Source organism: Cricetulus griseus, assembly GCF_003668045.3.
Source record: "Cricetulus griseus strain 17A/GY chromosome 1 unlocalized genomic scaffold, alternate assembly CriGri-PICRH-1.0 chr1_1, whole genome shotgun sequence".
Taxonomy (NCBI): Eukaryota; Metazoa; Chordata; class Mammalia; order Rodentia; family Cricetidae; genus Cricetulus; species Cricetulus griseus.
In genome coordinates this window covers 225,173,043-225,227,234 of record NW_023276807.1, presented here as the reverse complement: position 1 = coordinate 225,227,234, position 54,192 = coordinate 225,173,043, and the positions used below count along the sequence as shown (strand labels likewise).

Below are 54,192 nucleotides of genomic sequence, written 5' to 3'. Positions count from 1 at the left end.
AGGTGGCAGAGGCAGGCAGATCTCTGTGAGTTCGAGGCCAGCCTGGTCTCCAGAGTGAGTGCCAGGATAGGCTCCAAAGCTACACGGAGAAACCCTATCTCGGAAAAAAAAAAGAAAAGAAAAGAAAACAGGTATTTGTTATGATTTATAACAGTAGCAAAATTATAATTATGAAATAACAAAAATAAGTTTATGGTTGGGGGTCACCACAACATGAGGAACTGTATTAAAAGGGTTGCAGCATTAGGAAGGTTGAGAACCACTGTTCTAAATTTCTTTTTGAGATACCAGTGCCAAGATGGCTCAGTGGGTGAGAGAAGCCATTTGACAAAAACATGAATTTAAGTTCCCAGCATCCAGGTAAAAAAAATAAGGTGTGGCTGTACACACTTTGAAGCACTAGCACTGTGGGTGAAGAAAACAGGAGGACCACTGGGGCTTGCTGGATGCCAGCCTAGCTCCTGGTTCAGTGAGAGACCCTGTGTCAAAGGAAGAAGGTGAAAATCAATAGAGCAGGACCCCCAACAACACCCTCCTCTGGCTTCTTTACATATGCACGCATGTGTGCACACACACAAAAATGCCAGCGCCCAGCTGGCTTCAGCAGCTTAGTCAGTATAGTGGGTGGACAGAATTGCCTGAGAGCTCTCTGGATGATGGTGATGTATGCCCAGGATTGAAAATTACCAGGCTAAATAGTGGGAGTGAATGTCATTCTCTCTCTCTCTCTCTCTCTCTCTCTCTCTCTCTCTCTCTCTCTGTGTGTGTGTGTGTGTGTGTGTGTGTGTGTGTGTGTGTAGGAACTGGAGGAGGAGCACTGAACTGAAAAAAAAAAAAAAAAGGTTTCAGTTCTAGTTGGAACCATTAGGTAGCCTGCTTACCTAGTGTGTGAGACCCTGGGTCCAACCCACAGCACCACAAAAATGAAAGAATAGAAAAGACTTATTTTTCTTGTTCTGTTTTTGGAGACAGGGTCTCTCTTTGTAGTTCTGGCTGTCCTGGAAGTTGCTATGTAGACCAAGCTGGCCTCAAAGTCATAAGAGATCTTCCTGCCTCTTCGTCCTGAATGTTGGGATGAAAGGCATGCACAGTGGTGCTGGGCAGTGGCGCATACTTTTAAGCCCAGCACAGAGCCAGGTGGATACATTTCCTTTGCCCCACCGCTTTTGGTTTGTACTTAAAATTTTTATTTTTAATCATGTGTGTCTATGGAAGGGTATGTGCACATTGAGTTGCAGTGTCCACAAAGGCCCGAGAGGGTGTTGGGTCACGTGGAGTTGGAATGATAGGTGGTTATGAGCCACTCAGTGTGAAAGCTGGGAACCAAACTTGGGTCCTTTGCAAGAGCAGTACCTGCTCTTAACACCTGAGCTGATCTGTTTCTCCAGCCCCCAAGTTTTCATCAAATGTAATAACAATAACACTTGGCACTGGCATGCCGAGGCACATCTAAATTCCCAGGACTCAAGAATCCCAGGGAGGAAGATCACAACAAACTCGAGGCTAACCTGGTCTATGGGTGGATTCTATCTCAAGAAAACCAAATCCTCTTATGACCTGGGAATGTAAAAGTACTTGAGTTCTGGAGAAGTAGGATGATCAAAAATTCAAAGTCATCACCTGCTCCATTATAAGAGTTCACAGCCAGCCTGGGCTACATGAACTGAGGCAAGGGCTTGAACAAAACTAAAAAGTTGCTGGGTGGTGGTGGTGTCTTTAATCACAGCACACAGGTGGCAGAGGCAGGTGGATCTCTGTGAGTTCCAGGACAACCTGGTCTGCAGAGTGAGTTCCAGGATAGCCAAGGCAACACAGAGAAACCCTGTCTAAAAAGAAAAAGAAAGAAAGAAGGAAGGAAAGAAAGAAAGAAAGAAAGAAAGAAAGAAAGAAAGAAAGAACAAAAAACCAAAATGTCATGGAGCACAAGAAAACAGCACAGTGCCCAGAAGATCAGAGAAACTTGGGCTGAGAGGCCAAGGTGTCATTCTCAGCTCTTTATTGTCCCACATACAATTTCACCAGACCAAACTGTTCCAACACCTGGACAGGTCTGAGCTGTGTTTTTATTAGGGGTGTGGTCACTTCAAAGTCCCACACCCACCCCGGGCAGGACAGAAAAGCTAAAGAGAGCCTGGGTGGGTTGAGACTTCAGTGAACAGTGTTGCCTACTCTGGGAGCCCTACACCCCTGCATCACATCGGTGTGTGTTGTGCATCATGAGGAAAGACTTGGGTGGCTGTAGATGGGACAGTGGCCCCACATCTTCACACAGACATTTAGGCAAGAAGGCAAGTTAAATAACACTTTTTTACTCAGCAATGACTCTGCCCTGAGGGATGAGTCCCCCATGTCCTATCCCCTCCACAGTCCTAAGAACTTGGATGGATCAACATTTACCAAAGTGGACCAAGAAATAGGATGATGCCGTTTGGGGTTCAAAAAGCTTCTCACTGTTTTGAGAGAAGCACTGTGTATCCTGAGAACAACGGAAACCTTTGAGCACTGGACTCAAGGCACTCTCCCTTTGGGCTCAATGTGGGGTCCCTGCACACAGTGCCATGAGATTACCAGCCTTTTTCCAGCCTACAGAGGGCGGGTGGATGCTCAGCTTCTGCTGATACCTCTCTATCTGCTCAGGGGGATGACAGAAGATTCCTGAAGTCTGTGTAGAAGCTGTTTTTGCAAGTCTTCCTCTAATACCTCCCACCAAAAGTAGTTCTCACCCCTAATCTTTGGGGGCTCATCTTCAATTCCTGGGATCCGAAAAGCCACCATCACTAGAACATTCAGGCAGAGACCGTCAACATGGTTTTTGCCGAGGTGTTGCAGTCCGAGCAACCCCTTGGTCTCCACTGCCAGATTGTTCAGAGTCAGACACTCCTGTAGTAGCCGTAGGGTGGCCACTTTGATGCCACCCCTTTGCTCCATGGATCCGAAGCCACAGCCAGTGATGGGCAAGTGAGGAGTCCCCACTGTGCTCGCCAACACCCATACTGACTGGACTGTTGTAAAGGCGGCCACCAGCCGCTGGCAGACCACACTGCAGGGAAGCTCTTGAGGCAGAATGAGAGGGTGCATGGCTTGTTGGCAGAATTTGGCACCCAGCTCTACCAGGTGCAGAACATCATGGGCTCTAAGCGGAGTGGGCAGGGAGACCCGTGGGTACCAGCCAGCCTGGAGGGACTCAGCATCTGCATCCTTGGAAGTCTTGAGAACTCCACCTAGGGGAGATTTGGGGGATGAGGAGAGGGCCAGTATGAGAAATGTTGAGCTGAGAGAGTAAATGGCCACCCAAGCGTTCCAGGGGGAGACTCCCCGCCCAAGCTCTTAGCCTGTAATAGGTCAGTGGCAATTTGCAGAAGCCACAGCATGGCTAGCTAAGGAGAACAAACTAAGAAAGTGCTAGAATGCCACCAGGTGAGTTGTACCTGTGGGTCGAGCAAGGAATACAAAACGGATCCAGCAGGCACCCCTCTCCTCCACAGACAGCAGTGTCACTGGTTCACAGAGCAGCCCAGTCTCCTCCTTCACCTCCCGCTGCATCGCCTCCACGATGGTCTCCCCAGATTCCATTCTCCCTGCAGGGAGGTACCATGCTCCCCGGCACTCTTTCTTGGCCTCCTGGATCATCAGCACCTCATCCTGAGAGAGAAGCAAGGCAATCTTCACCTTATGCCGCCAGTCTGGGGGCTTCAGAAGAGCAGCCCTTAGCTGGATGGATGTTGGCCCAAAGCTCCCTTCAGGATTCTGGGTCGTCGGGAGCCTGGTGTGGTTGAGCGCTATGGCTGCCGCCTCTTAGCTGTAACCCAACTTTGGATTCAGAGGCATTTGTGTTGTAGGAAAGGACTGAGGTCCCTGGGCGTTGCTCCAAAGAGGCCCTATGCTGAAGGTAGCCACCACTTTAAAACCGACTCATACCTATGCCACTGTGTTGCTGCTCTCTTGTTCCCCATAGGTTTTACAAACAGCTTGTATCCGGTCCCCACTCTCTAGGGTCTGAGCTTTGAAACTCAGCTCTGCCCCCATACCACCTATCCCTACTTGGCCAGGATGTTTTTACATTGACTTGTACAGAGATGATCGCAAACAAAAACTCCCAGAGGGTCGGATCGGAGGCCTGCGTGTAAGCTCCCCATAACTATCCGTGGGACCGGGAGGGTCTAGGAAATCCTTCAGGAAGCCAGGCACCGTGCCAGACTCCTGAAGGAAGGAGGTATACTGCAGGCCTCTGCTAGCGGAGGCGAGGTCTAGTGGATGAGACAAACCGCCTGGGGGCCTCGGCTTCTCCCTCTGTATTATATATAATCTATAAGGACGATCTCAGCTCAGCGGCTAGTGTGAGAGAGAGTGCTTTGCAACATTGGGAAGCGCCACGTACAGGCAGCGGCCGTTGGCTCTCCTGTTCCTACCAGGGCTGGCGGCGCGCTCCCGAGACCAGCTGAAGGCCGGCGGCCGGACGCTCACCTGCTCGTTGAGGAACACCGCCAGCACCACGTAGCAGACATTCTTCCGCAGCCGCACGGGCGACAGCGGCTTGCCAGCCGGCTCCGAGTCACAGCTCTGCACCAGCAACCCCTTGCCCCCCAGCACGGTGGCCAGCGCCCCCGTCAGGCCTTCCGAGGCCATCAAGTCTCCAGGGAGCTGGCAAGCCAGGACTCGCCAGACCCCTAGGAGGCAGGCGGCGGGGACCGAAGCTGCGACGAACCGCTGAGCCCCTCGCCCCCTCCCCTGCCTTGGGGGCCAAGGCTAACGCGGAACCTCCAGGAGAGACCGGGCTGCTGATAGGCTGCGCGTCACCACGGCCTGCCCAGATTGGTCAGCTGGCAGCAGTTACCGTGGGGGCGGGGCTCCGGGGACACGCCCTCTGCCCCCTCCCCCCACCTCTCCCGGGTTTCAGTCGCTGATCGCTCACTCCTCACTCTCCCCAGCTCTTTGCTAATTCACCCAGCAGGCACTTGTCCGCGCGGGTTCCGACGGTGATGTCATCCTGCCTGTAGGGTGCTGAACACCACCGCGACCAGGGTCGGTGGCGTCACTCTCTGATGACATTACGGAAGCCTAGGCTCCGCAGTTAGCTCCCACTGTCCAGGTTTATCATAAACAAACTAGAGAAGTGCTCAAGACGAACAGGCCCTAAATAACTTTCTGACTTCGTTAACATTTTCTGAACGTCATGTGGCTGGGGCACATAACGTTGCCTGGGACATTCTGATCTGTATAGATTGATGGACCCAGGCATTTAAAAAGGCAGCTGCAGGATTGGTTTGGGCAAACGAAGTGATTGATGAGGCTCAGAGGAGAGATGGGACAGGACTGGTATGGTCAAGGTGGGACAAGACTGGGGGTGAAGGAAAGGAATGTGGGAGGAGGAAGAAAAGGAGCTTGGAGACCTCGATGCAGCCCCCACCAAATCCCCCCTGCTCAATGCATTTGCCATGCGGTTTCAAGGCTTCTGCAGCAGATTGCATCCTTAGAGGGCAGGGGTGGTGCCCTCCTACCCAGCATGCAGGGCCTGGCCATGGGGAACAGGGTGTGGGTTGTTTTGGCCAGCTCTTGCTTCTCTCCCAGGCTGACCTTTCCTCCGAAGAGCTTCTTTAACCTCGGCTCAGGACAGGAAGGCAGGGCCAGCTGGGAGGAATCCACAGAGCAGGCCAAGTCTGGGCTCCTCACCCCATCCTAGCTGTCCCTTTCCTCCTCCCTCCTGCTGGCTCTGTGTGCCTTCTTTGGGGGACAGTGGCTTGGTGGTGCTGACAAAGCTCTGGAGTTTAAGCCAGACACCCAGCCACTGCTGGCTGGCTCTTTCTGTGCCCTGGTCTCAATTTCCTCATCTGTAAAGTAGGTCTATAGCAACCCTCCCCCCTGGTTGTTGAGAGGTCAGCATGGCCTGGGAGGAGCTGTGTGGACTATCTCAGCAGTCACCAGGCAGCCCACCTATTCTCCAGTTAGAACAGCAAAGCCACAGCACTTGGTGCTACACAAAGGCCAGCCCATAGAGCCCCTGTGAAACTGGGGAGTATAGCTCAGCATACATAAGGCCCTGGGCTCATTCCTCAGCACCACAAAGCAAACAAAAAAGCTTCTATGCTCCTTGGACTTCACTCCCAGTATCTCAGTCCCATAGGACAGGTCATCTAGCCATTCTCCCTGATGCTGATCCAAACTCCCTGGAGACACATCTATGTGAGGTAGGACACACCTAGTGGCCCACAGTATTTTGAGGCACTTGAACACTGCTTGCCTTGAGGCCACTGAAAGCTTCCCACCTCCAAAAAACTGCAGTCATTGGCAGAGAGGCAAGATCAGGCCCCAGGGTGCAGATCTGCTTTAAGTTCTCCCCTCCTTTCCTTTCCCTTCCTTCCCCCCCCACCTCTTCTCTCTTCCTCTCCTCACCCCTCCTTCTTTCTCCTCCCCTTTGGTTATTCCTCTCTCCTTCCCTTCCCTTTCCTCTACTCCCCTTTCTCTCTTCCCTCATCACTCTTTGTTTAGATCTTTTAGTTCCTCAATTGTCCCATCTGTAAAGTGGAGGCAGCACTGGTCATAGACTCCATTCTGCCCCCCAGGGATGATTTGGGAGAGGGTGAGATCATGTCTGGGCAGGCTGGGAGAGCTGCAGAGGCGTCCTAAGATAAACAGCAGACAGCCTAACCGCCTGGAAGAGCAAAGGCTGCCACAACCGCAGTTCCATTCTCCCATTATCATGGGGGAAGGGGAAAACACTGCTGTGGAGGGCCTAATTGCCTCATCACAAGCCACAGTGAAGCAATAGAACACTGAAAGCCCCTTGTAAACACAGAAGGCATTTGAAGAGGGTACAGTCCTTCCCAGAGTACCTGGCAACAAAAAAGGTTGAATTTCTCGAGGCCTTGGGGAAAAGACAGGTGAGCAAGTCCTGGACAGAAAGGGGATCATGTGGCAGGGAAGGAAACTGAGACAGACCCCACCCCTCCAAGTATGTCTTCTAGCCTTTGGTGGGGGTAGGGGTGGGGAGTGGGCAGCCATGGCCAAGCATAGTCTGAGTAGTAGACCTCTCCCATCACCTATGGGAGTAGGCCATCTTAGGGTGCACACACGCAGATGTGTAAATGACCTTGTGAACGGAGAGATCTGAGGTAAGCAGTCAGGTACACTGGGACAGGGCTGGACAGGCAGGATGAGGCAAGGGTGTCTGGGATGCTAGGGTCCTTTACAATGTAGCAAATCCTGTCCCTTGACAAAGAAGAGACCTACCAAGAAGCACAGTAGAAGGATGGGCCTTGGGATCTAAACTACTAACTCCTTGAAAGACCTTGGAGTCATCATCACAGTATAGATCAGACACAGGCATTTCTAGATGTTGGGACACAAAAACAGTACTAGGGGGAACACTGGTAAAATTCTTATCAAGCAGTGGCTTCCCATATAGGATTATAGTAATGTTGAGGTCTTGGTAGTGATAAAAGCAGAATGTTTGTATAAGATATTCCCACTAGTGGACACTAGGTAAAGGTCATGAAACGCAAAACTTTTTTTTTTCTTGATTTTTCGGGACAGGGTTTCTCCAAGTAACAGCTCTGCTGTCCTGGAACTCTCTTTGTAGACCAGGCTGGCCTTGAACTCACCAAGATCTGCCTGCCTCTGCCTTCCGAGTGTTGGGATTAAAGCTGTGCGCCACCACTGCCCGGCAGTAACTGAAAGCTTTATGTGTTATATTTGTTTTGGCTTTTTTGAGGGTTTTGTTTATTTTTTTAGAGACGGGGGTCTCACTATTTAACCCTGGATGACCTTGAACTCACAGAGATCTGCCTGTCTGTACCTCTCAAGGGCTGAGATTTAAAGGTATGTGCTACCACGCCACACTATGCCCTCTACTTGCAATTTTATTGTAAGCCTATCATTATTTCAAGATAAAATGTAGGAGAATTTTATAAGAAAAAGGGAAAAGAAGCTAATGGACGGAGATACACCCCTGAGCTCACTTCCAACCTTTTAGCTGGTGTCACGTTGGGTCTGACACAAGTAGTGGAGCTGGAGGTTGGCATGGAACCCACTGACCCTGGCAAAAGCAGAGAACCAGGAGCTCTGCTGGGAGCAGTGCCAACCAAGGGCCCCCGCCTATGTCTCAGGGTCAGATACTACTTGGGCTTGCTCTATTCTTGGTCCAATCCTAGAATAAATGAGCGCTGGCCCAGCTGCTGTTTTTAAGAGCCAGACAAACAGACCCTCAAGGGAGTTATGATGGTGGGGGAGGACTGTCCAGGGAGGATTGATGCCCACATGCCTCTACCATTCCACCCCAACTAACGAAGTTCAGGGTTACATCTTTCCTAGGAAGGATCCTGTAGTTTGGGCTCAGGTGACAAGGTTGTAGATGGCAAAGTGTTAAGTAAGAACATGTCACTCAGTGCCACTTGGAACAAGATCAGCACTACAGTCATGAGGAGGGAGGAGCAGAAAAGCCTGTCTTTAAACTCCATGAAGCACTAAAACTAGAATGTAAGCAAGGTGTCTTGAGTCAGCAAACTTGGTTCAAATCCCATTCTGCCACTAAAATGGCTGGGTAACCTTGGGTGACTTATTTAGTCCCAAACTGCCCGTTTCTTCGGTAAGATGGAAATAGATTGTCTGTACCTCAAAATAGCATCAGGGATTAAATGAGATGGTTTAAATGAAATGAAAAGGACACTGTAGAACATAGCTGTTCTCTAGAGTCCCCCATTCCTTTTAATAATAATAAAAAAGGTGAAAATGAAAAGCTTAACTCTTTTTCTTTTTAAGATGGGGTCTCATGAAGTGAGTTGGTCTCAGACTCACAATGTAGCCAAGGCTGGCCCTGAACTACTGATCCTCTTGCCTTTCCATCTCTCCTAGTATTGGGCTTACAGGTGTGTTCCATCACACCCAGCTATATATAACACAGCTTAAAAGAAAATGCCAGAAGAAAATACAGCAAAATCTATCAACATTTGGGTCGGTCGAGATGGGGTTGTGGATGACTTGGTTGTTTTCTAAATGCTCTGAACAGATGTTATATTTATAATAAAAATGTTTATTTAATTAAAAAAAATCCCCAAACCACAGCAGGAACAGTTAAGTATAACAAGAGCTGGCGCATTTGTGCGGTTGAGATACACAGGGGAAGAGGTAGAGAGCAAAGCGTTACCAGAAGGGCCACAGGGCAGGGGGTCAGCTGTCTGAGGCAGCGAAGCTCTGTCTTGGGGGGCCTGGACACCAAGAGCAGTTGGGCTGAGCAAGGGTTCTCCTGTCTTTCCAGATCAGAGCACACAGGATACGTGGGACAGAGGCAGGGGGATTTGTAATCTCCACAGGCTGATGCCACCCAGGGAGGCTGTCTCAGTGCTGCACCCTAGAACTCTGCCTTTTCTGCTGTCAGTCAGGAACATCTTTAGTTTCCAGAAAGCTCCAGGGGTCCGGGCCTCCCCAAGATCTGGCAGTGGTATATGAGGTCTCTGTCTGCCGGTCTCTGCTCCAGAGCAGATTTCTGTGTTTGCCTTCTCTCCCCAGCCCTCCTGGCAGGCAGAGTAAGGCCAACCTAAGCTGGCAGCAGTCACCAAACAACCGATTTTAATACAGACTGGGAGGCAGAGAGGTAGACACAGTGACACTGCTCACATCATTCCCTCCAGCCAGCCTGGGCCATTAACTGAGGCCATCTCCTCCCTAACTCCACAGCTCCTCTGTAAGGGAAGAATTCTGTGGCTCCCAATCCAGCAGACCTATATTCAGAAGGGCTATTCAGGAGCTTCATGTAGGTGGTGTGAGCTGTAGCATAACTGGGGACCCAGGGACAACACAGGATGAGGCAATAGAAGGGAGTGTTGATAAAGCCAAAACAATTCCCAAGCTTCCCCAAGGAAGGGTGTTCATCATCCCCTGGGGCGGAGTACAAGGGTTGGAAGGAATCATTTACCCCTAGTATAAACCTGATACCATGGAGAGGAAGGCCATGGGGGAGCAGGTGTACACTTCAGTGGCACTACAGTTGTTCCCTTTAGGGCTAGGGCCAAGGTGAGGAATTCCCTGCTTATGCCCAAAGTGATATTTGTGGGACAGACCACACCCTCTAAGTTCCCCAGTACCATTCCTTGTTGAAATTCTGCAAAGACTGAGTACTTGGTTACCTGCCCACCACCCCTGCAGGAACCAGGATCCCCTATTTGGCTTCCTGTAATGTACCCACAGCCACCTTCACTGCTTGAAACACAGCCCGATCCATCTAGGAAAAAAAACAAAACAAAACAGAATTTTCAATCGTGTCCCAGCCCCCTACCCTTCTCAAGGACACCTTTATCTGGCAACTGACAGGCTAGTAGCCCACTCAGTTAATATAGATCTGTCCTGCCTACTGAGGCCATGCTTCAAGGAGACCAGGGCAGCAGCACACACAGACTACTGGCCAGTGTCACACTCACCTGGGCATAAAGCATACGGTGGTCAGGAGGCAGGCTGGCTCCCTGGTGGCAGAGCTGAGCAGAGAGGGCACAGGTCTCAGGAGACAGAAAGTGCTGGGTGACACTGATTGTACTCACCAGGCCCTGCACCTGTGCCGTGGGGGGGGGGGGGCGGGGGACAAAGGCAAGATGGTGAATAGAGGCTCAACCATACTTTCCTTATCCCTCTGACCACAGAAGTCTACTTCCCCATCCAACTTTCAGGAAGCAGTAACCATGGTTATAGTACCAGGCATCCCAAAGGGTGTGGCCAGAACAAGTCCTGAGGGTTGCTGGAGTGCTGAGTGAGTTAGTTGGCTGAGACTAGATCAGATCTCTAGAGAGAGTCCCGTATAGCTATGAAGACTTCAAAACCCTCAGCCTTGCCATCTCCATGGCTTCCTGCCCTGCCTAGCTTTCTGTCAGGTAGAGGATCCCGTGTGATCATGATACTGATACGGTGTTCTTGCTACTTCTAATCTTCTGCTAAGTCCCACCCACCAGGGAAGCACCTGATGGGGTGCTCCAGCAGGGACCAGCACCGCCTCTCCAGGGGCTTGCAGCAGAGTCCAGCAGCTCACACCCCACTCCTCTCTTAGACGACGTCGCAATCCTGCATCCAAGTAGCAGCTGCCTGGGGCACCAGGCTCCAAGGTCCCTGCTCCAGCTGGACACACCTTAAAGAAAAGAAAGAAACATGAATACCCATGGGAATGAAGGCAGGGATTCAAGAGAGGAAGGGGTGTGGTCTCTTTGGAGGACCAGGTGCAATAGGATGCTGAAACAGTCTTGAAGGGTAGGCAAAAGAGGAAAGAAGTAGGAGAGCAAGCAGGCTTTGGTAGCAAACGACGGGGCGGGGGGGGGGGAGTTGAGAGGGGTTTGTAGGTTCAGGTTGGGCTGGAAGGACCTTAGAGCAAAAGACACTCAAGCTAGAGAGGAGGGATCTCAGTCTGCTTTTCCTAGGATGTGCCTTTCATAGCCTTTGTGACCCTGGCCTGACCCCTTGCTCTCTCAGGGTCCCCTTCTCCAAAACCCAGGAAGATGTCCCACACAAGCCCCATTCACAAGGAACTCTTAAGTTTTTGTAAACAGCCTGCATTATAAACCAGATTGTGGAGAAACTGGTAGCTTCCCCGGGGACACAATCTGGGATTCAGGAAAGGCAGGGTCACACAGAAGTTCTGACTCGCACTGGGTGGACAAGCTGAGGCCCCTGCAGCAGGCACAGCTATGGGAGCCATCATCAGCCCAGGTGGAGTCAGAGTTCCATGGGCAGGCAGGGACAAGTGGAGGGGACACCTGTAGAAGTGACTGCCAGCACCATGCTGCAACTGGCCACCAGCTAAACCCACCCCCTCAGCTATTGTCCCTGGATTGAGAGTGTGCTGGCAGGGGTGGGGAGGAGTTGGGAGACTTGTGAACCACATCCCCTAGAGGAGTCCGAGGAGGATGCCAAGGTCCCTTGGTTCCAAAGATTCAAGTCCATCCTGAGGCTATAGTAGTAACAGGCCACCCAGTGAGAAAGTACCCCTCAGACCTCCCCATGAGTCACCCCACTGGGCCGTATGGGACTGCCAACAGTCAACCACACCCAGAGCAGACTAGGCCATCTGTTTGTGATGGTGCTTTGGTCAGCTCCCCCTCTGCGTGTCACAGCATCTGGGTCTGCATCTTCAGATGTGTGTGCCTGTGGACAGTGCATGGTGGACAACTGCCACATTGATACCTGCTTGTTTGTGCGTATCTTATCAGGGATGACACTTAAGTCTCTTTCTGTAGGATAATTGGGACTTTGAAACCACCAGGCCCACCTTCACCATTTATTTATTTTACTTAGTATTAATTGTTTCTGGTGGTGGTAGTCAGGGGAAGTTGTAGGCAGGGGTTTCGTGTATCCCAGGCTGGCTTCAAACCAACCTTGTAGGCTGGGGATGACCCTGAACTTCTGATCTTCCTGTTTCCACCTCTTAAGGGCTGATGATGGCTCCCATAGCTGTGCCTGCTGCAGGGGCCTCAGCTTGTCCACCCAGTGCGAGTCAGAACTTCTGTTTGACCCTGCCTTTCCTGAATCCCAGATTGTGTCCCCGGGGAAGCTACCAGTTTCTCCACAATCTGGTTTATAATGCAGGCTGTTTATAGGCAGAGACCATCATGCTTCGCTCATTTATTTATTTTTGAGACAGGGTCTCATTATATAGCTTAGGCAGGCCTCAGGCTCATGACCTTCTGTTGGAGAACTACCATATCTTGCCTTCTATATCTTTATTAACTCTGGCTTCCCATTTCCCCCATCCTTCTGGCGTTGTCTGCCTTCTTCTCTCCCTATCTCTACCACTAGGTACCTATCCTAGCAGGAATGTGTGTCCACCTTACTCCCTCAGCCCTCTTCATGGCTAGTGCCTTCTCCTACAGGCCTCTCCTCACAGCACAAACTACAGGAAAGGGAGCAGCTATTTGCCAGTCTCTTAGCCCTGGAGGCCAGGAAGGGGAGAGAGACTTCCTGTTCCCAGGAGGAAGGAATACAGGGTAGAAACCTAGAGTTGGAATAAATGTAAGCTCAGATCCCAGCATTACCACTAAATGGGAAAGTAGCTGTCCCTGCCTAGCTCAGGAGTGAGGAAGAGAAAAAGGATACCCATTAACCAAGACAACGCACCAAAGCCCTTAACATAATGCCCATTCTACAGTTACTGCCTCACCTCCTCACTAGATTCTGACTGCCCTGCTACATCCTCTCCTTTCTCTGAGCCCCACCAGAAAATCAGGTTTCTAATCGGCTCTCTCTTCACCTCCATCTGAGTCTGGCTAACTCACCTTCAAGACTAGGGTAAGCTGCAAGACCACACGAGATGGGAGCACACTCAGAGATGGGCATGAACATCTTGGTTATGTAGGGACAAGGGGTGGGCTCTGGCCTCCCTCCCACCTCACCATCTGGAGAAAGCGACGGATGCGCTGGGCATCCTGGGCCCGGAACACGTGCCACACCGTGCTGGTCTGGCTACCTGGAGACCAGAGTCCCTCCCCATCCAGGCCTGAGAGGAAATCTGCAGAAGAAAGAAGGCCCAGGTGAGCGCACAGTCAGCAGAGGCACACATTATCGCTGATAGTTTGACTGGTGTCTCTAGCCCAAGGACTTACCTTTCTGTGCTCGGTGCCAGGCAGGCAGCTGTGCCTCAGCGTGCACCAGGATACTGATTAGGTCAGACACCTCCACACAGAGGTTCTTGGTCCCCAGGTGTCCACGGTGTGGCGTCACACCTGCATGGAGGTAGAACAAGGACAATTGGGAATTAAATAAGAGACATATTCTCAGCCCTAAGGCACAGATGTTCACTTCACGTGCCTGAAGATGTTAGGGAGGGAGCAGACAGGTGGGAGAGCACTTACCATAGGCTGCCCAGAGCTGGGGCTCCAGTGGATGCAGGGTCAGGCCCAGGGGGAGGTAGGAAGCTAGGTTGAGTTTCCCTTGGTGGGCACAGTACTCTGGGAGTGGAAGGCTGGAGGCAAGGTTCTCCACCCTGGGGATAGGGGTTGGGAGGGGAATCATGCATAGCAAATCTAATTCAGATACCTGAGACCCATCATAGCTCCCCACTGCTGGGGTAACATCCAGAGGGCAGAATCCATCATCCCAGGAATTTCTATCACTCCCACAAAGACAGGCCTTCTGTCCCTCTCTGTCCACTGTTCTAGCCAGACTTACAATCTAAGCCCCTTTAGAAAGCCTGGACATTAAGGTAAGGGGTAGGGAGAAGACAGCTGGTGGCTGGGAGTCAGGGCAAGTCTTTGCTTCTGTACATACCTGCTGGCATCCTTGTCTCCCAGGGTTCGGTGGAGCAGGAGCACAGAGCCCTCATCTAACTTTGGACGTGCTAAGGGAAAAGATAGATGTCAGTGACCCAAGGTAGAACCTTCTGTCCCAGAGACACCTTCCTGTCCCCGTGGCAGCCATACCTAAGTTCAGTTTCTACCTCGAACCCAGCTTCCAGCTGCCTCCAGAGCTACTCTAGGGTTCCCTTGATACGTGACCCCTCAGGGACATGCTCCCAGCTCCTTTAGCCCATGTCAGGAATACTTACTCTCAGGGTGAGAGAATCCCTCCCAGAATGCTGTGCTGTCCAGGCTTGTGGGCTGGGGAGGCCCGAGGGCAGTCAGTGTCTGCACCTGGCCACCAAGTGTCCCAAGAGCTTCCATTCCCCACAGGCTAACTCTCAGTGTCTTCTGGATGCCTGACACTAACACTGGCTGAGGGGAAGAAAAAAGAAGGACACAGAATGATGGGGGAGTCCATGGCAGTCAGGCTGGGGCATGTTGGGACAGCTCTAGAACCACTGGGGAGGGGCTGGGGACAGACCAACCTTGCAGCTCCCTCTGAACACCAGGACACCCTGAGCCTGAGGACCAGGACCGTGTGGAGCAGGTGAGGCCATAGCACTGGGAAGGGAGAGGCAGGCCAAGCTTACCTGGCCCTGCCGCCAGTGTTCCTGGAAGAGGTGAAAGCCATGCCGAGGCCTGGGCTCTTGCAGCCACAGCAAAGCCCCAGGAGGAGACAGCCTGGATCGAACTGGTGACAGGGGCAGGCTCAGGCCCTTGCGCAAGCCTGCCCCTGCTCGAAGGCCTGGCCCCAGGGCTTTCTCTTGGATTTTCCTTTCTACTACATGTGCAATGATGCTGTCCAGGATGTTAGTGATACGGTCATCCTGTGGGGAGGCAGGAGGGACAGGAAGGCTCAGGACCTATATGGCCACATAGGGATGGCCACCCAGTCTCTGGTCCTCAGGCTCTTAGCCCTCCCTCTAAGCCCTTGCTCACACTGGGCAGAGCTGGAGTGACCGGGGCAAAGGCCATGTGAATCCGCTCATGCCCTAGGCAGAGTTTGACAGCAGTAGAGGCTAGCAGTTCACACAGAGAGGGACAAGGAAGGGGTGATCGGCTAGCACGGTCCTCTGCTGGGGTCTCAGTGGAGTCTGGGGTCTCTGTTGAAGAAGAAAATGGTGAGCGACTTTCTCCTTGGCCTGTAGCCTTTATCTCAAAAAAAAAAAAAAAAAAAAAAAAAAAAGTCTTCTCATCCCCTGACCAAGCCTGCTCTCTCCTCAGCAGTACCCAAGTTGTACTCTGTTCTGTCTGGGTGTCACCCCACCATAGCCTTCCTAAACACAGCGGCAGACCCTCTAAGAGAAGTGGCTCAGAGCGGGAGTCTGGGACTAGGAGACAGCTCAGCAGGTTCTGGGACTAGGAGACAGCTCAGCAGGTGCGCACAGAGCATTTCTGTGTAAGCATGAGAATCTAAGTAGGAATCCCCAACATCAACAACAGTAAGAAAAAATGGGTGTGGTAGAACCTGCTACCACAGCTCTTGGGCTGGGGAGGGGGTGGCTCGGAAATGGGAGAGCATTGCTGAGGTTTGCTGGCCACCAACATAGCTTCAGGTTCTGAGAGAAACCCTGTCTGAGGAGAGTAAGAAAGAAAGTGACAGAGCAGGACACCTGATGTCGTCACACACACAATAAACAAATGAGTGTACAAATAAATAATAGGAGGTCTGGATGGAGGAGTCTGGGCACCCGTCTGGAGGCGAGGGATGGATATTCTTGCTCTCTGGGTTGCAGAGGGATGCCAAAAGTAATGCCAAGTTTATTCAGGAGACTTTTACTCCTCACTGCCCTCCTGTACTCACCACCCAAGGGACACGGGGAGCCAGCCACTCACCCTCTTTGATGTCCTTGGTCCTATTGGAATCTCCATTGCAGGAAGGTTTTGGAGTCGGAGGAGTTTTCTCTGTTGGTTCTTTCTGCTAAACCCATTGACCACCACCACCCCAAAACAAAACAAGAGATTTTAAAACTGGCAGACACAACTGAATTTAATGTTCAAGAATTAACAGTGTGTTCTTGTAAAGCCCTAAAGTGAAACGTTATAGTATGCAGAGTTAGAGAAAATAAAACTGCTGTGTACTTCTCTATAGGGCATGGTCTAAACAGCGTGTTATGACAGGCACAAATACATACATAGACAACTGGGGAAAGTCAAAATGTTAATAGCAACTTAAGGGGTCAGTATAATCTTCTTACTTATACTTGTCTATATTTTCCGAATTTTATATAATGGACATATGACAGCGTCTGGTATATAAAATATACTTCTTATCCAGGTGTAATCCTTGTACTCAGGAGATCAAGGCAGATGGACTACAAATCTCAGCTAACCTGAGCTGAAATACCTTATCTTTGAAAACACAAGCCCCACACAACAATAAAATGTACCTTTTGTTTTTCCATGTTGAGGATGGAACCCAGGGCCTTAAGCAACCCAGGGAAGCACTCTGGCACTGAGCTACACCCTAACTTTTTTTTTTCTAACTTGGTTTTTATGAGACAATCTCCCTGTGTAAACTAGGCTAGTCTCAAGCTCCTGTTTCTCCTGCCTCTCTACCTTCCAAGACATGTGCCATCATGTCCAGTTCATAAAATACCCTTATAGGGTCAGCAAGATGGCTCAGCAGGGAAGGGCACCTGCCAAGCCTGAGTTCAATCCCCGGAACCCACACATTAGAAAGGAAAGAGCAAACTCTTACAGTTTGTCCTCTGACCTCCATGTGTGTTCTTGGTGTGTGCTGTGCCCCTCCTCCCTCCACACAAAAATAAATAAATGTAAAAGTGTAAATACCCATAATTAACTCTTTCTCAAGTGAGTAACTTTCATCATAGAATGACAAAGTTCATAAAATCTTTTTTCAGTGCACATAAAGTGCCTGCCACAAGTGAGGTACCAGGGCTACTGAGAAGGTGTGCTGACACTGAACCAGAAAGGCCCCGTGGCTGGGGTGGCAACAGTAAGGTAAAGTATCAAGGGCTGACCTAGAAGACAAACTAAATGAGGCAGGACCCTAGGTAGCAGGGAGAGAGGATTTGTAAGGGATGGAAGGAAAAGGCATATGCTAGAGTCAACGTCAGGATCCTGATTCCTGGGAAGGTGGGAAACAGCTTGTTCCACCAGCTTCTCTTCATCCCCACCAACAGAGGAAGGCCAACCCCCTCCCAAGATCAGTCATATACATGCACATTGCTCAATACTGGAGCCTACCAACTGGCGGTTGTCACTCTGCCCATGCCCTGGTTCTTACCTGCTGACCCCCATCCCCAGGGGCCCACACACGGGCATCAACCTGGCAGAAACAGTGCCCACGGATGTCAAACTTGGCCCAGACTTGGTGCATCACAGTGCTTAGTTCTGCCAACGCTGAGTGTGTAGAAGAGAGATGGAGATGGAGCAGCCTGGCCTCACCAACCAGGAGACCATGTCACCGGGGTCAGGAACAACGAGACAGTATGAGTGTCTCCCTTGGGACCCACCCACTGCATGCCCCACCCCTCCACAATGGCTCACCCTGGCTGGAGACAAACTGGGTCAGAATCAGGGAACAGGCAGCATGCCCAGCCTCCTGGGCACACTCCTCTGTGTGCTGCTCCCGAAAGCCTGTGGGGTAGGAAGAGAGGAGCTGCAGGTCCAGAAAGCAAGGTAACCACAGGTTAAGGTCAAGGAAGAAGGCCAAGTACATGATATTTAAATCAGGAGTTCAGCAAGCCACACAAGTGCTTGCTGGGAAGCTTGGGTATATGTAACAACATAGAAGTCTTTGCTTTTGGAATGCAGAGATTTTCACATGCTGCCCTGCTTTGCAGGACCCTAAGGTGGGGGCCTATGAGATGGCTCAGCAGAGAGAGGCCCCAAGCCTAAGGACCTGAGTTTGATTCCCAAGAATCACATGATGGAAGGAGAAAACGGAGTCCCAAAAGATGTCCTCTGATTGTCACACATGCGCTGTGGCTCATGCATACATGTGTGTGTGCATCTCTCTCTCTCTCTCCCCCCCCCTCACACACACACACAAATAAATAAATAAATAGGTCAATAAATAAATAGATAAATATTTTTAATTGAAGATCCCAGGATGGTTATATAAGAATGTATCTGATTCTAGAACTCTTGTTAGCCATGTCTCCTGGAACACTGGGAAACTCCAAAACCCAAGGCAGTCAAATTGAGCCAGGGGTTTGTGAAAGTTGAATACCTTGAAAAGGATGGGACTGAGTCAGAAGAGCTGACTTGCTCTGGACCTCAGGCAGGTCAATGATCCTCTCTGAGTTATTCTGATGTGAAAATGAAGAAAATCACACCCATTTCACTGTGCTAATGTGGAAGCTGATTCAAGTGAGACTCGTAGAGTAGGTACCTGACTTCTGTGTGTGCACATTTGTGTGCATGTATGTGTCCACCTTATCCTTTGAAGCTAGATCTTTTACTGGACCTGGAGCTCATTAATTCAGCCAGGCTGGGTTGACCAATGGTGTCCAGCAATCTGCCTGCCTCTGATCCCCCAGTGCTAGGCCACCACACCCAGACTTAATGCAGCATCTGAACTTAGGTCCTCATGTTTGCTTGGTCAGGACTGAACTCATGCCCCCAGTACCCAGATATTCCACCTCTTTCAAGAGTGGGTAAGAAAGGGGCTGGGAAGATGGCTCGGTGGTTAAGAGCACTTGCTGATCCAGGTTCAGTTCCTACATGCACATGGCAGTTCACAACTGGATATAACTCTGATTTCAGGGGCTCTGACCCCAACTTTTCCGACCTCCACAGGCAGCAGGCACACATGTGATGCACACACACACATGCAGACAAAACCCTCATACATATAAAATAAAAACAAATCTAAAACCGCAAACCTGTTTTCCCTCACCTGCTTTCTCCTTGGCCTTCCCAGCTCCGGCTATGCGACCACAGGCTACACACAGCCGGTGGCTGCAGTGGGAACATCTCCAGTGGGTGTTGAAGAGTCCATGGTGGCAACGGCTGCAGCAGTGTGGAATGCCTGGGTTGTCCTCTGTCATGGCTGGCCCCTGGCCTGCTGACCACAGAACAGGGTCAGAGGGCTTCAGTACACAGCCCCCTTGGGACCACCACATCCAGCAATGGTTCTTAACCTGTGCACTGCCACCCCTTTGGGGGTCAAATGACCCTTTCACAGGGATTACCTAAGATCACCTGTATATATTTACATTATGGTTCATAACAGTAGCAAAATTACATTGATCCGTAGCAAGGAAAATAAGTTTATGGTTGATGGTCACCATAACATGAGGAACTGTGTTAAAGGGTCACAGCATTAGGAAGGTTGGGAACCACAGACATATAGGAAACAACGCGGGAGAAGCAGAGAGCAATTTCTACTGGAGCCAATAGAAGAAGGGAGCTGGCCATGCCTCATACTTTGCACAACATACTTGTCTGGCAGTAGCTGTTCTCTCCAGCACACACTCCCAGGGCAGTAGTGGCCTCAGCTCCCCAGGCCAGCCCCACCCCCAGACTTGCCCCAGGGATTTCCCCTGTATTACTAATCCACACCACTTCCAGCACATTTTTCCATCCACCACCCCACCCCCCAAGCCCTACTGCTACCAGAAATGGAAAGGAATAGCAGCTACCCAGGTGGCCTTTCCTCCAGGGGACTTAGTAGATTAAAAGAGGAAACCCTAAGAGACCACTCCTGCCCTTACTCAAAGGAATGGATATTTTTTTGAGAGTCAAGGTTCAAGGTTCTGACTTGGTAGGTGGAAAGGGCCCCACCGAGCACACATTCAAGGTGTCCCAAGTGGGCCCAAGCGACTCAGAGTTTCTCAGGAACAGGTCACATCCCATTTCCAGAGTTCACATCCCACTCAGGGAGACAACCCACAGACAGAATGATGACAGCAGGGCTCCTGGCTGAAAAGGCCATGGAAAGATGAGGATGACGTGGCAGGGGAACTTCACAAGTGGCCCCAAAGGATGAGTAAGTCCTTATCCACCAGGTAGGAAGGGATGCTCAGGGCATTCCAGATTGAGGGAACAGCTAGCGCCAAGGCCCCAGGGGACAGACGAGCTTGGTGATCCGGGAAGGGAAGGATGGGTAGCATGTATGCCAGGAATCCAGGCTGGGAGTGGCAGGATCCTATAGGAGCTGGCTTGTGACTGGACAAACTAGGGCTGCCCTCTACGGAGTAAGATGGTGACACTAGCGATTTCCATGCGAGGAGTAACATGTGGGCCAGAGCTGTGGTTTACAAAGATCATACTATTGCTAGAAAGAGCTGCAGCGGGGTGGCCTGGATCTGAGGACCCAGCTGGATGCTGAGTCTGTACCCTCAGCCTGAATCCCATCAGCTTTCTAGGTCCATGAGCCTCATCACTCTAGAGGCTTTCCCTGCCTTTCACCTCTCGGAAGCCCCGTCACCGTCCAGGCTCTTGAGACACTTGTACTGGCTGTTTCTCTATGAGCCCTATTGTTCTCAGAGAACTAGACTGAACCAAGTTTTTAGACTTCCCAGGAGGATCCCCACCCAGGGCCTCAGGGTTGACTAAGAGTCCAGGTTAGGAATAGGAATAAAGAAGGACAGAGCCCTTCTGAGTAGGCCTTGGAACCCCAAAGCACTAGTAAAGCATGGGTTGGTAGGACATGTAGGAGCAGGCCCACAAGGGAGGTCAGCTCACCTTCACGCTGTGCCCAGGCAAGAGCCTCCCGTTCCTTCCGTAGCAGGCGGCAGAGTCTGTCACCCAAACCACTCAGCAGGTGCTTGGCCAGGCCCTTGTTGAGGGGGGCTTCTGGGTCAGATCCTCCTCCCTCCTCGGAGCTGGCAGAGGAACCCTCCTCCTCCAAGTGCTTCTCTTCCAGAGGCAGCCTGGAGAGGAGATGAGGCAAAGGGGCTTGAGGAGGGGGCCCATCGGTGGGGGGGTGAGGGTGGGGGTGTTGCTGGCTGTGACGGTGAGGAGCAACACTCACCTCTGTGATTTCTTGGAGTGGCTGGTCAGTACTCCTACCTCTCCAGCTGCCTGGGCACAGCTTTGGCACTGAGTGATACCTGCTAAGTGAGCCTGGCAAGATGTATCCCGAAGCCTGGATTCCTGGAGGCCAATCCTGCCATCTTGGGATCCTGGGGGGACAATACAGCTGCTTAGGGAGTCTGGTTTCTGTGGCTTGTATTAGCCAAAGCCCTGAATCAGCACCCACCCTATCCAAATGTAGCCAGCCATTCAGCCCCTGGTCCCCAGATTTGTGAAGACTAATTCAGAACCAGAAAGAGAACCAGGCAGGTATAAGTTTCACACACATGGCTGAACAGTAGCTGGAGATATCCTTGGCTGGAATGGAGGCTGAGGGGCGGTTTAGTGTGTTCAACCCAAAGCTCTGGACAGCCTGAGCAACAGTCCTTGTACAAGTGCAGAATCCAGCCAGTATAGACTTTGAATAGGTCGACTAAAGGTTCAGTGGCTATGTGACACTCTGATGAGATGATTCCAACATGGATGGATGGGCAGATGGAGGGCACCAGAAAGTGAGAAGGCCAGAGTTTCAACACAGAACACAGGTGCTGTAACCCAAGACGGCAGAGGGGTCAACAACTCCCCAGCCCAGATGGAGGCATGCAAGGGTGCAGACAGACCCACGCCAGGTGCAGGGGCCTTAGGGTCAGGTCATAGAGACAGTTCTCTGGGCCCAGCAGTCTAAGAGGCTGAGAATGAGGTGATCTTGCAGAAACAAATCTGGCTCAAGAATTGCTGGAACCATCTGTGAAGAACACTGTGTAGTAGAAGAGTCCACGCTGTACCCAAAAGGCTGTCATGCTGGAAAGTTCAAACTGAGTCTCCATGATTCAGCGGGCCAAGAGAGGCTGACAGTGGTCCTTCAGGAAAGGAAATGCCTAAACGAGGACTTGTGGTACAAACAACCATGGCATTAAACATGTATTGTTTACTAAATGCCATGAGGTCTTCCATGTCCGGATGAGCCATTTACCCTTCTGTAGTCTTCATAAGGTAGGGAACATCTTTACTCCCACTATAGATGAGGGAACTAAGGTTTTCAGTGGTGAAATATCTTTCTTCAGGTACAGGTACTGCTCAGCATGTCACGAAGCAGAGAGCATCTCTGAACTACACCATTGAATTGCCAACCACTCACCAAGAGGCTAGAAAGCTGTGGCGGCCAACACTAGGAGCCAGAGAACTATGGTGGTTCCGGAAGGAACCCTGCCATCTTAGTACAACCCATCACAAAGGCCTATGGACTTCAGTCCCTTGTAAAGGCCCAGCCCTGTTGCCCCTTCTTCAACAGAGCCCCTGCAGCCTGTCACCCCCTTACCTCTCTGCTCCTCTTGTTGCTCTGCCTCCGCCTTGCTTCCTGTGGATGTGTCTGGTACCTCCTGCCAAGCCCTGGCCCCCTGCCTCCCAGTGCCTGGGAAAGGGCAGGATGGGCGTTTGGGAGCTGGGCCCTTTACTGCTCCTTGAACCTCTGGACTGCCTGCCCTCTTGAGTGCCCGGATCCCAGTGGCTGGGCTCTCTTCCTTCCCAGGACAACCACCTGGGCACTCAAACTGTTCCGAGTGGCGTGTGAGCCAGGTCTTCTTTAGCTTGGTGTGATGGCTTGGGGGACAGGCCCTGGAGCCAGCCTTGTTCCTTTCTTCACTGGATTCACCTGGCCCATTGGGACCTCCCTCTGGGCTATCCTGGCATTTCCTACAAGGGCCAAGATCCCCCTCTCTGGCAGGTAGGTGGGCTGAGCAACAGCCCCCCAGAGGAGCGGGAGCTCCAGGAGATGGGCATCTTGGTGTAACTGGTGGTTCAAGCTGATACCCAAGGCTATTGCTTCCTGTCCCAGCCCAAATGTTGCCAAGAGTGTGAACTAGGCCTGGGGGACAAGAGGGCCAGGGGGTCCGAGGAACAGTGTCTGGGTACCCTAGGAAAAGTGGACAAAGATTCTGCTGCCTGCCAGTGCCTGTCTCCCCATCCCTCTGGTGAAGTGAGAGACCTTCTGCCTCACAGGCTCGCTGGAGATGCCCACCAGGGGCTAAGCCCAACAACCCAGATTCTGAAGCTGCCAAGGGCTCCTTGGCTGGCCTGAGGATATTCGGATCCTTGTGGTAAAAGCCCTAAAAAGGGAGAAAGGGTTAAGTTAATGCCAATGTAGGTTCTCAGCATTTAAAAGAACAAGTAGGACTGATAGTAGCAGTTATTTAAAAAAATACGGCTATAAGGAGTCAATGATGAACTCACACACTGACAGATAAATGGCACCTCCCAGGTGGCTCCCCTACTACTCTGGGTTCCCCCTTGATCTTCTCCCAAGCTTTCTTAGATTCCTCCAGTATCCAGAGGCTGAGGGGTTAATGCTTGTCATGGCAAATGACATCAGGGCCCACTAGAGCTTCCCCACATGGGCTTTTGTGTGTTTTGGTTTTGAAGAAGGGATCTATGTAGTTCAGACTACCATGGAAGTCACAATCTTTCTGCCTTATAGGCACACACTATGATGCCCATTTTTGATCTCTAAATACTTAAAAATCTCCTTCTAGGCATGTGGGGTAGCCAGTCAGGAAGGAGCCCCAGAAACAGGCCACAAGGACAGCACATCGCACCCACTCTTTGCTCCCAGGATGAGGCTACACATTCCATGGGTAGAGTTTCTATGGCCTGATCCTGAGAGAGCTGTGGGTGAGTCAATGGTTGCAGAGGCCCAAGGGCAGGGCAGGGAAGGGCCAGGGAGCTGGAGCTGCCCAGTGTTTAGGTTTGTCTTCAGGGCTAGGGACAACTGAACCCCGTGCACCCATTCTGCTCCATCACTCACCTTGCTGCCTAAGCTGAAGGCAGAGGGCACTTTTGTCTGGCCTCCGGAATATACCCAGGGGTGCGGGGCCAAAGGCCAGTCATATGGACGCTCTGGGGGCAGACTGGACATCAGATAGGGCGGCAAGCAGGTGGGAACCCAGAAAGGAGCTCGCTCTAGAATCTTGGTCTCCAGCAGGAAAGGGCAGTGCAAGGGCCGGAAGGCTACAGGGTCACTCTTGGGATGGCCACCATTGTGCTCAGGTATCAGGGGCCCATAGCGAGGTGGGCACGCTGGCCCACAGAAGGCCAGCGGATGGGCCAGCATTGCTTCCTTCCAGCGCAGTCCTTCCTTGCTGCCTAGCCAGCTGGCCTTTCTCTCCCCATTCCGAGGACCCTCACCCTCCACCAGTGAGAGCGTGTCCTTGGGGCCTTGGGGGAAGCTAGGAGGGAGCCAGGAGTCTGGAGTGCTCAGGACGCCCCTCCAAAAGGGAGCAGGTTCTCCTAGGCACAGTGTCCCATGGCGCAAGCCATCCTGTGGTGGTGTACCGGGCTCCTGTCCCACAATGCCGTTCTCAGGGGCTGTCTTCTCCCAGGCTGGGGTGTCCTTCAGGAAGCTGGGCATACTCTCCATCACTCTCCTGCCCTCATGGGGCTCTCCCAGGAGGGGTCCTGGAGTATAAGGACAAAGTATGAACTCTCTAGGCACATGCCCCGTACCTTACCATGGGAACCACCCTGGGAATACCAAAGTGGCTCAAACCAGTAAAGCAAGTGCCAGGCCACAGCAGGGCACAAAGCAGCCTTCTACATGTGGCCAAAAGAATTCTGCTCGTGGCAGGAAGTTGATACCTTTTCCTAAGTTGTGATCCCTATCTGAATTTGGAGGTCCAAATTCAACAGAAGGTTGTCACTTGGAGGGTGAAAGGTTCTACCCTTATGGAACTAGGAATCTGGTTACAAGTCTTGGAAATGGATAGGAAGCAAGACTGTAAAAGGTTAGCTTCGCAGAAGGTAACTCAACTGGGAGGACAAGGAGGCTGGATCCTGGCTCTGACATGGTGTCATCTGCTATGCGGCCGCTCAGCAGATCATTTTCTCTTCTGAGCTTCAGTGTCCCCGCATGTAAAAGTGGGACTTGGGACACAGAGGTCTTTTCTAAACTTCAGCCTGTGGTTTTGGGGGTGCTGCCTTCCCACTCCCATCTCCAATCCCCACTAGGCTTGCAAGACTGGGATGTTCAGGCCTGGCAGGCTGGAGTCACTGGGCAGGGCAGCTAGCCAGGGCTGCTGGCTGGTGTCTCTCCCTACACCTGGGCTGCCCGACTCTGCCCCTTCGTGGGCTCTAGTTTCTTGGCATCTCCAACGGAGTACCAAGACAACTGCTGGGGGCTAGGATCTCAGCTCCCATGAGCAGGAGTAAACTAGCAGGTGAGAAGGGATTAAGAGGTTGCAGACTAGGGTGGGTTGAGCTGTCCAAACGACAATACAGGGCACCGCTGCTAACTGCAGCCCGGAGGGGGGAGGGAAGGAGGCGGGGAAAGCAGGCTGGGCCCCAGAGATACGCAAGCGAGGGAAAATTGAACAAGCAAGCAAGGGACCAGGATGACAGGTGGCACCAGATCAGCTGAACTCTCCCGAAGCAGTCCCCTTGGCTGGCCCGAGGAAGCCCCGAGAGGGATGGTACAGGAGCCGTGGTGGAGGCGCCAAGAATTTTTGAAGCTACAGCCTGCGCGCGGTCCAGCCCCCTTAGTTGGGCATCCTAACTTTTTCATGTTAATAAGTGAGGTCCAGTCCAGAGTAGCACCGGTACTTCACTCCCCGCCTGCACCTTGGAACGGGCTCATAAACCCCCCATTACAAGTACCCCAAAAGGCGCCCCCTCTCGGCGCTTACCTGGGCTTCACAGGCCGGGCGCGGTGTGGGCGGCGGTCGTGTTGGTCGGCGCGGGGCACTCGCTCCCCATGGGCCGGCTTCGGGGCGTTCTCCCTCTTTCTACTCAGCGCGCTCGCGCTCTCTTTCCCCCCGGGCGTCGGGGGCGCTCTAGGGCCGCAGGTTGGAGGGGTCGGACTCCGGGATTTGCAGGATGCGGCACACGGCGCGGATGGGCCGCACCAGCTTCTGGGCCAAGGCTGTAGGTTGCGCCATGGGACGCCGAGACTCCGTGCTGCGCTTTGAGGAGGGTCGGGCCGGGGCTAGGGAGCGGTGTCCCTGGAGGGAGAGAAGAAACCGGGCCGGGGGGAACGCGCGCCCCGGTCGGAGATGGCTGAGTGGGGGGAAAGGCCGAGAGGCCGGGGAAGGGGGTCGTGCCTGGAAGTGGGGGGCCGATGCCGAGAGCCAGGAGAGAGGCACCAATGAGGGCGCAGCACCGCGCAGCGCGGCTAATGGAGGGAGAGCGCAGCGGAGAGCGCAGCAGGACCTCTGATCGCCATCGCCAGACGCGCAACTGAGAGTGGGGAAGCTGCTCCGCCGGTTTCCTCCTCCAGCACCCTGCGGGAAACAGGAGCCCGTGATTCGGCGGCCCCGCCTGGGCCTGCCCCCTTCTGAGCCCCGGGGGCTTCCGCCAACGCCCCGGCGATGCCACCGGCTGCGCACGGGGAGAATGAGCCCTTTGTTCCCCCCTCCCCCCGCGGCACCCGGGCGCCTGCCGAGAGAGGCTCCCCTGGGGCAGTGTGCCAGCTTCCCAGCCGCCCCACCCTCCCGTGGGCCCGGCCCGGAGCCTGGCAGGCGGGCAGCACCCCCACTATAGGTGCCAAGCCCGGGAACTGGAGCAAAGGGCGGGAGGGGCCGGACCAGGCCACGGTGAGGCGGGGTGCCCCCCGGGGTGCCAGGGCGGGGCGGCAGGGAGGGGTCAGTGCCAGAGCTGGCAGGGGCAGTCGGGTTCTCACGGGTCAGTGATGGGTGCTACGACCCACGCCAGCAGGCCCGTGCCTGCTGGACCACTCTCTCCCTGTCCTTTCCAGCTTTGGGCACACCCCAATGGCTGGTGTCTTCCCTACCACATTCTTAATCTTCACCTGCCCAAGCCCCTCTTCCCAGCATCCCTCTCAGAGCACAAGGTTACTCGAAGTGTTATGCTTTGGAATCTGGGAGGGCCTGCCGTCTGGTCTGTTCCCTGGTCTAAGGGACTTGATTTCTACCAAGTGTCCAGAGGTGATGGGACCAGACGCATACAACTATCCCAAGCTCCCGTTGGGGTTGTCTGCTGGGCTGCCCCATCCTACTGTTCCTGGTGCTCCCAGGCCCAGCCTGGAGAGTAGCCCATGGGAGTGGCTCCTGGGAGGGAACAGCAAGTAGGAGAGGAAATGGGCAAACAGGGCACCCTCCACCCGAGGAAGCATCCCTGCTCTTCTGCGGGGGTGGTTCCAGAGCGCACACACAAACAGACAGATTCAGACAGACACACACAGAAACCCACACGCCCAACCAGTGCTTCCCTTCCCTGAAGGCACCCACCTCCTGCCCCTCTACTCCCCTGCCTCTCTGTGCCCAGTCCGAAACAGAAGCAATACCACCTACTTCCCCATCCCCGTAGATGGGATGAATTCTGGAGGCCACAACCTGATCCCAAGTTACACCACCATCTCTCAAGAGGGTGTCCATGAAGAGCCTAAGGTCTTTCTCTCAAAAGGGACAAGAATGAAGACAAGAAGCCTTTCACCAACTGTTGAGGACAGAATGGGTACTTGGGAGAGGAGGGCCATACAGCTGAAACTGTTCAGATGTGGGCCTTGTTGACACAGATCTTCCTAGCCCCTCACCTTCACAGAGGCCAAGTTGGAAGGGGGCAGGCTGGCAGGAATTGTTCACTTGATTGAGTTTTTCCTACTCCTTTTCTTATCCATTCCCTTGGGGGTGACCTGACTCTAGTGTGCCATGGAGATGAATGAGGAGGGTCTAACAGGAACTGGAGCCCCAAGGCTCCAGCCTGGCCTCTAGCTCCCAGCCTGGCTCCTGGGCTAGGTGGTGGGCTGGGATTTGCCTGTGGTCCCAATCTAAGTCCCTTGGCCTACCTTAGCTGAGGAGGCCTGTGGGAGAATCGTTGTTTGGGGGAAGGTCCTGTGGCTTGAGGTCTGGAAGAGGCCAGAGTAGAAGCTTGTGCTGTCCAGAGTCCCAGGGGCCTGTGGCTGTCTGCCCCTAAGGTAATAGGGACTGTCTCAGGGGAGCCGGACAGATACCCACCCCCACACCTCCAGCTGCCGTATCTGCCTGTCAGATTATAGTGCCTGGACTAGACCAGAGCTCTCAGGGCAGTCTTCTGGAATGTTCAGGGGTTAGTGGAGATTAAGGTGGGAGAAGTACCACCCGCATCCAACCACATTCCTCATCCTTGCATTACAGCCTGTGCCACAGGCCAGAGTCCTTGTAGCTGACTGCTGTGCCTGAGGATGGAGCATAGCTGAGGACACATACAAAAGACACAAACACGGGGGGGGGGGAGCCACCCACTGTGTGGTCACAAGACCAGACCATGGACCTGGTAAGCTGGCTATCACCCCCAGACTCACATGGGTCCAGTCATAGCCCACACCGACCCCTCACGCACTGACACACATGCTGACACACACATTCCTGCTGACAGGCACAGCCTCACTCACAACCGGCTGCCCTTTCTCCACCCCAGAGCCCCTTACCTGGGCAAGCACAGTGCCCCCTGCCCAGGGGTGGGCAGCAGGCAGGGCGGGGGAAGGAGCCCCGGAGAGTCAGGCCAAGCTGCCACTAATCCGGGCTGGGAGAGGGGGGGCACACACGTCAGAGCGGGGACTGCCGGGTGGAGGGCATCTGAGGACATCCCCTCCCACACACGCGGCCGTCTGGGCACCTAGCCCTGCTTCCCCAGCCCCTCCATCCTTCAGACAGCTGAGGCTGGCCTCCCCCCACCCCACCCCCACCCCTGTGGCCATGCCTGAGGTGGGGGACACGGAGGGGGGGGATGATACCGGGAGAAATCTCCCAGGACAAATCTCCTAGGACCAGGGGGAGGGGACAGGGAAGGGAAGTGTGGAGATACTGCTGCCAGAGCCAGGAGGAAGCTTGGTGGTAGATATTATCCTCTCCTCTGGCCCACCCACCCACATGGTTGACCTAATTCCTCTTCTGGAGCCCTCCTTCTTTCTAGCCCTCCCCCACTGCCATCTAGATTCCATTGTGTTCCAGGCTGAGCTTGGGACTTGTGTGCCCAGCAATGTCAGCTCTGTCTTCAAGATCCCCCAGCCCTAGGCACCAGCCTTCTGCGGTAGAGATCACCTGTTAATGTGCCCCAATCCCAGGTGCTGGAGAGAAATGGGGACAAGAAGCTGTGCAGTTACCCCCAATCCCCTCCAGTGGAGGGCAGTGCCTGCCAGGACCCCCAACTCAGCCTGGGCCAGGGTCATGCGGGATCTAGTGGCTTAGTATGCTGCTGAGAGTGGCAGCTAAAAATACAGCCATGGGTTCCTGTGTGTTGTGACGTAGAAGCCAGAGAAGGGGAAAGTGACTAGGACAATGAAGAGCCACAGGCCAGAGGGACGGTGATGGGGCAAGAGGCTGAGGGCTGAAAGGATGGCAGGAGTTGAGGCAGAGGGAGAAAGGAAGTTGAGAAGGAAGCAGGTAACAGGCCAGGAAGGGTGGGAAAGGCTGAGGAGAAGGAACAGGACCAGGGCCCACAGAAAGGTTGTTCTAGGGACTGGCCTTCATGGGGTCAGGTCCTTTCCAATTTTGAGCCCACCCAAGAAGACAAGGCACCCTGGTATCAAGTAGAGGGTTGGTGGCCTTTGGAAGGCAAGAACATGGCTTAACCCCCACCCCACCTAAGAGGCCAGGCCAGAGGATCAGAGGTGGGTCAGTGACCCTCTCCAGAGGTGGATGGATAGTGCTGGGAGGGGTGTGCCTGGGTGGTTCTCAGAGAGGCGGAGCTGCTCTGAGAGATGTCCAGGTGATACCCAGTGTCCCAAGTCTCAGGCTTACATTTATGCTTGCCCAGAAAGCCTACAACTCGGACTTCTACTCAATTCTTCCTGTGTGGCCTCAGGATGCCTTGGTGGCCATTTTTAGCTAGCCATTCATCAAGTCATATCAGAGATGCTGGAGGTTTGAAAGTCTTGAAGTGGAAGTGAGGTGACACAGGACACAGACACCAAAGCACAAGTTCATGCCCATCCCGAAGAGGCATAAGACGTTGACGTATATGTTCGTTTAGTTAGGAGTCACTCTTGGAGATATGAACAGGGTGACAAAGGACTCCCCGACTTCTAACCCTGTGCTGCAGAGTTAGAGATGCTTCCCTGAGGAAGGGATGATGTTTGAGCTCATAAGTCAGACAATCACCACCAAATCCCACAGTTATAAAAATACCTCAAACACTTATTTCTGGGCTGGCATACAGCAGTAAAATAAGGCTGGTTCTGAAGTCACGACTGAGGAGGGACAGAAAAAACATGACGTACTCAAGAGGAAAGCAATCCCTCCATGAACAGTGATGGTAGAAACGCCAGATGAGCATGGCAAGGCAGAGGCAGAGGCAGAGGCATCCCTGCAGAGGCTTTGGATATTTGAGTGGGGGTAGGAGTAGGAATAGCATGGAGTGGGGTGGGAAGAAAGAGCAGACGTGGTAAAGAACAGACATGGGCTTTGCAGAGCCTGGGGACACCGCAACTGACTCTGCCCACTTCCCAGGCAGTACCACTGTAGATGAGAAAGCTGTCTCACCTGTAAAATGGGCACGGGCCCGTTGGAGAGAATTCAAGGAAACCGTCTCTGCAAAAGGCCCAGCACAAGGTCAGGCATGCCAACAAATATTCCATACATGCCAGGCTCCTTCTCCCTGCCTCCCAGGCAAGGAACAGCTCATTTACTGAATAGTGATTAAGTGCATCAACTCTGGAGCCAGACAGCCTGGTCCAAAGCCCAATCCTGCCACTTACTAGCTAGGCCACCTTGGGCAAATCATTTGCCCTTCATGTGCCTATTTGGGAAATGGGATTATAATAATAGCACCTACCGCCTTGTCTTCTCGCCCCTACAGCATCTAGCAGCACATCTTTTGAGTGAATTAATGTGGTAAATCAGCATCACAATGAGAGGGAATGCCACAGAGGAAGCCACTGATTTCCAATCTCAGAGACGCTAAATTAGCCACACAGATTAAGTGCCTTCCTTCTAATAAAACCCAGATAATCCCCACACCAAGAGTTAATCCTCACAGGCTACTTCAATTTAGCAGCTCATCTCTCTCCTCCAACCAGCACTCTCTCTACTCCCACCTCTTTACTCCAGTGGGAAGGAAGGGCAGATGGGTTGTGGGGAGGGAGCACCCCTTGGCTACTGTGTCACTTCCAACATCAGGGGCAGATGACCCAAGAGGCATCGGAGCTGGATTAGAGCCAGTCCAGGGCGAGAGCCTGGGTCTCTGTGGATAGAGCAGGCCTCAGATCAGCAACTAGCAGCAGAGAAGGTCTATCATTGGGCCTGCTGGCTTCGGCATCTTTCCTTTGGCCTGTCCCATCAGCAGCCAGGCCCCAGCAGGGCGAGGTTTTGGCTAGTCTCCGAGCCCCGCCCACCTTGACCTGGAAGGTGGGGGCAGCTTGGCCCCAGGCTGCTACTGCCCTCTTGTGGCTTCAAGTGTAAATTCACCCTGATTATACCTGAATATTTACAGAAAGGTTTACAGAACTGAAACCGTCCAGGTTCATGGAAGACCTAGCCTGCCTTCTCAGGTTTGCTCTGTGCAGTTTCCACACCCTCTCCATACTTTCGCCTCTTTCTATAAGGGCCATTACTGACTCCTGACTCTGAGTCCTCTTCAAGAGTATGACTCTTTTTTTTTTTTGGTTGTTTTTTTGAGACATGATCTCTCTAGTTCTGGAACTTGCTATGTAGACCATGCTGGACTTGAACTCATAGTAATCATTTTGCCTCCCTCAGAACAATGTTGGGATCAAAGACTTGTGCTGTCACTCCTGGCCCCAGCGTGACTCTGCAGAGGGGACCCTAGGAGCTCAACCATGAGGACACTTGCCATTTTGACTGTTGGTGGCACAGAGATCTTCTGGCAGTCTTCTTGCCCTTTTGTCAGAGCCTGCAGTGAGCTGCTAGTTACAATATGAGATGTGAGGAGTGAAGAGACAAATCAGGGAAGCCAAACACCATTAGGTATTTATTTATAAAAACATTCACAAGCCTGACCTCACTCACCAACATGAAACACAGCTAGGACACACACACACACACATATATACACCAGACCTTAGAGAAGGCTGTCAAGTATTTTGAAGGACAAGAAGGAATGAACACAACTGGTTGAACTTTTGATTTCATCTAGAGGGACTAGTAAGGCTCTGGTCCCATATATGGAAAGGGAAAAGGCTGAGGAAGGCAATAAATAGGCCCCTGGGCCTGGCCTGCTTTGGTATACTGTAGGTGTATCCCCACAGGGGGGACCACACCGTGTGCCCCTTAGGCAGCTGCAGAAGTCAGAAGGGGCGGAGCCCAGGCAGCTGGTGTAGCAGCAAAAGGTCCCCTGATGGCTGGAGAGGTAAGATGGCCTGATTCTGCAGAATCTAGCTGTCCATGTCCGAGGGCATTGTCTTTTTCCGGGTTCGGACCTTCAGGGACCGTGAGGTGCCCTTGGGGAAAGAAAGGCAACATACCATGAGTGCCGTGGACATGGCAGTTCAATCGACATCCCTCACTTTGTCCTTCCAACACACTGACCTCTCGAATCAATGGCTTCCTCTTGACCACCCGAAGGCTCTGGCTGCGGCCCAGAGGCTTCTCTCGGGGCCGGACAGTTGGCTGGGGGGTTATCTCATTGTCTGACCAACACTCATCCTCTGTGTCACTATCTTGCAGGCCGCCTGGCCGGTACCCTGTGAAGAAAGGGTAGTGAGAGCAAAGCTGAACATTTATACAAACCCGGGGTCACTCTCAGCTTCCCCTCTAGCCCTCAGAGAGGCAGACCTTCCCAAGTCAGCTTTGGATTCCTTTTCCACTTACCAATCGGGGGTCTGCGTCGGGGTATCTGATCTTCCAGGTAGAGGGGATCTTGGTAGGTGGGAGCAGGGGTGTCAGGGATAGAGCGGAGGTCTTGCATGGAGAAGCTCCGTAGTCTTCCAGCTAGAGCACCCTGACTCTGGGAGGTGAGGGATGGGGGGGGCACTATATTAATTGCAGAAGAGGGCTACGGGGGAAGGGCTTTAGCAGGAAAGCTGGTCTGTAGCTAATCACTAGGGCACAAGATTCAGAACTGGACTGGCTCAAAGGTACTGGGAGTGGGGCTGCCGCTGTGAGCACTGGGACCCAGAGCACCTTGGTAGCAGCCTGCACAGCAGCTGAGGCCGCGATGTTGAGGCTCCGCTTCCCGAAACTGAGCATGGTCTCATAGCTGCGCTCCTTTGCCTGCACAATGCATGCATCGATCTCCTGCAGAACCAGAGTAGAGAGCTCAGATCAACAAAGGAGCCATTTCTCCGCAGACCCCAAGAAGCTACTGGCTGTCATAATCCCTTGCCCACTCTTACCTAGGACCCAGGAGCCACAGACAGAAGCTCAGAACAAAAACTAAGAGCAGGGTTCCCCACCCACAACACCTACTCCACACCTCAGTGAGTGTCCCTTCAATTTTCCCATGCCCACATCAACTTCCTGCTGGCATGTCACACCCCTGAAGTTCATTCACATGAGGGAAGCCAACCCCTTTCACAGTCCCACAGCAAGTGGGACAGGAAATGAGACCCAGGTATCTCTGGCTCCCTGAACCTGAGATACAGGGCTCTCCCTGACACACCCTTCTGGTGTTCCTTCTCTATCTCCCCCAGGGGTACCTTCTCATGGCGGGATAGGGACGGGTGGACAAACTTTCGGTAAAGCAGGCTAGCTCCCTTGGTGTAAGGTGAGAGCAGCCATAGCACGAAGGCCATCTTGATCTCATAGTAAAAAGGGAACCTGCGGGAGCACGGGGAGAGGTGTCTGTGAGCCAGGTGCGAGGTAGTGGGTAGGCCTTCCCAACCCATGGCCTGCCAATCCTGTGCCAAACCAGGAAATGAAGACATCTGTGAAGGTCTCTGCGGCCATGAAGATTGCAAAGACAATCCAGTACATCATCCACCGGACCTGTGGGTCGGAGTGCACAGAGCTCAGCTTGGGAGCCTGAGGTGCCAACGCCCACCCCCCGGCTGGCCCAACCCAGAGATTCCTGAGAGCCAGTCCCACAGCATTGCTGCATTTCCCCATGTCTGCGTAGAAAGGAGCCCCTGAGAAACTGCCTTTCATTCCAGTGAATGAATTCCAGTGCCTTTCACCCCAGCATGCTTCACCCACGAGGTCCTCCATGGGCATGCTAATGGCTGGCCCTCCTTTCACACTTACTTGACCATTCTACCCAAGAGCTGCCACACCATCAAGGCCCTGGAGTCTGAGAGGCCAGCTCAGCCGCTTCCATATCACCAAGTCTTATCACCCCTCCCTGACTGCTCCTCAAGATCAACAACATTAGTTAAGCTTTCCCGCCAACCCTTGGCACTCACATATTCTCGAATGTTTTTGCTCTTCACAGCCTTGTAGGAAGCATATGCAGGATACAGCATCCCAAATACGAGCCTGGAACAGCAGCCATGGGAAGTGTGAGGGGCACTATGCCCCACCCTGTCTCTGCCAGATGGCTGATTCCCCCAAACTGGGCTCGAGGTGGCAGTGCCTGCCCTGTTTTTCCCGCTTGGCTTGCACAACCCAAGGTGCCTGAGTCAGTGCCCTGGAGGCCGCCTCCCCACCCAGCTGTTTACAAACATCCCAAGCCTGCTCAGGCCTGCACTGGTGGCCCATGGGTACAGGATAGACAGAGAACACACAACGAGGTGAGTGAGAGCACCAGGCTGTACCCTTCCACTACACACAGACTGGCCCAGGGCCACCAGGTTGCAGAGAGAGACATTTGAGCCAGGTGTTGGAATATCCAAAAGTGAGGGGTAGACTTAAGAGGCCAAAGCCGGGGAGTGGGTGATGGGTTATATGGCTGCTCAGATGGGAAGGAGGAATCTGGATTCTCCGCCCACAGCTGCGCCTATCACCTTCTCACGGGGTTGTGGGTAGCAAAGCCTGAGCGAGCCCTGCCTGCACCTGTCTGCAGGGTGTGCGCATGTCGGAAGGGTCCCAATCAGCCTTTAGAAAGATGCGGCTTGGGAGAAAGGCATTCATTGATCAGGTCCCACTTCAGACCTCCAGGACCGTTAAGCGTGTGATAGGGGAAGGCTGATGGAGTTCAGAAAATTCTCTCCTTTACCAAACGTTCCCAGTTTCCACCCCAAAGGCAGGCTGGCACCGGGAATCAGAGGGGTCTCACAGGGGCCATACTCACACCACCAGACGACAGATCATCCAGGACACCATCCTGACAGCCTTGGGGATGACCCCCAAGAGACAACTGGAGGGACGCTGCACTCAGGAGCTGGGGCAAAGAGCCGAGTGGCGCTGCAGTACAAGTGTCCCTCGCGTACGCAGAGACCACCACCCCGACTCCGACCCCACAGTGCGAGGAGCCTGGAGAACCAGGAACCAGTGGACGTAGGGCCTTGAAGAGGAAGACGACTAGGGAGCGGGGAGGCGGGCGCGTTCCTCCGCCCCTCGCCGCGGAATCCTTGCGGCTCAGTCCAACAAGTCCTGCCAAGGAACACCGCGCGTTCGTCCGTTGGGGGCGCCGCTGCTAGCCCCGTGTCGGGGAAGCAGGTCCCGATCTCCGCTCTCACGGACCGTCAGGGTTCGGGGCGACAGACCACCTGCACCAGTGTCCGGGGCGGAGTTTGTAACTCACTTGAAAGTTGCACGGAACCTGGTTTTGCCCAACCCCGGTGCTCAAGCTCAAGGCGCAGGCGCAACGAAGCCTCCAGAGGGGCGGGGCGAGGTCGTGGAGACAAAAGGCCGGTCCCTTAAAGCGGCGATGCTGCTCGCAGCGCCGAAGTGGGGCCACGGGTCAAATAGTGTTCCAGGTCTGAAAGGTTAGCAGGTGGAAAGTCACAACGGAAAGACACAGAGAACAAAAACAACCCGGACTCCTAGCTAAATGTGGTGGCGCTCACATGAACCCCTGAGTCTGAGGCAGGAGAATTATCGGTTCAGGCTGGGCTACAGATATATCAAGACAATGTTGCAAACAAACAAAAGGAAAGAAGTTCATAATGAAAGAAAAAACAAATTGTATTGGAGTCTCCCGATATCCTGTTCTGCCTGTCTGTAGAATGAGATAAAGCGTGAAATGAGCCGGGCGGTGGTGGCGCACGCCTTTAATTTTCGCACTTGGGAGGCAGAGGCACAAGGATCTCTGTGGGTTCGAGGCCAGCCTGGTCCACAGAACGAGTTCCCGGACAGGCTCCAAAACTACACAGAGATGCCCTGTCTCGAAAAACCAATGAATGAATGAATGAATGAATGAATGAGCATGAAATGAATGCGTCCAGCGGGAGACTCCGGTGCCAGCTGGAAGTAGGCTTGGCTGATCCCTCCATCCTAATGGTCAAGAGTGGAGTCGGGGAGGCATCCTCCCAGGGGTTCCACTTCTCTCTAAAGCAGATCCATACATCTGGGCACACATTGACCCTAGTGTCCTGAGAGATTGAATGAAGATCCAGACTCACCCATGTCTTCTTTACCAGAAATTTGGAATTCTATCTGTGTCTGAATGAAGGATACAAACTTCACAGAAAGTTCTAAAACCATCACTTGCTATTTTGTGCAGTGCTTTCGTGCTCATGTATTTTTTTGTTGTGTGAGATGGTGGAGTTATTAAAGATTCTTCTTAAGAGGTTGGCCATACCGGAAAGGTATAATACTTGAAAATATTAAATAAATAAAAATAAATAAATAAATAAAAATTAAATAAATAAATAAATAAAAATAAAAAGGCGTGCGCCACCAACGCCCGGCCAAAACTTGGGTATTTTATCATCATTATCATCATTATAATTATCTTGGTTTTCGAGACAGTTTTTGTTTGATTGATTGATTTGAGGGGAGGGGCTATTTTCAAGTCAGGGTTTCTCTGGCTGTCCTTCAGCTCACACTGTAGACCAGGCTGGCCTCAAACTCACAGAGATCCTCCTTCCTCTGCTTCCTGAGTGCTGGAGTTAAAGGTGTGTGCCACCAACACCCCAGCAGTTTTTCTTTTCTTTTTTTCTTTTTTTTGAGATTTTATTTATTTATGTATACATTGTTCTACTTGCACATTTGCCTGCGTGTCAGAAGAGGGAAGAGGGCACCAAATCTCATTACAGATGGTTGTGAGCCACCTTGTGGTTTGCTGGGAATTGAACTCATGACCTCTGGAAGAGCAGCCAGTGCTCTTAACCTCTGAGCTATCTCTCCAGCCCTCAGTTTTTCTTTTCATTTCTTTTTTTCTAGAAAGGATTTCTTGGCTATTCTGGAACTACTCTGTAGATCAGGTTGGCCTAATTCAGAGATCTGCCTGCCTCTGCCTCCTGAGTGCTGGGAATAACCCACCACAGCCCACCCAAAAACATTGAAAATGTTTTTATTTATTTTTTGAGAATTTCATTAAGTATATTTTTGTCATATTCTTTACCATCCCCCACCTTCTCCCAGATGCCATCTCCCTAACCCCCTGCTTCTTGTCCCTTCTCTCTCTTAAATCACACATGACTCCAGGGAGAGGCTTCCTCCTGTAGCAGAGAGGACAAATACAGAGACCCACAGCCAGACATTATGCAGGGAGTGAGAAAGTTTGGAACACTGGGTCCTAAAGGAGAGGTCTCTATCAAATCCCTCCCCTCAGGGCTCAGGGAACGCCATGGAAGAGGAGACAGAAAGGAGGTGTGCAGGACACCAGGAAAGCAAGGCCTTCTAAACCAACATGGTGGGTGCTCCTAAGAACTCACAGAGGCTGAGGCAGCATGCACCATGAAGCATGAAGAACCAGGTCCTCTGTACATATATTGTGACTTCCAACTAAGTGTTTTTTTATTGACTGAGTGTATGAAGCACTGGGTCTGTTTCGTATGCCTTCTCTTAGGCTGTTTTCCTTCTGGGTTTTTTATTTGCTTAGGGTTTGTTGTTGTTGTTGCTGTTGTTTTGGGTTTTTTGCAACAGTGTTTCTCTGTACCTTTGGAGCTTGTCCTGGAATTTGCTCTGTAGGCCAGGCTGGCCTTGAACTCACAGAGATCCACCAGCCTCTGACTACCAAGTGTTAGGATTAAAGGCGAGCACCACTACTCCCTGGCTTTGTTTGTTTTGTCTAATTCCAGTGTGTTAGTTTTTGTTTCATCTTATTACATTGTATTTTATTTTATTATTATCCATTTGAAGCCTGTTTGTTTTCAAATGAGAGACCGAGTAGATCCAGATGGTAGGGAAGGTGGGGAGAAACTGGGAAGTAGAGGGATATATTATATAACCAGAATATATTATATGAGAAAAAAAGATCTCTGGACTTCACCCCCCCATAACCCCCAAGGTTTCTCTTTGTAGCCCTGACTGTCCTGGAACTCACTTTGTAGACCAGCCTGGCCTCTAACTCAGAGATCCACCTGCTTCTGCTTCCCGAGTGCTGGAATTAAAGGCATGTGTCACCACTGCCAAGCCAAAAAATAATAAAAAAAAATCAATAAAATGAAATCCTGCTTTCATGAGTGGGCACACACACACAAAGAAACAAACCATAGAGTCTGATTTGTATTGGCCAGCTGCCCCTGAGCATGGGACCTGTTCTGGAGTGGTTGATATACATAGTGTCACTCCATTGGAGAAAACTGATTTTCCCTCTTCAAGCAGGTGTCAACTTTGAATAGTTTCTTGGCTATGGGTGGGATTTGGTGGTCATACCCCTACTCTGTGCTGAGATTTTTGTCTGGATTGAGCTTGTGCAGAGCGTGTGCACACTGCCAGTCTCTGTGAGCTCCTACATGCATCTACCCCATTGTGTCCGAAGAACTCTGTTTCCTTGAAGGCATTCACCACCTCTTGTTCTTTGTTTAGTTTTGTTTTTTTGAGGCAAGGTTCCTCTGTGTTGTTTTGAATCCTGCCCTGTAGACCAGGCTGGCCTCGAACTCACAGAGATCCTTGTGCCTCTGCCTCCCAAGTGCTGGGATTAAAGGTGTGCACCACCATTGCCCAGCTTTTACTCATGGTCTTAGTCTTTGCAATTTTTTTTTTAACGTTTAAGAAATGCTTAGTGAAGTAAATGGGTCAGTGTTACCCTGTGGTATTTATTGCTGGTCAGACTAAATGTGTGGCATGGTCAATTTTCTTAGAAATCAGTATCAGCCAGTGACAAGTGGCCCTAGAAGAGGATATGGACCTAAAGAAGTTACCCTGATGGGTGCCCTGTAAGAATGGGGGAAGCTACACAGAAGGAAGACTGCTTTTTACACAGGGGTTTCTTCCTTTGTGACATCTACCTTCTATCTCAGTTGTTCCTTCTGAAAGTAGGGAGATCAGTGCCCCACCCCCTGCCTCTGCTGCCTTGAGGTGAGGGTGCCAGCCAAGCTACCCCAGGGCGTGGGGTGGAAACACTAGCAGTTACTGCTTTTTATTAGAGAACAGTTAACACCCACCAACTATGAGGATGGAATAGGTAATGATGGGAGCCAGGGAAAGGAGGCTTCTTGGGAATAAACAAACACATAGTGATTATACAGTCTTAATTATTATCATCAATTTTATTGGTATTGCTGGATGTGGGAGCCGGCAATGAAACCTGCCCACAGGAGAAACTCCTCCATGCCTTCAGTCTCCCTTGCTCCTACTGCCCCCTCCCATACTGTTTTGGAGAAACAAGAAACACCAAGGTTTGAGAAGGTCCCAGGCATCATGCATCTTGTGGTCCATTTTTTTTTCTTTTCTTTTTTTTTAAAGACAGGTTTCTATGTAGTCTAGGTATGGCCTTGAACTTCTGATCTTCCCACTTCTTCCTAAATGCTGGCATTACAGGAGTCACCATGTTTGGTTCATACAATGCTAGAGCTTTTGTATACAAACCCAGGGCTTTATATATGCTAGGAAAGCACTGTACTGAGCCACATGCCCAGCCTTCCAAATCTAATATTAGTGTGTGTGTGTGTGTGTGTGTGTGTGTGTGTGTGTGTGTGTGCATACAAGTGTTTTGCCTGCATGCATGTTTGTACACATGTATGCAGTGCCTGCAGAGATCAGAAGAGGGTGTCAGATCCCCTTGGAACTGGAATTGCAGGTGGCTGTTAGCCTCTATGTGGGTGCTGGAAGGACAGCCAGTGCTCTTAACTGCTGAGCCATCTCTCCTGCCCTTCAGATCTGATTGTTTACACCAGGTGTGGTGGCACACCTCTTTAATCCCAGCATTCAGGGGGCATAGGCAGGGAGATCTCTGTGAGTTTGAAGCCAGCCTGGTCTACATAGGTTTCAGGACAGCCAGGCTACCTAGGGAGACCCTGTCTCAAAAACATCAAACAGTACTGTGTATCCCCTTGAAGGCAGAAGGATGCAACTGACAAACCAATTTAGGAAGCATAGAGAGGAAGAGACATCCATCACTTGAGAAACCCATGTGAGTCCAAATCCTTTGGTATGTTCACTCACTGGGTAACTTCTAGAACCTCCTTCCCAACTCTAGCACCACAGCCTCTTTTGTGTGTGTGTGTGCAGAGACGTGTGTGTGTGTGTGTGTGTGTGTGTGTGTGTGTGTGTGTGTGTGTGTGTGTGTGTAGAGACACGGGTGGGCATGTGTGTGTAGAGAGACACGGGTGGGCATGTGTGTGCAGAGACATGGGTGGGCATGTGTGTGTGCAGGCAGGGGACTTGTAGAGGGCAGCAGGATGTCTTTCTCAATTATTTCTCTACATTTTCTTGTTTGTTTAAGACTGCGGGATGATGGTGGCGCACACCTTTAATCCTAGCACTTGGGAAGCAGAGGCAGGTGGATCTCTGTGAGTTGGAGACCAGCCTGGTCTACAAGAGCTAGTTCCAGGACAGGCTCCAAAGCTCCACAGGGAAACCCTGTCTTGAAAAACAAAACCAAACAAAAAAGACAGGGTCTTACTATGTATGCTCATCTGGCCTAAAATTTACAGAGATTCCCGCTGCCTCTGCCTCCTAAATGCAGGATTAAAGGTGTGTGCCTCCATGCCCAGCTTCCACCGTTTTCTATTTGTTTGTTTGTTTTGTTTTTTCAGGACAGGGTTTCTCTGTGTAGTCCTGGCTGTCCTGGAGCTCCCTCTTAGACAAGGTTGGCCTCGAACTCAGAGGTCTGCCTGCCTCTCTCTCTTGAGTGCTGAGATTAAAGGCGTGCCTCACCACCGCCAGGCATATTTTTTTGAGACAAGGCCTCTTGTTGTTCCTGGAGCTCACTATTTCAGCTAGACTGGCTGGTCTGTAAGCCCCCAAGAACACGGACACTCCAGGATCTGCCTCTACTCCTCCAGGGCTGGGGTAGCCCTGATGTGCCTCCATGCCTGGCTTTTTACATAGGGATTAGGAACCCAAACTCAGATCTTCGTGTTTGTGCTACAGGCACTTTACCCACTCACTAAGCCATCTTCCCAGGCCAACTGAAGCCTTGTTTTTAGTTAGGCATGGTGACACCTGCCTACAATTCAAGCATTTAGGAGACTGAGTCAGGAGGATTTGATTTCAAGGGTGGCCTGGACTTCCCAGTGAAATCCTGTCTTAGAAGAAAGAAAGAAAGAAAGAAAGAAAGAAAGAAAGAAAGAAAGAAAGCTTTCCTCTGCTTTCATTCACTGGCAAGAGCTTGCCTGTGCCCACTGTGAACTATCCCAGCTGTGACAGTCTCTCCTTGGAGACTCCTGGCCATGATGCCTGTGCTTGGGAGAATTAAAGGGCAGGAAGTCAGAGGTCTGATGCTGAGAGCCAGGGGGCAGGGGGCTGGTCCTCACAGAGGGATGTGGAGCTGGCAGCCAACTATCACCCTCCTTGGCTTGGACAGAGTAAGTCAACTTTGGCTCTTACAGCCTTTGGTCCTGAGCTGTTGACACAGTCACCCAGTTACCCTGAGTTGCTAAGCAGCTCCATGGACTCATGGCTGACCACCCAGGCAGGTGACCAGGCAGCCTTGCCATAGAAAGCTGGGCATTCAAGGTTTGATGGAGAGAATGTCTCTACTGAAGGGAGTGGCTTGTTAGGAGCAGTGTTTATCTTGCAACTGGGCAACAGAAGGCCAAGGTGTCTAGGAGACTAAAGCCATTTCCCTTGGCAACCTCATTGGGCACGGGTAAGGGTGCATTTGTTTTCCATTTGAAAAAAAAAAGGACAGTGGCTGGGCATGTAGCTGAGTTGATATAGTGCTTGCCTGGTATACATGAAAATCCTGGGGTCAATATCCAGCACTACATAAAAGTGGCATGGTCATACACAGCTGCAATCTCAGCATTTGGGAAGAGGAGTCAAGAATCAGAAGTTCAAAGTTATCCTTGACTACACAGTTGAGTTTAAGAGCAGCCTGGGCTATATGAGACCATGTCAAAAGGAAGGAATCAAGGGAGAGAGGCAACCCTGGGATGGGATAGAGAGGACTCAAGGGTCTCCACTCTGCTAAAAGCACAGGAATGTGATTTGAGCAGATGGAAACCGAGACCTGTCACTTTGAGCTGTGACCAGGGATAGTCAGGAGGGCTGGGTGTCTGAAGCCACAGATGAGAGGTAGTGTGCAGAGGCTCTAAGAATGCAGGTGGTGGAGGAACCCCCACTCTCAGAGAGCACTCGTCACCAAGGATTGCCTTTCTTTCACTCTCATGAATTCCACTTCTTGGGGCCACTTCGTCTCAAATACAATCCTACAGATCAAATAGCTCATAATTATGTGTCAGGCACATTCTTCAAAGGCACCGACACACATCCATCTGTATTAATGCACTTAAGTCTCATGGGAGGTAAGCTGGGCCTCACATGCACTAGTCTGTCCTGCAATAGTTGACCCTGTTTGTAGCAGAGACAGATATTGGGGTTCAAACTTCAGAAAAGCAAAGTATCAGGCCACTAGCTCTTACCACTACTTCAGGCTGAATGGGCTGATCCCGCTGCCTCTCCTCAGCGTGGCTGGAGAATCCTGAGACTGAATGCCTCCTATCCTCAATGTGGCTGGAGAATGAATGCCTGATACTGAGACCTTGCTCCTGTCTTATATACCTCCCTACTGCTGGGTTTAAAGGTGTGTGATCCCAGGTGCTGAGATCATCTTTGTGTGAGCTGTTTCTCTTTAGGACTGGATCAATCTTGTGCAGATCTAGATGGCCTTGGACTCACAGAGATCCGTCTATCTCTTAATCCTTAGTCCTAGGATTAAAGGTGTGTACCACCACCTCCTAGCTTCTGGCTGCTGGGATTAAAGGTGTGTGCCTGACTTCTATGGCCTGTGGCTGGCTTTGCTTTCTGAATCCTCAGGCAAACTTTAATAAATCATAAATAATATATCACCACACCTGGTGGTTAGGCATCATTAAACCCACTTTGAAGATGAAGAGACTGAGACACATATAGGCAAAGCAAAGTGACCAAATGCCATTTTCCTCAGTAAGTGAACTGACTCAGGACTCTACAAAAGTAGGTTTGCTAATCTGCTTTGCAGGATTTGAGGTTTAGGGAAATTAGTTGACACCACACACAGTAATCGAGCCCACATCTATGCATGTGTGGTCCAGACTGTTGAGTTCGGAGCATGCTAAAGATGCATGTTCTGGAACTTTCAGAACTGGTGTACTTCCCTTGCTACAAACCAGTGATATGTGGTACACATGGACACTGTGGTGGTTTGAATAGGAACCACCCCATAGACTTATATATCTGAATCCTTAGTCATCAGAGAGTGGTACTTCTTGGGAAGAACCAAGAGGTGTGGCCTTGTTGGAAAAAATGTGTCACTGGGGGTGGGCTCTGAGGTTTCAAAAGCCCTTGCCGGCCCAGTGTCTCCCTCTGTCTTCCTGCTGCCTGCAGAACTCTCAGCTCCTTCTCCAGCTTCAAGTCTGCCTGCACGTCGCACACTTCCTGAATGCTAATGGACTAAACCTCTGAAACTGTAAGCCAGCCCCGGTTCAATGTTTCCTTTTATAAGATTTGCCATGGCGTCTCTTCACAGCAATAGAAACCCTAAGACAAACATATATGTGACATGTGAGAGCTGAAAGGGGCCATGGAGAACAGATGAGAAGCAGGAGAAGGGAAGAGGCCTATGTGTGTATGTGTGTGTTGTTGCCACGCATACTTCAGGCCTGCTGAAGTTGTTGTCATATCTACCATTTCTGCCCCTTTCCCTGTTTCTTTTCACATAAGATGGCAAAGGGTTCCCATTTGCTCAAGTCTGGGTGGAGGGGAGTGACAAAGACAGGAGTCCCACAGCTGAGCATGGCAGTTTGGCAGCACAGAGCTATGTGCTCTTCCTAAGATGCTCTATGCTGCCTGGTGACCCTGGTCATTGCTTCTGCCCTAGCCCCTGTCTAATGATCTCCCTCCTCCTTGTGTTGCAGATTCTTACTGTCAAAGTCTCCGAAAATGACAGAATGAAAGCAGGCAGGAGAGGAACTGATGCTGCTGCATCTGTTGGCACCAGTCCGGGGGAGCTTGATGTCAGCCGCAAAGCCATGGGTTTGTTTTCAGAAGAGCAGGAGCCAAAGCAGGCTCCTGGGTAGCAGATGACATAATGGAGAGATGTTTCAGGAAAGCTGGACTAGAAGGATCTAAGAAATAGGCTGGCAGGAGGGACCTGGAGACTAGTAATGAGGACAGATTTGGATAAAGGATGTGGCAGGGCAAGGGACAAAAAAGAATGCTCATTTGGAAACATTCAGAGATAAAGAATGGGGAATTGGTGGCTGGTTAAAAATGGGAGGAAGAGGGACCAAGATGTTACCTAGGACTCCAAGGTGCCTCACTTTGGTGAGGGGCAATGACAATGGCAGACATTTGCCCAGTGGGGAGCTCAGGAAGGGGATGGTACAAAGACAGGGCTGCTGAGGGCTGAACATGTCTTTGCCATGTTGCTTAAAGTCTTCCTAACAAAGGAACAGACCTAGGTCTTAGCGGGTCCCAGACCTGTAATCTCCAGGAAGAAGCACTGGGCTGTGAGTCAGACCCAGGTGGAAGAAACTCCTCACACAGCCCAACTCCTGAGTGGCATAGCCGTGAACTCCTGACCCTAGTGTCAGTTAACTTTAAGGATGCCCATTGCTCTGAGGGAAAGGAGCCAAGAGGAAGAGGACCTGGAAGCCGGTATGGTCCCTGTGTGTAGCAGGGACAGGTGACACAACCCTGGCTCTGCTCCTAATAAAACACCCTGAGGACACCTGAGAGCTAGCGGTAGGGTGGAACTTTTTATTTGAAGCAAGTGAATAGCATTGCCCCTAGGTGCCCCAGGGCATCAGGCCACAAGAAATCCTCTCAATCTGGCCATTTCCTGCTTCTGGGCTGCTGTTCCCAGTGGACAGCAGAGGGCAGCAGAAGCCTGGTTCCCAGGTGTCCTTCCTGTCATCCACATCCAGCCTCCACCAAGCCAGAGCCAGCTTCCAGGGGCGTCTCCATGGGATGGAGAGATGGTAGGGACCCCATGTTCCTGGCCCTCACACAAGTGGCTCGGGTGCTTTCAGGCTTCTTGCCTTGGCCATTTTTTATATCCACCCAAGCAGTCTCAGTTCAGGGTCCACATCCCAAAGGTGGGGTGAGAGAGGGGACTGCCCAATCTTGAAAAAGCAATGGCTACCCCAAGCAAGCTTTTCCACCTGTGTCCGGGTGAGCTGTGATTGAGTTGTGGAAGAAAACTCTAGTAAGAAGAAAAGGTATACTGCACTGCAAAAAAATCCAGTTGCTATTGCCTCTGTTGCTATTATTGCTTCAGGATGAAGGCGCTTTGTCCCCAGGAGGCCATGGCCATGCTTACTGTTATCATCCTTATTAGCCACAAAGGGGGCACACTGAGGTGAGCGGAGGAGGTGTCAGTGCTGTAGGCACCCTCCAAGAAGAGCAGCTAGGTGATAGTGGGGAAGCCTGTTTGTTTAGCACCCAGTCTGCATGTGTGCACACTCCCAGACGTGTGCACATATGAAAATAGGAGTGTGGCCGGGAATGCACAAGTATGTAGCTTGGATATGTCCAACAGTGTCCACCCACGTGTGCAGGTGGAAAGAGCATGGCATGGGCAGACGCACTTGAAAGTGTGGGCACACCTGGACGGAGGCTGCAACTGTGGATGCTACACAAATACACGAACACCTTGAGCATCCGCAGGAAAGGCCAGAGGGCAGAAGGCTAAGCCGAGAAGAAAAGGCCATGGCTCGCCTGTTCCTGCAGCCACTGTATCACTCAGACACACTAGCGAGGGAGCAGAGCATGGGGGCACTGTAGATAAGGGGGCACGCAGAGGAGAACCTGAACACCGGGTGCCTGGTGCATACATAGGTGCCGATTACAATAATGGGAATGACTTCCCTGGTATGTGCCCAGGCCCACTTTTGTGTGTATGTGTGTGGGCACAGATATAGGTTAGTCACATGTGACTTCACTCGGAGCCACAAGTTGCTCACAGAGGTCTCTACCCAGCATTCAGCGCCACCCTGAGGAACCCAAAGGACTTAACTTCCTTCTAGGCACTGAGATCCACCACAACATGTCGGTACACCAGTGTCTGTCCCTTGAAACTAGGGGCCAGGAGCAGCTGGGCATCTCCAGCAGGCATGTAGCAGAAGGCCCGAGGGGCCTGTACAGCTAGCTCCTGGAACCGTACAAACTTCTGTCGCCCCTCGTCCCACTGGTAGATCTGCGTGAAGGAGAAGTCACTGCCCAGTGCCAGGTAGCGGTGGCCACCCACCAGGAAGGGCTGTAGGGCCAGCGAACCCCTGGAGGGAAGGGCCTGCACCTCAGAGAAACGGGTACCCTCCCAGCGCAGGATCTTGGAGTCACCAATGTAGCGACTAAGACACAGGTAGCTGTCTCGCCCAGCACGAAAGTGTTTCACAGCCTGGGCATCGGGTACCTGGGTCACCTCTCCCTGAACCACAAACTGCTTCTGAGAACGACTCCACTGATAGATGACAGGTGCCTGAGAACTGCTAGACACAATCAACCGTGGCTTGCCCTCACCATCAACAAACTCCAGGTCAGTGTCACGGTGCCAGGCGTGCAGGGCCTGGTGGGAATAGAAGCCATTCTGGTGCCAACGGTAGAGGCTAGTGGCACCTGCCTTGGAGCTATCAGCCACTGCAAAGTACCAGTCACCGTCGATGCGGAAGGCTTCCAGGTCATTGGGCTTGCGTACACGCTGTGGGTCGATGTCCTGCAGCTTTGTGAAACGTGTGGTGTTGGGATCCCAGTGGTAAATGTATGAGCCACCGAACAGCTGGGCCACGACTACATAGAGCTGGCCATCCACCACCATCGGCTTGCAGTGCACAGCTGAGGGGGCTGCCAGGACAGAAGCATGTAGAATTAGGCAATGTCAGGCAGCTCCCACCTTTCTCCACCCAAATGGAAGACCAACCTCCAAACATGCCCCACAACTAACATCTGCTATAGAATTCCACTCCCAGCACAGTCCCACCCAGAACTCCAGGTCCATAATTTGTTCCATTTGTTTGCTTAGTTTGTTGAGACAGGGAAGCCCTGGCTGCTTGGACCTTATGATACAGACCAGGCTGGTCTTGAACTAGCAGTGATTTTCTTTCTCTACCTCCCAAGTGCTGGGATTACAAGTGTGAGTCACCATACCCAGCAAGCTTTGCTTTTTGTTGTTGTTGTTTTGTTTTGTTGTCTTCTGAGACAGGTTCTCGATATACAGTCAAGTCTGGTTTTGAATTCTTCATATTCCCACCTTCACCTCTCAAAAACTGGGATTATAGGTGTGAACCATCACCAGCCCATACTGTGTACGTGCTAGGCAAGTACTCCACCCACTGAGCTTCATCCCTAGCTCTCAGGATTGAATTTATGTATTTATTGTTTGAAACGGAGTCTCTCTATTGTGTAGCACTGGTGACCTTAAACTCACGGAGATCCACCTCTTTTCCTCCCAAGTGCCGGCATTAAAGGCCTGTATTCTATAGATATTATTTTGTAGACACTAGCCTTCCTCAAACTCAGTAAAATCTTAACCAGCAGAAACCATATTTTCACCCATGCTTCTTCCTTGAGGAATTGACTGGAGTTGGACAACAGAGCCTCCTGTCACCTTCCCCTGGATGGGACCAGCATGGGCAGGTCCCATGCGGCTACCTGGAATTCTATCATAGTCTCGAAGCTGTCGTTCCACATAGTCCCACTTCAGGACGGTGCAGGCGCTGGCACCTGGCTGGGCCAGAGCCAAATAGAGGTCACTGGAGTAAAGGAAGGGTTCTGCTGACACTGCTGGGAAGGACAGTGTCTGGTAGAGGACAAAATCTGCAGCGACAAGAGGTACAGGTAGGCGGGAATCAACACCACGGGAAAAGGCACCAGCCCACTGGGTGGTGGTAGGGACCTGGCTATAGAAGCTGGGTGTGCCCAGTTGGGTGGCCTTCAGTCAGAGGCAAGGCCCATCCTACCGGTGGTGATGCAGTCAAATTCCCGAAGAGGCAAGTCTTGCACCTTGTGCTCCTGGAAGCGGGGTGGGCTGGCACAGTAGATAGGGGCCACAGTGGTGTTGGTGTGTGCCAGCCATTCCACCAGCCACTTCACCTTGCAGTCACAGTTAAGTGCGTTGCCCCGGAGGTCTCTGGATTGTGAGGGTAGGGCACAGAGGGGCACACCCTCAGCTGCTCTACCCACCAGCCCACCTGGCTTTCAGAAGCTGCTGTGGACTGCTCACAAATAACTGGGTTCCACCCAGCCCCACAGAACAGGTGTAGTCTGAGGTGTACTGGTTGAACCTAAGCCCTGCTTGCTTACCTACCTGGCCGGGTGCCTTTGTTGTTTTGTTTTTGTTTTTGTTTTTAACTTTTGATTAAATTTTTGTAATGCTGGGGATTGGAGCCCAGGCCCTTGCACGTTCTAGGCAAGTGCTCTAAATCACCAGTCCTATTTTTACTTTTTAGCCATAAGACAAAATTTTATTGTTTATGATCCTCCAGCTGAGCCTCCCGAGTATCTGGGATTACAAGGCCTGTAAAGCTGGTCCTGGTGGCCAGGCACCTTTTGCAGTGGCCAACCTATTCCACTGCATGTTGCTTCCCTGTTCCTCCAAACTTGATAGAATTCAGGAGCTTTTCTCTTATTTTATTTTTGTATAAATAATGGCCAATGACTGCAGATATGCTAGACTTTAATTAATCCAAATCAACCACACATCATAAAAAAAAAAAACCATGTTTGTCATACATATGTAATGTGCATTTGAGAAGGGCTATGGGGACTTGAATAGCCCCAATTTGGAAGGCTCTTAGCTACAGCTAACTTGACTTCACTTTCTCAAAGTCCCCAAACCCAAACCTTCCCAGTCTCTGATCACCCTAATTCTGACTCCCACTCGACTCCCTCCAGGGGTATGCCCTCTGTGACATTGTGGGAGGAGGCAGAATCCAGGCCTTACAAGTCACTCAGGATGTCCAGGGGACGAAAGATGTCTCTGGGCAGTGTCTGCAGGTTATTGTTGGCCAGTGAGCTGCAAGAAAGACCCTGGGGTCATCTAAAGACCACGACCAAATCCAGAGGACACACAGGTTCTAGTCCCACATGAGTATAGGTATCAAGTACTCACAGGTGTGTCAAGGACTTGAGTCCTCTAAAGGTAAACTTGGAGAGTGCCCAGATGTCATTGTTCTCGACGAAGCTGGAGAAATAAGAACCGGCCTCAGTTGCTACTCAGGGTCAAAGACCCCCCTCCCCCCCCAGCAGTGATTTCTTTACATCTGAGGCCAGACCCCAGGAGCCAGAGACAGGCTTCCACACTGTGCAGTACCATCACACCCGTAGTGACAGGGTATTAGGCAAGACAACAGGGGCATGGCTGCTATGATTTTCTGCCCATCCCATCCCCCAGCTAGCCTTCTCATTCACTGCACCTCCCCTCTCAGCCCACTCAGACCTGGGGTCCCTCCTTCTACCCTGCCCTTAACCCTTCCCTCCCACACACAGGTACTGCAGGTGCGACAGTCCTGTGAAGGCATTGTCTCCAATGAGCGTGAACTTGTTGGAGTTGAGTAACCTGGGAAGACAAAGGTGGCATTAGAACTTGCAAGGGTGTGCCTGCTGCCCATGCCCACTGCCCCACCCTTGAGCTTCCTCAAGATCTGGCTGTCCTTCCTCCATACCCCAGGACTCCTGGACAGCAAGACCAGATGTGAACTTGTTCCCGCATCACAAGCTCCCTGTTTGCTCCTAAATACGGTGGAGAGGCAATGTTGTACTGCCAAGTTGGCTCCTGGTCTACCTCCGTAACATCTCTTTCACCAACCCACTCTAGCCCTGAACAGACAGTTCTCCACCATGCCTCCAAAACTCTGACCCCCAGAGTCACCTGTATCTAAAATGACCCTCTCCTCCAAAGTGTCCAGTCTTTGGCTCTGGCCCAAGCCATTACACCCAATTTCCTAGAGTCTCTACAGAAGTCAAATCTGTGTTCTACGTCCCACGTTCTTGGCTTCTGTGTGCAGTTTCCTTGCTGCCTGGACTCCTGACCCCATGTCACTCCACCTCCTGCAGCAGTCTATCAGGGCATCTGCAATTTCAAACACTTCTTCCACCTACTCTCACACAAGCTCAGCATCTGTCTGGTTCTATCATGTTCCCGCCCGCCCTTCCACAAAGCCATCCATACAAGAACTGTAAAAGTGGCAGGTGGGAGAAGGCTCCATCTTGGATCTCTGAGAAAGCAGCATTCACCAGGGTCCTGCAAGGAACACATGAGTCAATACTGTGTAAGTGTCTGAAGGACCTGTTCTGGGCACAGAGGTGGACAGGGCAGTGGCTTCTGCTCTTAGCAGCTCAAGCCCCCACCTGCATCTTCCTTTACTTCCCAAACTCAATGCTCTCTTTCACCATTCTCTGCTGCTGCCTCCAGGGGCACCAGCGGCCCCAGGCTCACCTTCCCTCTCAGCCAACAGCAGGTTCCATCACCATCACTATCACCATCACCATTAATAACACCCGCATTGTGTTGGAGCTGCTGAGGGATGGGAAGCAAGATGAGGGACCGGCAGCCTCTCTAGTCCTACAGGCAAGGGATGGGAGGTCATGGGCCAGTTGCTACAAGTGAGGCTGGCCCAGCTGTGTGCAGACCCAGTGGCAGCAGTCTGGCCCGTGCCAAGGTACCACGAGGGCAATCTCACTTGTCACCCCTCCCCCTGATGCCATCAGTCCTCCTGCTTTCTGTCCTTGGTGTGACCTCGCAGGGAGGGGCCAGCATGCTCTTGTAGACACTCCCTCCAACCCACACATAGTAGGTCTCATTATGCTACTGGGGTGATGATTCATCCTTGGCCATGAACTCTGGCTTTCCCAAGCTATGGCTGCTGTATGATTGCAGAGCTCCCTGCAGACTGGGGCCTGGAAGTCCCTGGGGATGCTCCAGGTCTGTATCCTCTGAAGAGAGGAGCAGGGTTTTCTCTCTTCCAGAGCCCTCCCTGCCCTCCTTCCCTTCCCTACCCCCAAGGCTAGGTACACACTCACAGGGAGATGACCTCTGAAGGCAGGTTCTTGGGCACTGCCTTAGAGTCCACGCAGAAGGCGGTGTCCCTCGTGCAGGAGCAGCTGGGTGGGCAGGGGGGCGTCTTAGGAGGTCTCTTGGCACTGGCTTGCAGCATTAGGCAAAAACCCAGCGTGGACAACACCAGTAGCCTGCGCCCAGGGCCCAGCCTGGCTCCTAGCCCCGCCATGCCTCCTGCAGGGTCTCCCCAACACCGGCCTGCCGGCGCCCCGCTGCTCCCTGCAGGATGTTCTGCTCCTCTAGGGAGCTTCCACCTCCGGCTGGGCTGCCGCAGCTCTGGGCCTCCCGCACTCTAGGCGCCACCTATTCCTCCTGACCTCAGGCGCTGGCTGCAGTCCTTTCAGCTCGGAAGCGCTGCGCGGAACTGGGACCGCAAGTACCGGCTGCCAGGGCTGGTGGACGCGGACTGCGGCGCGGGCGGCGGGGGCGCGCGCGGGGGCGGAGCGGGGAGGCCCAGGCCGAGCGCCCGCGGGAGAGTAGCCAAAGGATGGAGTGGTTGCACCCGTCCGCAGCGTGCCTTACCAGGCCACCAGCCTCTGTGTCTGATCTCCAAGGCTGTGTGTGTAGCGGGTGCATTTGTGTGAGAATGTGCAAGTGCACGGTGCCCATGGATCCGTGGACATATTTGCACCTGTGTGTATGTCTTGGCTGTGAGGAGGCATATAATTCAGGGGTATGTCGCAAGTGACTCATGTACATCCAGGTTGGCATGAGAGAGCGGGAGCTTGAGGGTGCGAGCATGTTTGCATCAGCTGAGGAACAGAGTGTGCCTTTGTGCCTGTGAGCTGAAAAGGGAAAGGTAGCCACTGGAGCTGGAGTGGGAAGTGTGGAATCCGGGAGCGTTTCACACCGCACAACCACAGTCAGATGGAGCTGGTAGCACCTTGGCTGTGCTCCAGTTCAGGTCTTTGTTTTATCAACAAGGAAACTGAGGCCACAGGCAAGGGAAAAGAAGCCAAAATCCATATCTCTAAGGTGTACTTGGCATGGTTAATTGGCTGACCCTTTGGAGGGAAGGGGCCTTAATTCCCTTCTGCAGATAAGAAAAGTGTAGCCCTAGGCCCAGAAGTCCAACTTGAAGTTCACAGCAATCCTTCTACACCAGTGCTCTTCAAAGGGCAACCGTGGAAGTCCAAAGCTCCTTGAGAACCTCCTGCGGAGTCTTTGAGGTCACCATACTTTACCTAAGAAGGACATTATTTGTCTTTTTCACTTCCATGTTGTGATGAAAGTACTCTGGAATTTTCCAGAGCTCCATGGCAAGTCTTTTATGAAACCTCAGACTAACGAGATTTGCAAAAATATAACAGCAACACTTCTTTCTACAGCTATTTTTGTTTAAAAAGGCAAAGGCATATGGGTTGATGAGATGGCTCAGCAGGTTGTCACCAAGCTTGATGACCTGAGTTCGATCCCTAGGACCCACACAGTGGAAGGAGAAACTCAATTGTAAAAGCTATCCTCTGATCTCCACATGTCAAGACATGCCAATGCCTCCCTAAATAAATAAATAATGGATGCAATAATTTTGCTTTTTTTTTTTTTTTTTTGGAAACAGGGTTTCTCTCTGTAGCTTTGTGGACCAGGCTGGCCTCGAACTCACAGAGATCCTCCTGCCTCTGCCTCCCAAGTGCTGGGATTAAAGGTGTGTACCAGAATTGCCCGGCTTTTTGCAATAAATTTTGTTAAAGATGTAGACAGACGTTGGAGAATATAGTTCAGTGGCCCTGGGTTCAAGCCCCCAGATCAGTTGTTAGAGTGTTTGCCATTAGTGTGGTCCACCTCCGCACCTCAGTTTTTAAAGGTATATAGATATATGGCTGCTCCCGGCACTTGGCAGGTAAGAGAAACAGAAGATCAAGGTTATCCTCAGCTATATATCAAGTTTGAGCCTAGCCTGGGATCCTTGGGACCTTGTCTCAAAAAGGAAACAAAGAGATATGTAAACCGACCAGGTGTAGTGGTGCAAGCATGTATTCAAACACTGGAACAGTGGTTCTCAACTATCCTAATGCTTCGACCTTTTAACACAGTTCTTCCTGTTGTAATGATCCCCAGCCATAAAATTATTTTGGTTGCTACTTCATATCTGTAATTTTGCTACTGTTAGGGATTATAATGCAAATATCTGACATTCAGGATATCTGATAACCCTTGTGAAAGTGCCATTCAAACCCCCCGCCCCCCCCCCTGGGAGGGGGTCTTGACCGACAGGTTGAGAACCACTGTTCTAAAGGGAGGCTAAGGTAAGATGATCAAGAGTTCAAGGCCAGCCTGGCCATATAAGGGGACCCCACCTAAGAAAAAAAAGCATCTTTCCCAACTGTCCCAGCTTCAGCCCTCAGGGGAAATCCCTGCTCTGAGTTAAAGTCCCCCTTCTTGCAGGCTGGGATACTCCTGCCTTTTGACACTCACTGGCCTCTGCTGGTCCAGTTGCCCATGCTGCCTTGTGCATGCCAGCTTGAGGGAAAGGAGCAAGGAGGGGTAGGGAGGATGGCTGGGGCAGCTGGACAACCATCCCCACTCGTCCCTGGCACGGCTTTGCCCAGCACACAAA

The 54,192-nt window shown here is 51.9% G+C and overlaps 4 protein-coding genes across 8 annotated transcripts; all 4 read right to left on the bottom strand.

Moving 5' to 3' along the window:
* Positions 1 to 1,950: 1,950 nt before the first annotated feature.
* Nudt18 (nudix hydrolase 18) lies at positions 1,951 to 4,763 on the bottom strand. The gene is made up of 3 exons (XM_027390185.2): positions 4,465 to 4,763; positions 3,429 to 3,642; positions 1,951 to 3,221 (listed from the first exon to the last, which is right to left on the bottom strand). Exons 1-3 carry the CDS (start codon positions 4,624 to 4,626, stop codon positions 2,626 to 2,628), a joined length of 972 nt encoding a protein of 323 aa, XP_027245986.1. The 5' UTR covers positions 4,627 to 4,763; the 3' UTR covers positions 1,951 to 2,625.
* Positions 4,764 to 9,004: 4,241 nt separating this feature from the next.
* On the bottom strand, positions 9,005 to 28,838 carry Hr (HR lysine demethylase and nuclear receptor corepressor). Of its 5 annotated transcripts, none has more exons than XM_035452874.1 (21): positions 28,702 to 28,838; positions 28,081 to 28,204; positions 25,964 to 26,557; positions 24,091 to 24,740; positions 22,609 to 23,395; positions 21,250 to 21,400; positions 20,961 to 21,148; positions 19,171 to 19,338; positions 17,817 to 17,906; positions 17,554 to 17,669; positions 16,140 to 16,224; positions 15,243 to 15,406; positions 14,789 to 15,130; positions 14,510 to 14,675; positions 14,233 to 14,302; positions 13,818 to 13,948; positions 13,569 to 13,688; positions 13,359 to 13,474; positions 10,940 to 11,104; positions 10,410 to 10,538; positions 9,005 to 10,213 (listed from the first exon to the last, which is right to left on the bottom strand). In XM_035452874.1, the coding sequence occupies exons 4-21, from the start codon at positions 24,700 to 24,702 to the stop codon at positions 10,151 to 10,153; spliced, it is 3,663 nt and encodes a 1,220-aa protein (XP_035308765.1). In that variant the 5' UTR covers positions 24,703 to 24,740; positions 25,964 to 26,557; positions 28,081 to 28,204; positions 28,702 to 28,838; the 3' UTR covers positions 9,005 to 10,150. The 5 variants fall into 5 exon arrangements, with proteins under 5 accessions (XP_035308765.1, XP_027245989.1, XP_027245988.1 ...); XM_027390188.2 differs by having other exon boundaries at positions 16,140 to 16,221; XM_027390187.2 differs by having other exon boundaries at positions 19,171 to 19,335.
* A 3,336-nt stretch (positions 28,839 to 32,174) lies between these two features.
* On the bottom strand, positions 32,175 to 35,884 carry Reep4 (receptor accessory protein 4). Its single transcript, XM_027390190.2, has 8 exons — positions 35,397 to 35,884; positions 34,570 to 34,642; positions 34,080 to 34,156; positions 33,868 to 33,988; positions 33,353 to 33,466; positions 33,041 to 33,176; positions 32,759 to 32,913; positions 32,175 to 32,670 (listed from the first exon to the last, which is right to left on the bottom strand). The coding sequence occupies exons 1-8, from the start codon at positions 35,426 to 35,428 to the stop codon at positions 32,605 to 32,607; spliced, it is 774 nt and encodes a 257-aa protein (XP_027245991.1). The 5' UTR covers positions 35,429 to 35,884; the 3' UTR covers positions 32,175 to 32,604.
* A 10,720-nt stretch (positions 35,885 to 46,604) lies between these two features.
* On the bottom strand, positions 46,605 to 51,804 carry Lgi3 (leucine rich repeat LGI family member 3). The gene is made up of 8 exons (XM_027390191.2): positions 51,599 to 51,804; positions 50,748 to 50,819; positions 50,064 to 50,135; positions 49,689 to 49,760; positions 49,521 to 49,592; positions 48,538 to 48,707; positions 48,230 to 48,394; positions 46,605 to 47,422 (listed from the first exon to the last, which is right to left on the bottom strand). The coding sequence occupies exons 1-8, from the start codon at positions 51,802 to 51,804 to the stop codon at positions 46,605 to 46,607; spliced, it is 1,647 nt and encodes a 548-aa protein (XP_027245992.1).
* Positions 51,805 to 54,192: the final 2,388 nt, after the last annotated feature.

What these genes read in the sequence shown, in the direction of transcription:
- Nudt18 (XM_027390185.2), bottom strand. Translation starts at nt 4,626, where the DNA reads ATGGCCTCGGAAGGCCTGACGGGGGCGCTGGCCACCGTGCTGGGGGGC. An exon ending in CGGTGTTCCTCAACGAGCAG is followed by an intron (nt 3,643 to 4,464) that starts GTGAGCGTCCGG and finishes CTTCTCTCTCAG; the next exon opens with GATGAGGTGCTGATGATCCA. An exon ending in ATTCCTTGCTCGACCCACAG is followed by an intron (nt 3,222 to 3,428) that starts GTACAACTCACC and finishes AATCTCCCCTAG; the next exon opens with GTGGAGTTCTCAAGACTTCC.
- Hr (XM_035452874.1), bottom strand. Translation starts at nt 24,702, where the DNA reads ATGGAGAGTATGCCCAGCTTCCTGAAGGACACCCCAGCCTGGGAGAAG. An exon ending in CCTTCAGCTTAGGCAGCAAG is followed by an intron (nt 23,396 to 24,090) that starts GTGAGTGATGGA and finishes CTCCCTTTTTAG; the next exon opens with GGCTTTTACCACAAGGATCC. An exon ending in GACCAAGGACATCAAAGAGG is followed by an intron (nt 15,407 to 16,139) that starts GTGAGTGGCTGG and finishes CTTCTTCAACAG; the next exon opens with AGACCCCAGACTCCACTGAG.
- Reep4 (XM_027390190.2), bottom strand. Translation starts at nt 35,428, where the DNA reads ATGGTGTCCTGGATGATCTGTCGTCTGGTGGT. An exon ending in CCCTATCCCGCCATGAGAAG is followed by an intron (nt 33,467 to 33,867) that starts GTACCCCTGGGG and finishes CTGGTTCTGCAG; the next exon opens with GAGATCGATGCATGCATTGT. An exon ending in GGAAGCCATTGATTCGAGAG is followed by an intron (nt 32,671 to 32,758) that starts GTCAGTGTGTTG and finishes TCTTTCCCCAAG; the next exon opens with GGCACCTCACGGTCCCTGAA.
- Lgi3 (XM_027390191.2), bottom strand. Translation starts at nt 51,804, where the DNA reads ATGGCGGGGCTAGGAGCCAGGCTGGGCCCTGGGCGCAGGCTACTGGTG. An exon ending in CCTTCAGAGGTCATCTCCCT is followed by an intron (nt 50,820 to 51,598) that starts GTGAGTGTGTAC and finishes TGTTCCTTGCAG; the next exon opens with GACCCTGGTGAATGCTGCTT. An exon ending in ATTTGACTGCATCACCACCG is followed by an intron (nt 48,395 to 48,537) that starts GTAGGATGGGCC and finishes TTGTCGCTGCAG; the next exon opens with ATTTTGTCCTCTACCAGACA.